Source organism: Humulus lupulus, chromosome 3 (genome assembly GCF_963169125.1).
Source record: "Humulus lupulus chromosome 3, drHumLupu1.1, whole genome shotgun sequence".
NCBI classification, from domain to species: Eukaryota; Viridiplantae; Streptophyta; class Magnoliopsida; order Rosales; family Cannabaceae; genus Humulus; species Humulus lupulus.
Genome location: NC_084795.1, coordinates 46106677 through 46178765, shown reverse-complemented (window position 1 = coordinate 46178765; position 72089 = coordinate 46106677). Strand labels below are relative to the sequence as shown.

General features: G+C 35.5%; 3 protein-coding genes across 3 annotated transcripts; 2 read left to right on the top strand and 1 right to left on the bottom strand.

Annotated features, from left to right (window-relative positions):
* Positions 1 to 17732: 17732 nt before the first annotated feature.
* Positions 17733 to 18467, top strand: LOC133824069 (uncharacterized). The gene has a single exon (XM_062256930.1). The coding sequence runs from the start codon at positions 17733 to 17735 to the stop codon at positions 18465 to 18467; it is 735 nt and encodes a 244-aa protein (XP_062112914.1).
* Positions 18468 to 39971: 21504 nt separating this feature from the next.
* Positions 39972 to 40655, bottom strand: LOC133824068 (uncharacterized). The gene has a single exon (XM_062256929.1). The coding sequence runs from the start codon at positions 40653 to 40655 to the stop codon at positions 39972 to 39974; it is 684 nt and encodes a 227-aa protein (XP_062112913.1).
* Positions 40656 to 58071: 17416 nt separating this feature from the next.
* On the top strand, positions 58072 to 62535 carry LOC133822626 (homeobox-leucine zipper protein HDG11-like). Its single transcript, XM_062255023.1, has 10 exons — positions 58072 to 58810; positions 58961 to 59078; positions 59176 to 59364; positions 59463 to 59945; positions 60033 to 60137; positions 60255 to 60464; positions 60566 to 60746; positions 60857 to 61125; positions 61214 to 61303; positions 61428 to 62535. Exons 1-10 carry the CDS (start codon positions 58674 to 58676, stop codon positions 61812 to 61814), a joined length of 2169 nt encoding a protein of 722 aa, XP_062111007.1. The 5' UTR covers positions 58072 to 58673; the 3' UTR covers positions 61815 to 62535.
* Positions 62536 to 72089: the final 9554 nt, after the last annotated feature.

Here is a 72089-nt window from a genome sequence, read left to right as displayed (position 1 = left end):
TATTCAGATCCTAACTTGTGATATTGGTTTTGATTAGGCTCTTGAAACTTAAAGATCTTTCTTGGTAAGTTTCGTCTTGAACGTTTAGTTTCCACATTTATTCTTTACTCTTTAGAAATACTCACCATTCTATTATTGGTTTTAGGAGTGTTCCAAGTCCCGCATTTGTTCTCAAATATCCCGGTTTTAGTAAGAAAAATAGGATAGATCTTGTATGTTTGTATGATATGTTATCTTATCTTATCTTATATTGTATGTTAACATTATGTATAGTATGTTTATAGACCTTGGGCACATGACTTGTCTAGCTAGCAAGCCCCAATAATTTATGGGCATATGACTTGTTTGGCTAGCAATCCCCGCAAATCTATTGGGTATATGACTTGCTTAGTTAATAAACAAGCCTCAAGTAGTATGATGGCCATTGTAGTAGTATATGACATATGTTTATGATATGCTTATAGTATATGTTTATGATATGTTTTTTTTCATATGTTATGATATGATTTTATGTGTATGTTTATGGTGTTAGTAGTTTTTTCTTGCTGGGCATTAAGCTCATTCCTTTATTTTAGTGTGATGCAAGAAAATGAATATGGAAGGTGGAAGGATTCTTGGTAGCTTAGCTTGTGTGTTGAGGATGGATGGAATGTGTGGACTACGTGTCAATCGATGATGAAGTTATTTATTTTTAGTCTTTTAAATCATATTTTTCCGCGTTTAGTTTTGTAAATAATTTTCTTTAGTTTAAAATTATGTTTTATATTTTAAACAATGGATACCCATGCCATATTTTCTATTATTATATATTTGATACAATATTTCGAGATTTAATAAAGTTATATTATTTCTTATGTATCTTTCCCAAAATAGTAGCTATGTATAGTAGATCTAATGGTCCAAGGTCTTAGAAATAGTTGGGTCATTACATATAAATCCCCACCGTGATTATTTCGCTAATCCGCTCGCCAAGACCGTCTCGAGCCATATGCTACAAATATATCCACATAATAATGTGGTCTCAACAATTAACACATATAATAACATTTATGCCTTCAACGGGCCAAAATTACAAATATGCCCTTATAAACCAACAGGGCCCACATACATATTAATTCTCATAAACATACATTTCACATATCCATATAATCATGCATGCCACATAATCATGCATTTAATCACTAATTCACATAAATATCAATTATGCCCTCCCGGCACACTAATCAATGCATTTAAGCCTTATTAGTAATTTTGGGTCGTTACAAATACGGACGATGCTGCCGATTTGAGAGATTAATTAGATATTTGTATTAAACAATTACTTTTAATTAATATATTATTGTATGCATGGGTATTAGTTTTGTAATATGAACCAATTATTGTTCTTATGTATATTTAATTTGGATATTATTATTTTTATTAATTAAAAAAATATTATTTTAAAAAAATTATATTTTCTTTTAATAAATATTTTTTATTTATAAAATTCTAACAGGGCGAATTTTGTCGTCCCTAATAATACAACATTAGGAGAGACTTTATATTATATATTATGGGCAAAAATTGATTCTAAGAACTTTTTTTTTTGGCGAGTGTCAAAGTAATGTTTGATTGTTAGGGGTGACTACATGTGTTGCCGCTAATAATGTATATTAGCGTCGAATCATTAGGAGCAACTTTGGGGGTTATTCGTCACCCCTAAAGGTACTTTTTGTTGTAGTGCAATGTGTGTTGTTCTTTTTGCTCTGCTTTTTTAGTTGAAGATTTGAAGTTTATATTGATGAAAACCTCATTTGTTAAAAGTTGTAGCAATAGAAAAAATGGATCGATCGAGTTAATGGGACTCAAGCCCAGATGATTATCTAAAGAAATTTCAAATGATTAAATTTATTAAGGAATTTCAGAGCGATGTGTTGAGCTAGATGCTCAAACGGATTTTAAATAACTTCTTTTGTGTAATCTTTACATTTTGTTTTGTTCTTAGAAATTTTTTGTACTAATTATTAGTGATTTTTTCTCAACTAGACCATGTCCTATAAATAGAGTAAAACTAAACCACATAATTTTTGCTTCTTTTTTTTTTTTTTTGTATTCTTAATTTTCCATGCAAGTTTTAAAACCTCTGGATTATTAAGTTTGATCTAAGTGAAAGAAAATTGCTTAATTAGTAAAACCAACTTCGTAAGTACTTTTTCATATCCTCACATATATCATTGCCTATATTTACATAGATGAAGATCAATATATTCATGTGCATACATGCATATGATATATATATATATATAGATGTCAATTAGAGAGAAACATTACGTCGTAGTCTCGTATTCCGATTGATATAATAAATCTCTTTAAATGGGTATTGGAAAAAACGGATATAGCTACACCAAGAGCCTTTCTTTACCACTAATGCTGGGCATGAGTCATTAACTATGAGTAGCTGCAATGAAACTACCTTATATCAATAGATAAAGAGAGTGACCACCTTTGTCCACTTGTTTAATTAATTGTTAGATACACGAAATATCATATTAATCATTCCGTAATGCATGGGCTCTACTTAATTAACATCTCTATTAATTATACACCATGTTTAGTCAAAACTGTACAAATATTTACATACTTTAACTTATTTTCCTGATTTTTTTTCATTATTAGAAATTATACACAATCAAGCGGCACTTTTATAAAAAAACACACATATATATATATATAAATATTCTAGGTAGAAATAAAAATAACTCAATTCACGATTGTTTAGTTTTAAAGATATAAACATGCTTATTTAAACATGTATTTATTTTTATTATTTTTTAATTATAATGTCAATTTTAAATAAATAAATAATATATCATAAAAATAAATAAAATATGTTTAATATAATGTATGATATAAATGTATTAAAAAAATTATGGCAAAACATTGTCTATAATTTTAATAGAATGAATATAATATATATATATAATAAAATGAATTACAGTTATATAGTATATATAAATATTTATATCAATATAATCTCTGCATAGATGACATCTAAACACAACATTGACATATATATATATATTTACATGGCTACATGACGTATATATAAATTAAAATAATATTTAAAAATAAATTAATAATATAATAAAACAAGAATCGAAAAAGGCATAGTGTAGAGTAGTATACATGCATCAACTATTTTTAGTTTCTAATGTAACTCACAATGTCCTTTAGTGAATTTGATGGAAAAAAAGAGCTCCAATCACTTGATAAAAAATAAATTATCACACTAATTTATAAGATAAAAAAATGATATATATGACTTTATTATTTTTAAATAAATATGATTTAATTATTTAAATTATCATAAAATATCTTTAAAATATTTTATTTATTTTTGTTGAAGTTTATATAGTTGTTAATATAATATACTAAGGATAAAAGAATATTATATGTTTAATATGATATTATTCTAATACAGGAAGTTTAAATTTAAGTTTAATTAAATTTTATTTAAGTTATAAAACATATGGTTTTATTAATTTTAAATAATTGTCATTGTAAAATATCTCAAAAATATCATATTATAATTTGTTTAATTAATTATTTATTTAATTTTATTTAAATTTAAATCACGTTTACAATTATTCTGTTATATATAAGATTATTCTGTTAATGTTAACGGAAAAAAATAAAATAGGTGAAAACTAAAAATTTATGTTTTCTACACACTTATTATATAGAAGAGATATATGGGGTTTAATTACTTGTCATGTTTTAACTATATGTTCTAGTTTGTTATATTTATATATATATATTGTTTCTGCAAGCTAATATATAGATCGAATATATACTTTTTCTAATAATTAGAAAGCCATCATTTAATAAATAAAAAGCAATTATCTGTAGTCTTATTCATTCACTATTACTATCGAAAAATTTCTAATACGATGACGGTCTGATTCAATTTAATTTAATTAATTTCTCAACATGTTATTGATTATGACAGTTTCTTTCTGATCAACCCGCCGTGCCCTAGCTAGATTTTTTTTAATAATATCACATGCAGACGTGACATGAATATTAATGTACATTTCTCTATAGGTAATGTTTCCTACCAAATTAATAATAAATAAGCAAAGCCGGGCCTCATAATTATTTGAAATATATATATGCATGATCGATCTAAATATATATAATATTGTTATATCTTGTCATATGGTTATTATTATAATTAGATACCGGAAAAGGTGTTGTATGACTACGCGTGCTTTAATAATATTCGGCATTCACGTAATAATGATCATTTAATACGAAGAGTTTTACTTGTTCCTACAGCATGTACATATATATATATATATGATCTATATGAACAAAATTAAAGGCCAAACCAATGTAAAATAATAAATTATTAATTATTTACTACGTCTGAACAAAACACTACTTAGAATTTCAGGCTGGCAGTACGTGTGCAACTTACCAACTAGAGTTGTCATTGATTTTGAAACACAGAGAGATTTATTAATCAAAGAGACATAAATACAATTATAAATATATACATACACTACATGTAAATATAAAAAAAACACTACAAAATATTACTAGCTAGTTATATATATAACTGTGAAATACGTAAAATAAAAAATGCTGAATTTTTCAAGTAGGTTAAATTATATATATATGTGCATGTTTTGAATAATAATGGGAAAAAAATGTTCAGGTGAATAAATGTCCCACCAAAAGCGATGCACATAATTAATAATGTAAATTCTCCCCATAAACACTATATATATATGAGAGAAAGAGAGAGAGAGAGAGAGATAGAGAGAGCAGTAGACTTAATGTATCTACCTTTTAACCACCCAATAGAAGGGACAATAAAGAAGTAGCTAGCTAGGTGAGTAATTCACCCATAGAAGTAGAACCAGCTCCAGCTGCTAATTATTTTTAATTTTAATGAGAAAGGAAGAGAAGGAGGGTTCAAACTTTAGTGCATGTCTCCCTGCCTGTTGCCTGTGATCGATACTCCATTTTCTTAACCAACGTCGTACGCGTATGCTATTGCTGCTGTGTACGTATGGTCTCCACCAACTTTTCCTATAAATTTACTCTTTTCAAAAAACAAATTAAAGAAATTGTTTTAAATTTTAATATTACTTATTTTATTCATTTTTAATAATAAATTCCCCATTTTAATCTTATTCAATCAATGAAAAATATTAATTACATTAAAAACTACGTCAAATAAATTTAGAGTTACTATTTTTTTTGTAATGGTGATAATTTTAAAATATAAGCAAGAGAAGGTGTACAAGTTGCATAATCTTGCAGGGATTTAATGAAATATTCTTGTGATTTGCATGAAAGTCAAGGGGGTTAATTATTAGTTTAGTATTCCTTAATTATTAAGACCCACCATTTTTAAACTTATTTTGAGCTATCATTTCTCTTACACGAAAGAAATAAGCCCTCTTAAATATTACTAATTAAAAAAAAACATTCGGTAAGTTCGGAAATTTTTTGTATATGATTTATAAGAATATAAGAAGATGATATTTGATTGTGCATGACAATATTTTAATGTCTACCGAAATGACAAATAGGTTAATAATAATTATTGGGAAATTCTAGTAATGGGGTGATACTTTAATTTTTATTGGTAGTCTTTTTTATTTTTGTATATGGAGAAATAATAACTTCATTTTTTTTATATGCGATGTACATTACTATTATATAGTAAGTATCTTACTAGTTTTTATAAAATTCTGAATAATTTATGGTGTCGAAATTAGAATTCAAACTGTTTATTATACACGTGCTTGTCTTTTTTATTATTATTATTTATATACATGTAAAAATAATAGAATATTTGAATATTAATTTTGATACCGTAAATTATTATAATTTCTTGAAAAATTAGTGTGATATCTGCAATAACCACAATGGACATTATTATATAAAATATATGAGTTTATAATATATCTATGTACCAAAAATATAAAATAACCTAGATGAAAGTGACACCATATACTAAAATTTCTCATAACTTTTAAATAGAAATATATTGTAATTTTATTATATATAAACTATTTTTGAGAATGAGAATGACTTTTAACTTGGATGAAAAATAAATTGTTGAAAAAGTATATAATAATTGGCTTCATTCTCACCAACACTCTTGCTCGTATTGGTTTCTATTTTGAGTTTAAAAATTAATATGAATTAATTATATATTTTATTAGTTAAATAATATTTAAAATATATTGAAGGAATTGTAAATGATCTCTTCAATGTTCAAAAGTATTTTTTTTTTTCAAAATAATTGAATGTAATTTTAGGTTATATCGTATTTTTTATTTTATGTTAGTGTTTTATTTATTTATTTACAATGTATTTTGAGTTTTTGTAATATAAAGTTTCTAATGTTTTGTGTTGCTTTTCGAGTATTTATTTAATTTAATTTTGTTAATAATTAATTATAGTTGATCATCTAAAATAAATACATATGTTTAAAAAAATATAGAGTGATGGTGCACTACTTCCTTTATCATCTAAAGCCTTCTATGGAGAGGCCTTTATTATCTTTTGGATTTTGCAATCCCAAACATAAGTGTTAAAGATTGTTGTGTTATTACTATAATTATTATTTGTGAAGTGATGATGTCATATTATTTAATGTTAAAGGGCAATTTTCAATCATAGAAAGAAAGAAAAAGAAAAAGGTGAAGAGGGGGATGAGGCGGAGGAGGAGGCGGCGGCGGCTGGCACTGGTGGTAAGTAGGGGTAATGGCGGTAGAGAAAGAAAGAGAGAGAGAGGTTGCAGTTGCAGTTGCAGTAGGTGCAGAGTCACAGTGTCCTTTAAGATCTTCTTAAAGTTTATTAAGATGGATATATGTTGGGTTAGCTTGGGCAAAGCAATAATGAATATATGAATATGTATAATAATGTATCTATCATCTGTGTATGTATTGGCTCCTTTTTTGAGTTGGACTTTGTTTCACATTCCCAAAATTCTGCTGCCCTCTCTGTCACTTACTTTTATCAAAATCTCCTTTTTCACTCCACATCCTCCTATTCTATTCTACTCTACTCTCCCATATTACACTTCATAAATTCAAAAATATTCGTGTTCTTTATTTTATTTATATTTCCCTATGTGCTAATATTAATTTTGTTTAAATTATAAAAAATGTAATAATAATTGGGATGAAGGAAGGATATATTTTGCATGTAATATTAGAGATAAAAGAAATACTTCAAAAGTTATTCTTTGAGTGTAAATTTTTACTCTATGAAGTTTTGAATTATATATATGCCATACAAATTAATTAAATTAAAAATTGGATTTAACTTTTATATATATTTATTAAGTTTTGATTATTTTGATTTGAAAGGCATATTTGTGTATATATATTAGGTGATATATTTTTGTACCTGTGTTTTTTTTCATTATCTGTTTGGACTCTATGTTTTGATAAATTATTTTTTGGACTTTATATTTTGTAAAATTGTTAAAATAAAACCCTAAACTCGATTTTGGTCAATATTTTCTCAATTGAAATCACAAATAATTTACCAAACTAACAATTTAGAACAAAAATAAAATCATTCTACTTAAAAATTGCGTTGTTATATTCAATTGTTTTTCATCAAAATTGAGTTTTTGGTTCTATTTTAACAATTTTACAAAACATAGGGTCCAAAAAGTAATTTGTCAAAACACAGGTCCAAACAAATTATGGGAAACATAGGGTCCAAAAAAATATAAATCTTATTTATTATTTTAATTTTTATTACATTTTTTACTCATGATTGAATTGGTTGTACAAAGAATTTTTTTTTTAAAAAAAAAATAAATTTAAAATTAAACAAATCAAGGAAATACTTTTGTTATTATCACGTATTAGTACTTAACCTAATTAATTGAATTTAATTATGAATATATTCAGTATTCACAATACATAAAACTATTGAAAGTGTGAAGTATATATACAGAGAGAGAGAGCCGATATGGTAGCAACTTTTTATTGCACCACCGATGTTACACTACTCCTATTTAGTGTACACAAACATATAAGTTATAATTTCTCTGTTGTTTATATGATGGTGATGGTGTACAATATATAAATGTAACAAATTTTATATTTTTGAAAAATTCTAGATTATTTATTATATCGAAATCATAATTCAAACAACATATTATTTGTCTAGTTTTAACTGATCATACACGTATGGAATAATATATTTAAATTATATTTTAAACATAATAAATTACAAAATATATTCGAGGTTTGATATACATTATATACCATTATTCAAAAAATTAAGAGTTATAACTTAATGACGTACCCTAAGCCAAAGCAATACACCACCGATATTATATATATAAAAAAAAAAAAAAAAAAAAAACAGTTCCTATCACAAAATTTCCATATATAAAAAATTTATATATAATCTTTTTGGGTTGCCTAGCTTAAAAAATTGAAGAAAAAAAAGTTGATAAGCTTTTAAGTTATTTAATAAAAAAAATTGTTAAGAAAGTAAATATTTATATACTTCCAATAATAAATTTTCTATTTTCTTTTTATTGCAATTAACTTAAATAATATAAAAAGTCTTATAAATTTAAAGATTATTGAAATAATTAATTATTATTATTTTTAATCCTTTTTTTTACAATTTTAAGATAAAAACAAAAATTATGACAAACGAACCCTATATTTAGCTTAGAATATTTGTGATAACAAGTTAGTTATGTCGCTTTTTTTTTTACATTAATTATTTTGACAAAATAAGAGTTTGCCGAACTTTATTGACCACTCTAGAGAATTTTGTTGTTTGTGATCTTAGATATAAGCTAAACTCACACGTATTTCATTTAGTGTACCACTCTCATATTACATTCAGATGAAATACTGGTGATCATATTTTATAAATTTTATTTTATTATTTACTATTAATCTATATAAATATATAATTATATAGTAAAAAGACGCTATCTCATTGGTTGGAGTCATGAAAGTGATATCGGAATATCAAAGGGGAAATCAGGTACATCTAATAATATACCTATTTTGAACATAGACCTTGTGGATGACCAGAGGAAGGACTATGATTGTGTCAAGATAGGTTTAGAAGTCATAGAAGAAGAGGTTATGTAACGACCAAAATCACTGACAAAGTTTAAGGGCCTTGATTAGTATGTCAGAAGGGTATAATTGATTTATGTGTGATTCAAAATGATTAAATACATGATTATGTGATAAGCATGATTATATGATTATATGGATATGTGAAATGCATGTTGTATGCCCTAAATATCCACGGGCTATTAGCGAGCTGAGAAATGACATAATTATGTCAACCACGTGGATGCCATGTACCCGAAGCTGCTGTTACAAGGTCCTATCTCTTTAGCTCGAGGTAACCAAAGGCTTAATGAGATTACTGAATCGGGTCAGAAGTATGGACACCACGAGCTGAGACTACATCAAGCTCGAGATACGAGCTTGAGTTAGCACCTTTGACCTTTTATAAAGTTAACCACGCAATGTAAACGTGCATATATCAGACATCACGTGTCTGATCCATTCCTGAATTCTTGGACAGGCAGCATAAACGTGCGTGTTCAGGCACCCACGACTGGGTTGGGCCATGCGACCCATTATCCCCCTTACCTATTGATTAGACCACACTTCACTGTCAGGTTTTAGGAATTAATCATGAATGTCACAGAAGTGACATGATGGGTAAGAAGGTCACGGGTTGACCTCCCTTGCCAACCCCCAGGTGCCCTCTCCCTATAAATATAAAGACCCTGGGAGTTGCAAGAGGTTGGATTCTGATTTGTAAAGCAATACCCTGTAAGGAATATTAGAGAGATATCAATAATATTGACTGGTGGACTAGAAGGATTTTAACCTTTGAACCACCTAAAAAAGTATTCGAGATATAATTTTACTAAGAGATCATTCATCTATTACGGTTCATTATTTAGCACTAATCTCACTCCTTATTCTATTAATTATATGTTGCCGAAGAACCGCGTCAACACATGTTTACGAGTATTAATATGCATGTCAGCCTTGTTTAGCTTATAAGGGCATATTTGTAATTTTGGTCTGTTGAGGGCATAGATGTGATTATTTGTGGTTAATTGTTGAGAGAACATTATAATGTGGATGTATTTGCAGCTTGTGGCTCGAGACGATCTTAGTGAGCGGTTTGGCGAATTAGTCACGATGGGAATTTATACCCGGCTCGGGGGAGCCTGGAGGTATTTTTGGGAATTTAGGAAATATATTTGAGATTTTTAGACATTGGGGAAAAATAATTGGTGATTAATTAGATGACGGAATTTAAGTGGTAAATATTAGAGACACTCGAGGAATTAGCGGGAATTGGGAGCAAATGACCAAAATACCCTTAGATTGATTAAAATACTTAGTTTTAATGGGGAGGGTAAATGAGTCTTTTGGTTATTAGAGGGGATAACTGATATAATATGTTTTCCTTAGACTATAGTAGCAAGAAGTAGAAGCACTGAAGGAAAGAAAGAAAAACAGAGAACACTCAGCTCACTCTTTTCCCTTTCTCATGATTTCTTTCTCTCTCACTCTCCCTTGAGAATTTTGAAGCTGAGAACTCAAGAGGAAGTCTAGGCTAGGTTTTGGAGCTTTGATCCTTGGAGTAGCTAAGGAGTTCAGCTGGAATTAACTTCCAAATTAAGGTAAGGTTTAAGGTTTTATCTGTGTTTGCTGAGTTTTGTTGAGAATGATTTCTGAGTTTGGTTTTGGATGGAAGTTTAAGGATTTAAACTTGGGAATTGGAGGAATCAAAGCTGGGAGGAACATTGAAGGCAACCTAGGGTCGGATTCATTCATCAGAGGTAACAATTTCTGACCTTGATTATCTGGGTTTCTGGTTTTAGATGGTGTTCTTGAGCTTCAGAGCTCAAGTTTGATTTTTGTGTTTGATGAAGTTGTTAGCCAAGTTTTGGTGTTATGTGGGTGTTTTGGTTGAGCTATAGTGAATTGTAGGTTCAATTTTGAGTTTAGTTGAGGTTTGGAGTGGGTTTTTGAAGGTTTCGCTCGGGAAAGTTCGATGGGAAAAACCTAGAACTTTGCATGTCCTAGTTGTAGCGCTAGGTTAGGAGTACTACATCGCTAGGCTGTGTTTTCTGGGGGGCTTGAGTCTCTGACTCTAGCGCTGTAGCGCCCATCTAATAGCGTTGTAGCGCTACTCAGCCTTCTGAACTTGGTTTTTGGGAATTCTTTTAGGGTTTTTGCTTGGGGGCTCGGGGGACGGTTACACCACTTCGTTTGGTGGAATTGGAGGTCCCCGAGAGCGCGAGTTTGGTCCCAGGACTGTCCTTTAGAATTCAAACTTATCGAACTACCATTTTATGGTTTGTGACTAGGTGTACGCTAGGGCTCAGAACGGGATCTTGCTCGAGGGTCGTCTCTATTAACCGAAGCACTCGGAATTAAATGTAAGAAAATTGCACCCTTTTGTGTGGCTGTGATGGGACTAAGGGCTCCCTATATTTGAATACAATCGTTGTATGATTGTGATATGCCATGAGAGCATGAAATAAATGGCCTAAGAGTGCTGGAACTGATATTTGCGCACAGGACGCGGCTCGGGCATTGGTAGCTGAGGACATCATAATAGTCACTGAGCTCAACTTAAGCGGGTCGGAGTCAGTGGGTTAAACACTGGGCTCAGCCTAAGTGAGCCAGAGACAGTGGGTTAAATAGAGGGTGCGACCTAAGGGCGTCGACCCTGAGTATTGTATGATGAATATTGATATGTTATTATCGTTGTCTGTTGATTATAACTTGTTTAATACTGAGATGAATGGCTTATGAATAATTGTTTGACCTCTCTGAGTAGATTACTATTATGGCATGATGAATACCTGGTTAACAACTTTATGGATTATTTGTTTGTCTGTATCGTTTATGCTCTTCATTATGGTTTTCTTGCTGGGCCTTGGCTCACGGGTGCTATGTGGTGCAGGTAAAGGCAAGGGCGAGGTGGACCAATCCTGAGTTGGAGAGCTCTGGGGCAGAATGTACATAGTCAGCTGCTCGTCCGCCACGGTCGAGGAGTAGTGCAAGGACAAGAAAATCTGAAATGCGTATTTTGCCATTAGAGTGGCTTATGGATGTATATAACTCTGAAATTTTGTAAAATGTCCTTTAAAACCTTTTCTTGGGATCCCATGTACTAAATGTTTATTTAAATGAGAAAATTCCCGTTTATGACCAAAACATTTTAACCTTAACATGATTATGACTTTAGGATCACGTTTTCAACTATATGACTTGATTAGCAAGTCTTACACATTTATAATCACACCGTGTAACGGCCTTGATTATCCAGGGTGTTACAACTTAGTATCAGAGTGTCCTAGGTTTAAGGGCTCCTGAAGACTGACTGGACATGTACATTCGCTGCTAAAGACAAGCTCGACTCATGGTTTGGTAATTATGTATTCATGTTTATATGCTTAAGTGATTGGAAAGGAATATGAATGTTGTTATCTGTTTGATTAATATGGAGCATGAGATACTGATAAGGCCTGGCCCTTGACTGTTGTGTGATGATAGTAAGGCGTGCTTATTAGCATTGTTGTTGTATGTGGATGAATATTTGGATAAACTGTTATATCTTGATTGATTGTGTTCCAATGGTGATTCATGGAAAGATTGTTACCCTGTCATCATAGTCTGACCACCGAGTCGTTGATTGCAGATTAACTTGGATAGCTATGCGTCCAAGGCAATCTATACGACTAGCCGGCACTAGGTCTAAGGCTAGGGAGGATGACTAGGGCCAGAACCCTCCGCCAGTCCCTGAGAACTGGCAATAGATTATGGCAGACATGCAAGCCCGGCTTCAGAGCCAGGAAGAGCAGATCCGTCTTCTAAGACAGCAGGCTCCATCAGGAAGTGTTGCATCTATTGTGCCACCTACAGTGGCACCAGTTGTTCAGCCATTGGAAGTTTGGAATAGGTGGGAGTCGTTGTATGAGCGGTTCAGGAGGCAACATCCTCCAACTTTTGAGGGGGGACCAGATCCGCTAAAGGTCGAACAGTGGATGAGCATGATTACATATATCCTGGATTTCATGAGAGTAGAGGGTCATGACAGGGTGGCATGTGCCACATATATGATGAGGGAGGATGCCCGCATCTGGTGGGAAGTGGCATCACATACTAGAGATGTTACTACTCTGGGTTGGGACAGATTTAAGGACTTGTTTAGTCAGAAGTATTATAATGTTGCCGTCAGGGCAGCGAAAGTAAATGAATTTGTGGGGTTGGTACAGGGAAATATGACAGTTACAGAATACACCCTGAAGTTTGATAGACTTGTGAAGTTCGCACCAAATCTTGTGCCTACTGACGCTGCTAGGCAGGACAGATTTATTAGAGGGCTTAATGCTATGATAGCCCGAGATGTGAGAATTACAACAATACCTGGGGGGACGACTTATGCCCAGGCTGTCGAGAAGGCTCTTACCGCTGAGGAAGCGAAAAACAAGATTTGGAGGGAGAATGCTGCGAGACGGGAGGTTCGCAGAACGGTGCCACCATATTCAGGATCTGGTAGGGGCGGGGGCCCCAGTGATCTGAAGAGGAAGACCCCTGACACTTTGATCGTTGCTGGTCCTGATAGGAGGGGTCAGGGAGTTCAGGGTGGCCGCCAGGGAGGCGGTGACATATGGAGGAGTTACCCAGAGTGCACGAGATGCAGAAGACGCCATCCGGGCAAATGTCGGGCCAAGGCCTACTATGTATGTGGGGTCGTGGGACACCTCAAGAATGACTGCCCAACAGTGAAGAAAGGGGAAGCAGGGAAGGTGGACAGCTTGACTCCAGCTCGAGTGTTCACCTTGACGCAGGCAGAGGTCGAGGCTAGTCCCTCGATGGTGATAGGTCAGCTTTCTAGCATTGGCTCTCCTTTTACTGTATTGATTGACTCTGGTGCTACACATTCATTTGTTTCTAGTGAGGTAATTGATAGATTGTGTAGACCTAGTGAGTACTGTACTACGGGGTTTGGGACTATACTGCGTACAGGAGAACTGGTAGTTTCTAGGAGGTGGATTAGAGCACTGCCAATGATGGTTGATGGTAGGGAGTTATCAGTAGACCTGATTGAGTTAGGAATGGAGGATTTTCACATGATTTTGGGAATTGATTGTCTGGTTAGATACGGGGCTACTATTGATTATAGGAAGAAGATGGTGACCTTTGAGTCAGAGGGAGAGGATCCCTTTGTTTTCGTGGGTGCGGTATGTGGACCCCGCATACCCATGATATCAGCGCTGAGAGCCATGAGTCATGTGAGTCAGGTTTAGCTTATAAGGGCATATTTGCAATTTTGGCCCGTTGAGGGCATAAATGTGATTATTTGTGGTTAATTGTTGAGAGAACATTATTGTGTGGATTTATTTGCAACTTGTGGCTCGAGACGATCTTAGTGAGCGGTTTGGCAAATTAGTCACAATGGGAATTTATACCCGGCTCGAGGGAGCCTGGAGGTATTTTTGGGAATTTAGGAAATATATTTGAGATTTTTAGACATTGGGGAAAAATAATTGGTGATTAATTAGATGACGGAATTTAAGTGGTAAATATTAGAGACACTCGAGGAATTGGGAGCAAATGACCAAAATACCCTTAGATTGATTAAAATACTTAGTTTTAATGGGGAGGGCAAATGAGTATTTTGGTGATTAGAGGGGATAATTGATATAATATGTTTTCCTTAGAGTATAGTAGAAAGAAGTATAAGAACTGAAGGAAAGAAAGAAAAACAGAGAACACTCAGCTCACTCTTTCCCCTTTCTCACGACTTCTTTCTCCCTCACTCTCCCTTGAGAATTTTGAAGCTGAGAACTCAAGAGGAAGTCTAGGCTAGGTTTTGGAGCTTTGATCCTTGGAGTAGCTAAGGAGTTCAGCTGGAATTAACTTCCAAATTAAGGTAAGGTTTAAGGTTTTATCTGTGTTTGCTGAGTTTTGTTGAGAATGATTTCTGAGTTTGGTTTTGGATGGAAGTTTAAGGATTTAAACTTGGGAATTGGAGGAATCAAAGCTGGGAGGAACATTGAAGGCAACCTAGGGTCGGATTCATTCATCAGAGGTAACAATTTCTGACCTTGATTATCTGGGTTTCTGGTTTTAGATGGTGTTCTTGAGCTTCAGAGCTCAAGTTTGATTTTTGTGTTTGATGAAGTTGTTAGCCAAGTTTTGGTGTTATGTGGGTGTTTTGGTTGAGCTATAGTGAATTGTAGGTTCAATTTTGAGTTTAGTTGAGGTTTGGAGTGGGTTTTCGAAGGTTTCGCTCGGGAAAGTTCGATGGAAAAAACCCAGAACTTTGCATGTCTTGGTTGTAGCGCTAGGTTGGGAGTGCTACATCGCTAGGCTGTGTTTTCTAGGGGGCTTGAGTCTCTCACTCTAGCGTTGTAGCGCCCATCTAATAGCGTTGTAGCGCTACTCATCCTTCTTAACTTGGTTTTTGGGAATTCTTTTAGGGTTTTTTGCTTGGGGGCTCGGGGGATGGTTACACCACTTCGTTTAGTGGAATTAGAGGTCCCCGAGAGCGCGAGTTTGGTCTCGGGATTGTCCTTTAGAATTCAAACTTATCAAAGTACCATTTTATGGTTTGTGACTAGGTGTACGCTAGGGCTCGGAACGGGATCGTGCTCGAGGGTCGTCTCTATTAACCGAAGCACTCGGAATTAAATGTAAGAAAATTGCACCCTTTCATGTGGCTGTGAAGGGACTAAGGGCTCCCTATATTTGAATACAATTGTTGTATGATTGTGATATGCCATGAGAGCATGAAATAAACAGCCTAAGAGTGCCGAAACTGATATTTGTGCACAGGACGTGGCTCGGCCATTGGTAGCTGAGGACAGCTTAATAGTCACTGAGCTCGACTTAAGTGGGCCAGAGTCAGTGGGTTAAACACTGGGCTCGGCCTAAGTAAGCCGGAGACAGTGGGTTAAATAGAGGGTGCGGCCTAAGGGCATTGAGCCTGAGTATTGTATGATGAATATTGATATGTTATTATTGTTGTTTGTTGATTATAACTTGTTTAATACTGAGATGAATGGCTATTGAATAATTGTTTGACCTCTCTGAGTAGATGACTGTTATGGTATGCTGAATACCTGGTTAACAACTTTATGGATTATTTGTTTGTCTGTATCGTTTATGCTCTACATTATGGTTTTCTTGCTGGGCCTTGGCTCACGGGTGCTACGTGGTGCAGGTAAAGGCAAGGTGGACCAGTCCTGAGTTTGAGAGCTCTGGGGCAGAATGTACACAGTCAGCTACTCGTTCACCACGGTCGAGGAGTAGTGCCAGGAAAGGAAAACCTGAAATGCGTATTTTGCCATTAGAGTGGCTTATGGATGTATATAACTTTGAAATTTTGTAAACTGTCCTTTAAAACCTGTTTTTGGAGCACTGTCGTAGTGTGTTATGTTTTGGGAGCTACCCCTCCTATATCGGTGATGGAATGGTTTTTTCGAAGAGTTTGGAGGGATAAAGGAATTGATAAGATAGGGTTACTAGCTCAGAGAGTGTTTCTAATTCGATTTCATTCTGTAGATGCTCGAGATGAAATCTTGAATGGAGGTTATCAATTCTTTGACAGGAAGCCAATCATAATGAAAATGTGGGATCCAGATTCAAAGTTTACTAGAAAGACAGTGTTGACAATCCCAATTTGGGTTCAATTAAGTAATCTTGAGCATAAATATTGGGGGAATGAACAATAAAATAGTTGGAACAATTGGGAAGATGGTGCGGCAAGACAAAGGAACAGTGGCTAGGGAGAAATTACAGTATGCTAGGGTGCTTATTGAAGTGAATATTGCACAAGATTTGACTGCACGCATTAAATTTGAAGATGAAAAGGGGGAATATGTGTATGTTGAGGTCTATTATGAATGGAAACCTGATAAATGCACTAAGCAAGTTTGCAGGAAGAGTAAGACTCAAGGAGTACCAACAAAAGTATGGAAGTTGAAGACTACAATGGTTCAAAAGGTAGCTCAACAAGAGAATTCAGGGGAGGATAAACAGGGGAAAAGCATAAGTAGGAAGGATGAAGAAGGTTTTCAGCAAGTTAAAGGGAAGAGAGTCATAGTAGAAAATGCAACAGAAGTGCAAGTTGGGGAAGTTTTAAAGGAAACGAGGGCCAATATTAATGGAGGGGGAGACCCTCCATTAATAGATGGATAGGTTATTTGGATGGAATATTAGGGGTCTTAACAAACCTTACAAGCAAAAGGAAGTCATGAAAATTATTTCCAATAAACGTATAGGTTTTGTTAGTCTCCTAGAAACTAAGGTTAAGGTTACCAAAATGGGAACCTTATACCTTAATATGTTTCAAGGTTGGTGTTTCACAACAAATTTGACGCATCATCCTAATGGCATAATTGTTGTGGTTAGGAATCCGAGAAGTTTTGATGTTAATATTCATGGGAGCTCTAGTCAATGGATGCACTTCATTGTCAATTCCAAAAGTGGTGAAAAGTTTGAAGTAACAATAGTTTATGCTTTCAATGATCTGAGAGGATGAGAGAGTTTATGGGCAGATTTGAAGAAAATAAGGAATGAGACCAGCTACCCGTGGATTGTAATGGGGGACTTCAATTCAGATTTATCAACTGCTGAGAAATTGAGCTATCGTGGAGATGGTACTGAAATGATTCTTTTTCAGAGATGTGTGGAGCATTGCGGATTAGAATATGTGAAGTTTCGGGTTCATTTTTTAATTGGAATAACAAACAGGAAGGAAGGGTTCGAGTTTATGCCAAACTTGATAGAGTTATTGCTAATGTGAAGTGGGTGAATAAGTATGGAAATGCAGAGGTCATGTTTTTCCCAAAGGGAGAGTTTGACCATAGTCCATTTTTGGTGACTATCTATCCAATCCAGGAGACTAGGAAACCTTTTAGATACTTCAATTTTTGGAGCAGCTACAAGGATTTTCATAGGAAGGTGGCTGAGATTTGGAATGAAGATACAATTGGGACCCCAATGTATTATCTGGTTAGCAAATTAAAGAGATTAAGGGTAGTCCTCACAAAGATCAATAGAGAAGGTACAGGAGATGTGTTTGCTGAGTCTGAGAAGTATAAGATGATGATAGCAATTGAAGAAAAAATAAAAGAGGATCCAGGTAATATTCAATTGATGGATGAGGAGATAACAATTCAGGAAGAGTATCAGCAAGCTCATAAGGATATGATTCAATTTTTGAAGCAAAAGGTGAAAATTGCTTGGTTGAAGGAAGGGGATGAGAATACAATAGTCTTTCACATCAGTATTAGAAGTAGGTGCATCCAGAACTCGATATATTCTATATGGGATATGAAAGGAAACTGGATTGATAATCAGGAAGGTGTTGGTCAGGATTTTAAGGAGTTCTATGAAGCTTTGTTGGGAACAGTCTAAGAAGGAAGGAAATCAATGCTGACTCATGTGGTGTAGGCAGGGAAGCTAGTTACAGAACAACATTGTAATGCCCCAAATTTCCTAATAAGGTTTAGGACCTTGATTAGGAGGCCGGGAGGGCCATAATTGCTTTATTATGTTAATAAATAATAATATGCATGTTTAGGTGTATTAAATATGCATGTGAACCCATTTCTGAGTAATTGGGTGATTTTCATATTTTGGCCATGTCGGGCATATATGTGATATGTGTGTGGTGCTTTATTATTATTTGGTTATGCCAGGGTTACTCAGCACAAGATGATCCTAGGATGTAAGCTAGTGGGAAAGTCACAACGGGATTTATTCTTGACTCGGAGTGAGTCAAGGGGGTATTTAGAGCATTACCGGGTTATTGGGTAATGGGAATAAACATTTGGTGATAAATTGGGAGTTAGTAAGTTCAGGGGAAAATTCTGGAGGTTTTGACTATTTTGTCCCCGGGGGTGTTTTCGGGACCCGGGTGTTAGGATATGGTTGAGGCTACTTAAGCTTGAAGTAACCTTTTAAAAGAATAAAAGAACATTCTGTACGTTCTCTCTCCCTCTAAGTTCCACTTTCGTCTCCCGATCGCATTTTCGAAGGAAACTTGAGTTCTAGGACTCGGATTCAAGCGAGGATCGAGGCATAGCAATCCTAGGAAAGATTAGAAGCTTATTAGCCGGAGGATTTAGTTGGGAAACAACTCAATCGGAGGTAATTTAAGTTTTAAGTTTTAAGTTTTTAAAGTTTTTAAGCTTGAATTGGATTTTGTGTTTTAATGAGTTTTTAATTGATTTGAGACTTGGGTTTTATGGGTTTTGGATCATGGGGAGGTTTGGGAACTTTGATTTTTGAGTTTGGAGATGTTTGGATATGTTTATGAAAGGATTTTAGAAGAAGAAATGGAGGATTTTTGGCTGGGTTCGAGGTTGAGCCGCGGCTTTGTTTTTGGGCGCTGCGGCTCAAGCTTGAAGAAGCTGGTGGTTTGGTGCTGAAGGGCTATTTGAGCTGCGGCTCTATTGGGTAGAGCTGAGGCTCTAATTGCTGTCAAAGAAGAGTTTTTGGGCCTGACTTGAGTGGGGCTGCGGCTCTAATGGTTGGGGCTACGGCTCAAAAGAGGAAAAGTGACCAAAGTGGGTTTTTAGTCATGGGAACTCAAACCTTAGGCCTCGGGATCATTCCTAATACCCGGTTTAGTGGGATTTGATGTCTCAGAGGCTAGGTCTTGGTTCCGGGATTGGTTTTAGAACTTGAACTCATTGGATCACCATTTGTGATTGTGACTAGGTTATCACCAGAGGCTTGGAATCAGGATCGTGCTTGTGGCTCGTTTATTAGTAACCTGTGCTTGGACCAAAGGTAAGAAAACTGCACCATGTGTATATGTGACATGCATGGCTATTTTTTATGCATGTTGGATGCTTAAATGTAATGCATGAGAAACATGTGATTAGGACATGCTTTGTATACTGAGTATGATATTGTTCAGAGCTTGAGCCTCTGTGTTTATGCATGATCCTAATTGTGCTAGTATTTGTTAAGTAAGCATGCTGAATGCCTTGTATTCGGATATTGGATATGTGATATATGTTTGGTGGCATTGCTTACTTGTATATGTACTGACTAGTCAGGGATACTGACCTAAGAGTCATAAATGGCATAGCGTCATGAACGCCGAGCCAAATGAAAATTAGATTTAATCGATATCAGCATTGAATGACTCATATAGGGTATTAATGCTGGACCGACCCTAAGGTTGATGAAACTTATAACCGCTTGCCTAGTCTAAGACTAGTTACTAGAGTCAGGGCCTAAGGCCTAGGTGACTGCTTGTCACATGGCTAGGGAATAGAGTTCCATAGTTATGACCCTAGAGTCAGGAGGAAGGTTATGTTGATGACTAATCATCATGCACCTATCTTGTTTAAGCTAGTGAAAGGATCACTTATTTATATTGGGAATAGAACCCACTTTAGTGACTTGTACCACTGTCACTCTTTTATTCAGGGCTATCAGCGCGGTATGGTTACCGGAACCACCAGTGTTAAATCACTTATCTGATTGAGACTGACTTGATATTCGTCCACTCAGGTGGGCAGGATTCTTTATCCTGGATACCCCTTGTTACGTGAATTTGTTTGCCTGCTTGATTAGGGCTATATCTGCTAGGCGTGTGCCTTATGATTTGATGACATGTTATTACTGTTCATGAGCATATTAAGTTTTCTTGTTGGGCTTCGGCTCACGGGTGCTATGTGGTGCAGGTAAAGGCAAAAGAAAGTTGGACCATCCTTGAGTTGGAGAGCTTAGGTGACAATGTGTACATATGCAGCTGCTCGACCACCACGGTCGAGGTTTGAAGAGGAACTAGGGTTAAACCCTGGTTTGCCGCTTAGATCGGCCCGTCGTAAATATTTTCTTGTAATAAACCTTTAAATTATCTTTTCGGGATCCCAATGTATATAATAAACGTTCTAATGAAACGTTATATCTTAACCAAAAAATTTAATCCCTAAACCGCTAATCATACTTAGTTACACGATTTTGGCCAAATGACTCGATTAGCGAGTTTAGCACTGTTTACAAGGCACACCGTAACGGTCTCTGGAGTTTATGGCGTTACAAACATGCTGAATTTTTGCAGAAGGAATACACTAAAGATGATGTTCAAGTAGCTCTGATTTTGATTCCAAATGAGAAGGCTCCGGGTCCAGATGGTACAGTAGTGCTTTCTTCAAGCACACATAGGACATTATGGGTCAAGACTTGGTTAAGGCAGTCTTATCGTTTCTTCATACTAGTCAGATTCTTAAGGAGATCAATACAACAATAGTGACTCTTATTCCCAAAACAAAATGCCCCAAGAATGTGAGTGAGTACAAAACCATTGCTTGTTGCAATGTGGTCTAGAAGATAGCTACAAATCTCATTTGCTCAAGACTTCGAGAGGTTCTTCCTTCAATTATTTTAGACAACCAGAGTGGTTTTGTTAAAGGAAGACATATAGCTCACAATATAATGATATGTCAAGATATGGTGAGAGGTTATGGAAGGACAGGTGCTAGATCTGCTTGTATGATAAAAATAGATCTTCAAAAGGCTTATGATACCTTGGATTGGAGCTTTTTAAAAGAAATGATGATGGCTCTAAAGTTTCTCATGAAATTTATAGAGTTGGTGATGAGTTGTGCTACTACTCCAAGGTTTTCTTTCATGATCAATGGGGCTTTAAGCGGGTATCTTCAGTCAAAGAGAGGTTTAAGACAAGGGGATCCAATGTCCCCCTTGCTCTTTGTCATAGGAATGGAATATCTCTCAAGAATTCTTGTTAAAGTAGCTAAGCAAGTTGATTTCAAGTTTCATCCAAGGTGTGAGAGTCTAAAGCTTACCCATCTATGCTTTGCGGATGACTTGTTATTATTTATTAAAGGAGATTTCAAGGCTATCCATTTAATGTTAAAAGGCTTTCAGATTTTTTCTTAGAGTTTAGGATTGCAGGCAAACCAAAGAAAATCTGCCATATATGGTGCAGGGTTGAAGGAGGAGGATTGGGCTAGGCTTACTGGGATGACAGGTTTTATTCGTAGTAGTCTTCCTTTTAACTATTTAGGAATGACAATCAACAACAAAAAAATTACAAGAGCAGATTGTGAATGTCTTGTAGATAAAATGGTAGGGAGGATAAGGAGTTGGAGCACGAGGAATCTTTCTTTTGCAGGGCGATGCATCCTTATTAATTCGGTATTGCTTTTTCAATCAATACTTACAGGTCTCAAGTGGTAATTCTCCCAAAATATGTGATTAAAAGAATTAATCAAATCTGTAGGGCTTTTTTGTGGAAAAGCACAGGCTAGTATACAAGTCCTGGTAGAGTTTCTTGGGCTAAGATGTGCAAGTCCAAGCAGCAGGGAGGGATCAGTTTCAGAGATATTGGTCTATGGAACTTTTGTGCTATAGGAAAATATGTTTGGGCAATTGCAAAGAAAGAAGATAATTTATAGGTTAAATGGGTACATCAAGTGTATTTAAAGGAGGCATATTGGTGGAGTTATAATAATCCAAGTACAAGTAGTTGGTACTGGAACCGAATTGTCAAGGCTAAGAATGAGTTAAAGGAAGTTTATCCTCATAATGAAATCAGTTGGCCAGGCTACAACATTGCCAAGGTGTACAACCAGCTAAAGAAGAATACAGAGATAAGATGGAAGTACTCTCAGATTTGGGATAGACTTGGTATCCCTAAGCTCAAGTTTATGATTTGGTTGGCGTTAAAGAGGCGTCTGCAGACCACGGATAGGCTCACAAGATTTGGTGTTACAACTAATCCTCTTTGTTTTATCTATGGTCGGTTTGATTGTGGTCAGTTTGAAGAATCCCACATACACCTATTTTTTGAGTGTTACTTTGGTACTCAATGTATGCATCAAATTTTGAACGGGTTAAGTATTGGTTCTAATAGATATAAGTTGAGTGGTATTTTGAATTGGGTTAGAAGAAGTAGGCATTCTTGTTGCCATAGAAGAGTTTATTATTGTGCTCTCAATGCTAGTGTGTACCATATGGAGAGCTTGGAATGAAGCCTACAGAACCTAAAGGTTCCAATGGCTTGTAATGTTGTTGTGAAAATCAAAACTTACGTTGTACTAGGATTGTTTTATGAAGGAAGGGAAGATAAGTAAGTATGACTTAGATTGGGTGGGGAAATTACAAATGTAATTAATTGATTGGTGTTTGTAATTAATTTGTGCATAATACAAAATTGAACTGATTTACCAAAATATATATAATTAAAAGTAAACATATGTATATATATATATATGAAAGTACAAAAATGAATCGACTATCTGTCATGGTCATGTGTGAGTAAATTTCGAGTAGCTCAATGAAATATTATACTGATCATAAATTTAAAAGTTTATAATGTAGCCAAAATATCCAACGTACTGATAAAATTTGACTTTAATTAAGCATTCTTTCCTAGTCTTCTTGGAGCTAATTCTATTCCCTATCTTCCCTCAGTTAATTAATTAAATTTAATATACACGTCTCTAGTACGGCACATACATCATACATGTACCAAACTCTCTCTCTCTCTCTCTCTCACACACATTAGGAAAGGGTGGGATTTTAATAAGCTACATCATAAGTCCATTATTCATATATATATATATATATATCTTTTATATAAAAAATGTATAAATAATAAAAATTATTAGTTTTAACGGTTTTTTGATTTTATTTTTCCGTTAACTTTAATGAGATAATCTTATATTTAATCGTAAATTATAAATATGACTTAAACTTAAATAAAATTAAATAAATAAATAATTAAACAAAATAAATGTAATGTCCCAAATTTCTTAATAAGGTTTAGGACCTTGATTAGGAGGCCGGGAGGGCCATAATTGAATTGTGATACTATTTAATGATTATATGCATGTTTACGTGGATTATATTATTATATGATGGTGAATGCATGCATATGGGCTCATATGTTAATTATGAGGGTAATTTGGTAATTTGGCCACTGTGGGCGTAATTGTATATTTTGGGTGCGTGATTGTGATTAATTAATATAGCCACATTATAAGGTGGATTGGCTCGAGCTATCGACATGAGACGATCATGAGATGTAAGTGTTTGGTCTAGTCATAACGAGATTAAGTTCAGGGCTCGGGGTGAGTCTCGGGGTGAATTTAATGATTAGAGCATTACCGGGAATTAAAGGGTAATGGGATATGATTAATTGGTATTTGGGAATATTGAGAATAGTGGAAATTGGAGAGCGTTAATTATAATTAACGAGATAGGCGGGAAATGACGGTTTTACCCTCGGAAGCTTTTGGAGGGGTTTATTTGGCCTAAGGGCATTATGGTCTTTTGACCCTAAGGATTTATATCAGCTTGTAAGTGTTAGAAAGCTGAGGAAATACAGGGGAAAAACAGAGCTTCTTTCCTTTCTCTCCCGATAGAATTCTTCCTCTTTTCTCTTTGGATTTTCAAGCTCAGTTTGAGGAATTAAGCCAAGGAACCAAGCTTAGCCGAGCTAGGGTTATGCTCCACCATTGAAGAGGGTGTGTTGCTGAAATTGAGGTGAGTTTCTAGCCACTAGAACTCTTAATTTTGCTCTGTTTTCTAAGTTAAGTTTCAGCTAGTGTTTGGGTTGGAAACTTGGGAATTGGTTGGAGTTTTGGCTAGGGTTCTTGGGGTTGTGGCCCCTAGGACATGTGGTGATGGTATTTGGGTTCATTTGGGAGTTAATTTGATGTGTTGGAAGCTTTTGGATTGGGTTAGAAATGGTAGAATCGAAAGAGGGAAAATCTGGGAATTGGCTAGCTGAAGGTAGCGCTATAGCGCCCAGTGTAGGGCGCTACAGCGCTACCTGCAGGGAGGTTGGGCGGTTTGTGGTTCTGCCTTGAGCGCTGGGGCGCTAGAAGGGCAGCGCTGTAGCGCTACCCTGTTCCTTCAGAACCCTGTTTTGGGTGTTTTTAAGGGCTTTTGGCTTGGGGTTTCAATCCTTGAGGCCCGGGATCGAATCTACTCACTGTGAGGGCATGTTTCGAGGTCCCGAGAGTGGGGTTTAGGTTAAGACCCTATCTTTGGTAATGTTCATTAATTGGAGATCGTTTTGGTTATGACTAGGTGACCGTCAAAGGATTAAGGATCGATCGTTCTCAAGGGTCGTTCTTTAAATCATTCTAGCTCGACTTTGAGGTAAGAAAACTGCACCCTGTGTATATGTGACATGCATGGTTATTATCGAGGCATGTTGGTTGATTATTGAATATGACATGCATGGCTATTATGATGCATGTTGGTTGATTAATGAGTAAGACATGCATGGCTATCCTTGATGCATGTTGGTTGATTATTACGCGTGACATGCATGGTTGTTATTGATGCATGTTGGATTGCTGGATATATTGCATATGATGCATGAGTAACATGTGATTAGGACATGCTTTGTATACTGAGTATGATATCGTCCAGAGCTTGAGCCTCTGTGTTTATGCATGGTTCTAATTGTACTAATACCTGTTAGTAAGCATGTTGAATACCTTGTTTATGGATATGGAACATGTGATATATGACTGGCGACATGGCTTACTTGTGTATGACACTGACTAGTCAGGGGCCGACTCTAAAGTTGAGAATCACGCATTGAATGGCTCTATGGCATTAATGCTAGACCGACCCTAAGGTCAATGAATCATGCATTGAATGGCTCCATAGCATTAATGCTGGACCGACTCTAAAGTCGAGAATCGTGCATTGAGTGGCTCTAAGGCACTAATGCCAGACCGACCCTAAGGTCGACGATCACGTATTGAATAGCTCCATGGCATTAATGCGGGACCGACCCTAAGGTCGAAGAACTTATAAGCGCTTGCCTGGTCTACGACCAGATGACTATAGCCAAGGTAAATGACCCCGGTGACCGTTTGTCACATGGCTAAGGGACGTTGTCCATAGTTTCGACTCTAGAGTCGTGAGGAATGTTATGTTGGTGACTAATCACCTTGCACCTGTCCTAATCAAACTTAAGAAGGAATCACTTATCCGTTAAGCCCTGGTGACCCTATCGTCACATGGCTAGAAGGAGCGATGCTCATTATTGTGACTTTTGGCTATTGTCACCTATTTGCTTGGACTGACAGTCCTGAATGGTTATTATGATCGTTGTTGATATTATATCACGCTTTATTGTGTTTTCTTGCTGGGCTTTGGCTCACGGGTGCTACGTGGTGCAGGTAAAGGCAAGAGGAAGCTGGACCATCCTTGAGTTAAAGAGCTTAGGTGATGATGTGTACATATGCAGCTGCTCGTCCGCCACGGCCGAGGTTTAAAGTGGAACTAGGGTTGAACCTTGTTTTGCCGCTTAGAACGGCCTGTTGTAAATATTTTCTGTAATAAACTCTGAAATTATATTTTCGGGATCCCAATGTATATACTAAACGTTCTAGTGAAGCGTTACATCTTAACCAAAGTTTTTAATTCCTAAACTGCTAATCATACTTAGTTCACGTTTTTGCCCAAATGACTCGGTTAGCGAGTTTAGCACTGTTTACAAGGCACACCGTAACGGTCCCTGGAGTTTGGGGCGTTACAATAAAATATGATATTTTTGAGATACTATACAATGATAATTATTTAAAAATAATAAAACTATACATTTAATAACTTAAACAAAATATAATTAAACTTAAAATTAATATTATATTAAACATATAATATATAATCTTTTGTTGTCATTATCAAATTAAAAAATTAGAATAAACATAAACTTAAACAAAAATAAATAATTTAATTTATTAAAATATAATATTTTTAAGATACTTTATGACAATTTAAATAATTAAATCATATTTATTTAAAAATAATAAAGACATACATATCATTTTTTATCTTATAAATTTATGTGATAGTTTGTTTTTTATCAAGTGATTTGAGCTCTTTTTCTTCATCAAATTCACCAAAGGACATTGTGAGATACATTGGAAACTTAAAATAATTTATACATGTATATTAATATCTACGCTATAACTTTTTCATTTCTTATTTTATTTCTATTATTAATTTATTTTTAAATATTATTGTATTTTATATATATGTCATGTAGTCACGTAAATATTTATATATATATATATATCTATGTTAACGTTGTGTTTAGATGTCATATATGTAGATATTATTGATATAAATATTTATATATACTATAGAACTATAATTCATTCTATTATATATATAAATATTTTTATAAACAAAAAATAGTGAACTCGCTTTTATTAAAATTATAGATAATATTTACAGTTTTAAAATTAAGCAAACGTGCATTGCACGTTACTTCTACCTAGTGTATATATATATGTGGCAATTCTATTTTAGTCATGTAAATCAATTTTGACTTAAGTGTTTTTATATAATATTGTTCATTGTAGTCATTGGAGATTTATTACGAAATTTTGAAGAATTTCAGATAATATATGGTACCCAAATCAAAATTTAAATAGTTTGTTGCATGTATGCATTTTTTTTATATGCGTGAAAAAACATATTATTTAAATCTTGTTTTCGACACCGTAAATTATTTAAAAAATTTCAAAATTTTATAGGAAACTTGCTATGATTACAATAAAAAATGTCATAAAATAACTAGGTAATAAAAATTGATTACGTGCCTAAAACAATACCTTATCCTGACATACCTTACTTTAAAATTTGCCCATTTATATACACCTTGCAACTTAGTATATATATTAATTATTCACTACATTATATCTCCTAATTAAATTATTAATCTTAAATCAAAATTTGTGTGGTGAATGTACTTTGATTGATCACGATACTATGTATACAAGTCAGAAATCTTCAATCGTTTCTCTTTTGAAAAGTTGGTCTAAATTGATTCATTTTGTATTCTAAAAAAATATGCACAATATATAATTAATGTGCTGGATATAATACTAATAATTTAATATTGTAGTTAAAATTATGACATTTATATTTGTAAATGACTGCTATATATTTAAGATCTATGCAATAATGAAATTATATTCAATATGCGTTATATATTTATCCTTAAAATGAGTACAAATTATTCAATTAGAACAATGAACTATATATAATTTAAGAACTTTAAATTTATCAAATGGTCCCTAATTTTTTTTTATACAACTACGTTTTTTAATTAGAAATAGTAACAATTATTTCTACGTTAGATTAATTTTCTATAATATATAATAAAATCTTGATAATTTTGCTTCTTGAATTTATCACCCTAAAAAAAATGATCATAATTAAATTTGACGTAATTTTTTTTAACTTTGTCATCAATCACATCAACAGACATATCTCTTTAGAAAGTGATATAATCAAAAGATTTACAAGTTAGAAGTAATCATTACCGAATTTTAATTTATTGATTTAATTGAGAAAAAAAATTAAGAATCACCGGTTGATAAATGAACGAGGGAAAATGAGGAAAAAAATTTAAATAATCTTTTCTAACAAGTAATAAAGTTATATTTTTTTTATTTAAATAAATAGTATTTTTTTTATATGTAGTAAAATGTTATTCATCAAGCTATAAATATTTTATTATTTTTTATAAATTTTTGTATATATGAGTGTGAAATTATTATATTTCTTAAAATTAATAAAATATTTTTAAAAAATATAATATTTAAATGATGTAGAGAAAAAAAATAAAGAAATTGATGTATGGTATAATATAAAAGTTTGAACTAAATTATAAAAAAAAAATATTTTGGTGGTGTATTTTGTAATACACTTTCTCTATAATATTTAGCTAAAACTCATAAAAATATCTTCTATTAGCTCCTTTATATATATATTTATAATAAATATGCACAACCTCCAATTAATTTATATCTACATTTACATATCATTTATATAATATTTTAATATTATTATTTTTCTTTTTAAGTTTTTTCTCACCCATTTAGTATATATATTTATTATTTCTTTTTAATTATTTTATTTTATTTTAATGAATAAAATATATTTAAATATATAATATTTAAATGATGTAGATAAATATATAAAGAATCTGATGTATTATATAATGTAAAACTTAGAAGTAAAATAGAAAAATATGTGTTTTGGAAAGTATTTTAAAATATAAAGTAAAACATTAATTGGGAGTGCTCTAATCATTCATGTTAGTATAATAAAGGTACGGACACAATGTCTATGAGTTTTCAGCAAGTAGGAAGAGTGGTTTTTTTAAGGAAGTTTATTGTTGCTATTTGTTAATGCAATTTAATTAGTGATAATTAATCTCATCTAAATTATAGAATTATAGCATTTGTATATTTCTTTGTGAGGAAGTATGTTGATACTTGATGTTGATGATAAGCTCAATGATTTCATTCACTACTAGAGAATATCTTTTACTTGGGTAAGGAGACTTACCCTTAAATCCCAAACAAGTGAAAGACCAAAACTGGCACAAACAACATAACTAAAAACATCAAAAAAAAAACAAAATTAAATAAAACAACATCAACACTAAACTATCAGATTTAAGAGAAAAACCAAAGTCGAGCAAGAACATCTAGAATATGGAAGGAAATCCTAGCATCAATGGATCCAGACTTCTGCCAAACAAGAAGACCTCCATCTTTATTTGGTGAGAAGAGAGAACATCCGAAGCACCACCACAAGATCCATCCAAGCTTGCCAACTCTAATCTCCTCCACCCACATTTTCCCTTCGTAATACTAGATCTAAGATAGAGTGAGCAGCAACAAAAATTCCTCCATCACGCCTATTGGATCCGACCCCTTGAGCAGCAACAAAAAAAAATGTAAGATTCATATGAATATGGAAAAAAATTGATAGAAAAATAAAATGTGGGCCAAAGTTAATTTTTTTTATTATATATAATTGGCTATGTACTGATTTACTCCCTTATATATTTTCAAAATACCCACTTACATTTTTTGTGATTTAAAAAAATATACCATATTACACCTCTGTATTTTGTTTAAATATCATTTACACCATTGTGGTTTTAATATTACCGAATATTAACATCCTTGTGTTTTACTAAATAATACAAAATACACACTTAAATAATTTTTTGTCAAAAGTAATTCTAATTAGATAATCATAACTTCTTTTTATTTACTAGAAATTATTTTTATTATAAAATATTTTAAAGAGTTTATTTAAATAAAAAAATTATTGTACTGTTTGAAATAATTTTTTTTATTGTAGTGTGTTAAATAATTTTTAAAAAAATTCTTAGAATATTTAAAAATCAATTTGTTTTATTTAAAATGATTGATTTTATTTCAATGGAATGGAAAGTATTATTGTGTTATTAATATTAATTTTGACAAAAAAATTGTTTAAGTGGGTAATAGTATGGTAAAACAAAAAAAAAAATTGGTATTATTAAATTTTAAATAAAAATATAAGGGTGTAATTTTGTATTTTTAAAATCACAGATTTAGTAAGTGAGTATTAAACAAATTATTGAAAGTAAAAAGGTATAAAACCGATAAAATAACAACCAAAAACATTCTAACTAGATATTATTTGTTAGTTAAATTTTTTTTATTTAGAAACTAAAATTAGTAATGTATATATATATATATGAAAATAATAAAAGCATTTAAGTTTGTGTAAGAGGAAAAAAAAACAAATTATATATTATAATAGTAACCCTACCATCATATTAGTCAATATATAGACAACCTTTAAATGTCTAATTTATATAGTTTGTAATTTCCATACCATCATCATAAAGGTAAAAAGAGAAAAGTACAGGTATATATATTATAGCTCCATTCTCACATACCTATGGGAATGTAGTTAATTTTCTATTTTTTTTATTAAATTTGAATTAAATTCTATTTAATTTTTGGTCTCGTTTCATATGGTTTTCCAATTGGTAAATACTTTATTTTAATTGGTACATATACTTTAAGGTCACTTTAATGAAATAAAATTTAGAAAAAACATTTTGGGCTTGAGTGAATAGTTCATTAATTAAGTACTAATTATAAGATTGAGTTTATGTAGCTTTGATTATCTTATTATCCTATGAGAGTAACCAAGAGCATTGATATTTAGACTTTTCATGCACAAATCATAGGTCAAGATTCTTGAATTTAATAATATTGTAAAGGAACATATGAAATTAATAAGAGATGCATGTGTGTGTATGCATACTACAAATATTTCATTGAATGAATTATTAGTTAGTCGTAATTCCATTTAGACCTTGTTAAAGTTTTTCATGGTTTTCAAAACTTTGCTCAAAAGGGGTGTTATTATGATTTGGTTCTTTAAATGTCATTAATTTGTATATATAACAATTAAATTTCTATGTTACTCATTACAATTATATATGATCATAGGCTAATAACTATAGGTAATTGGCCTGGCCACATTGTTAATTTCATTCTTGACCTTTGTTTGAGTGTCATTTTAATTTATTCCTTAGGCTCTTTCAAAATCTTATCAATATTTAGTATTAATACACTCAAACTATCAGAATTGACAACAACAACAACAAAAAATCATGACTACAATGCATTAAATCATTCTGTTACTTTATTTCTTTTTTACTTTATTTAATTATATCGACATTCTAGAAATATTAATTTTTTTGCATTTAAATCATTCCAATACATCATAATATATGGTAATCTAAAAAATATTCCCAATCAACTTTTTTTTTCTTCTTTCCAAATTAATTTTAAATTATAGCTTATTTTATTTATGTAGTATTCAAATGTATCTTTATTTTTCTATAATTTAAAGTAATCATATCATATACATATACATATAAATGATCAATTAAAGTGCATGAAAATGAACTAAATAAAATACGTACATATTATCAGTTCATAAAAAAAGGAATAAAAAGAACATATTAATATGTATAACACTATATGTACGTCTGACCAAATGTTAAATGTAGCATTTTTTCTTCTTCTTTCACATATGATAAATGTTAGTTAACACATTGTGCTAAATGATATTTGTATTGGGTCATTAATTAATTCAATGAAAGTAATTGTTTGATTTTTTTTTTTAAATGTGTTTGAATTTTTTTTAAGTGCAGGCAACTATGCCGAATTAAGTCATAACGTTTCTTTCATTAGAAAACCACATTTATATCCACACGTGTCACTGTCCTTGTAATCAGTAATTATCATTTAACATAATTTTTATTTATTTTCAAAGGACCAATCTCATTTGACATATCATCTCCCCAAAATAAAAAAAAATCTTACGCAGTACTAGAGATGAAAATTTTCTCCATGGACATAGAACTCCCGTGGGGACCCATCTCTAATGGGGTAGGGAATCCCTGCTTAAATGGGTAATGGAGTGAGAATAAATGTTATTTTCTATTCCCAAATATTAAACAGAGTGGAGATGGAGATAACACTCCCTGTCCCAACGAGACACTGTTTAATTTTTTATTTATTTTCCATGCTTCTTTTTTCTAACATATAAGTAACATTTTAAAGTTTTTTAATTTTATTTTGGATAATATTTAATACTTTAAACTATCAATATAGTGTAATATTTATTAATTTAGGTAATCTACATTTGTTTTAGTTTACTTATTAATAAATGGTTACCCATAGAGATTCCCCGCTCCGCCACCAACGTAGAATATGCGGGGAAAGGGGCGGGGACGGGGATTAAAATAGTTAATGGGTATGGGGTGATGGGAGCACCCCTTGCCATTTACTCACCCCGTTTCTATCCCTAAGTACCACTACTATCAAACTATGGATATGATTCTAAAAAAAGTATCATGAAAGAGCGTTTTTTCTTTCTTTCTACTAGATTGTGTTGCATGCATCCATCCAAATAAAGGGTTGGATTATATAAATAAATTTATGAATAATGATATGTGCAACAAAATTATGCACAAAAATATTATACCAATTGATGTAGCACTATTTTTTAAAACAACAGGTCCCGCCTGAAATAATTTGATTGGTCAAATGAAAGTGTCACGTCATTTGGTGTAATATTTTAATACATAATTTTGGTACACATATCATTACTCTATATTTATATATTTATTGTATCTACATTTTTAGTTAGTTGACTATATAATCTATATATTAACCAAATAATAATCTCAAAATTTTATTTATAATTATCGCATAAATGTGGTAAAAACTAATGTTTGAATGTGGAATGTGTTATTTTAGCATCTCCAATGGAGTGTTAAATTGGTGCGCGGTGCTAAAATATAACTCACTTTAAAAATAGAAAAGTTGCCCCAGTGATGTGCCAAAATTGGCTTACAATATAGCATGATGCATATTTGGATCAGCATTAATTAATTGCTTTTTGATTTACTTTTATGTATTTTTTATTATTTTTTAGTGTTCGAGTTAAATGTAAATGTAGACTTTTTACTTAATTTTTTTATTTCTGTAGTGGGCTAATAATAAAATTAGAAAGAAAACTATTTTTTTCTTCATATTTTAAATAAATATTAAATGAGCATTAATGAATGATTCATTTTTGTATCAGTTTTTATAATTGTATATTAGAGTACAATTGGAAAAGTTGTGTCAAATATTATTAGTGCTAGAGCACCGAGACAAAAGTTGTGTCAAATATTATTAGTGCTAGAGCATCGAGACAAAAGAAATAGAGAAGACAGAGAAGAAAACTTTGTTTTGTATTGAAAATGAGTCTCTTGCTTTTTACAACATTAGTCTATTGTCCTATATATAGGCAGCTAATACAACTTGGTGCATAACCGAAATTAGTTAACACTGTAACTAATCAAGAAGCAAAATCAGTTAAGGGAGCTAACTAACTAAGCTAACAAACTAAGTTTAACTCTAATATGCCCCTTCAAGATGGAGTGTGTGTGTTAATGACACCCATCTTGGATATAATTGTCTTAAAAGGAGCTGGAAAGAGAGCCTTTGTAAAAACATCAGCCAAGTTGTCTTTGGTGTTGACATGTATCAATTTGAGTGTCTTTGGTGATTTTTTCCCGAACAATGTGGCAGTCTATATCAACATGTTTGGTCCTCTCATAAAAAATTGGATTTTTCGAGATGTGGATAGCAGCGTTGTTGTCACAATATAGTATGGCAGGTTGCAAATGGTAGAGATCAAAGTATTTAAGTAAAGCCAAGATCCATGTGACTTCACACATTTCATTTTCCATGGCTTGGTATTCAGCTTCAGCAGAGGATCTAGAGACTGTTTATTGCTTTTTGGACTTCCAAGAGACGAGGGAATCACCAAGGAACACACAAAAGTCAGGTACGGAGCGATGAGTTTCAAGGCAAGCACCCTAATCAGCATCGACGAAGAGCTTGATTTGAATATTTTGAGCATTGAGGCTAGTCTTGTCATAGGCAGACACCTGAGAAGTAGACTTAGCAAAAAAGAAAAGGCCTTGTCCTAGTGTTGCTTTCAAGTATTGTAAGATTCGGCGAGTAACTTGTTGATGTGGAACTCTAGGAGAACTAAGAAACTGAATAAGCCTATTGACAACAAAAGATATGTCAGGCCGAGTGATAATGAGGTAAATTAGTTTCCCAATCAAGCTACGATATGAAGTGGGGTTGTCTAGAAGATCGCCACTATCATTACTCAATTTGAGATTAGGTTCCATAGGAATGGAAGCAGGTTTAGCTCCTTAAAAAACCAGTATCCGAGCGTAATTGAAGAGTGAATGATTGTTGAGATACATAAATGCCCTTAGGATTGCGAGTGTAACGCCCTGGTTACTCCAAGACAGTTACTATGAGCTTTGAACTGTGCTTAACTTGCTAATCGAGTCATTTGGTTATAAACGTGCATATAGGTGTTATTAATAGGCTAAGGTGAAAAAAATTTGATCAAAAGGAAATGATATATTTTATTTAAAACATAAAACTATTCATGGACCCATAAAAGCATTTACAAGTTATTTACAATCCAAAATGATCATTATAGTGTAAAATAACAACCCGCCGACCTAAGCGGCAAAAATAGGGTTAGCCCCTAGTTCTTTTGAGAAACACCTTGGCCGTGGTGGTCAAGCGGCCGCATATGTACACATCGCCACCTAAGCTCTCCACTCAAGGCTGGGTGAGCTTTTCTTTCCCTTTACCTGCACCACATAGCACCCGTGAGCCAAGGCTCAGCAAGAAAACTCATTACTGCATGTATATAATATCAAATGATGATCATGATAATCATACAGGACTTATAGCCCTAAACAGATGAGTGAATATCACTTCAAGGTTTTGGTAACCTTGTTGGGGCTTGTAGCCCTAATTAGATGAGTGACTGATGAGTAAGTCACTAACTTAAACAAATGAGTGGCTGATGAGTAAGTCACTAGCTTGAAATCAGATGAGTGATCATGGAGTCACAACTTGAATCAGATGAGTGAGTCACTAACTTGGGCTCCGCACCCTATCCATGTGACGATGCAGTCACATGGGCCTTTTGGCCCTGGCTCTAAGTGACTAGTCATGAGACTAGACAAGTGCTTTTAGTTTTCATCGAACTTGAGGTCGGTTCGGCATTAATGCTCATGATGAGTCATTCAATGTTGATGTCGATTAGATCTAATCTTTTTGGCTTGAGTTAAATACGCTAAAACTGTTCTTGACTCTTAAGCCAATACCATACGACCAGTGCTCAGTACTACTGCCGAACTTGACTAGTAAGTCACAGCTTCACAGTTAGTACTGACACCATTGCCGATTCCTGACTCATAGATCAGTGCCATTCACAAATAAGCAAGATTTTCTAAGCAATTGATATGCAATCAATGTCCACATTTAAACACTCAACATGCCTCAATAATAACCATGCATGCCACATATGGGGTACAGTTTTCTTACCTCTGGTTCGAGCGAGAAATAGTAAAAGAACGACCCTTGAGAACGATCGACCCTTTGATTCCTTAGCGGTCACATATTCATAACCAATTATAATCCCCATTAATGAAAATCAATCATAAAAGGGTCTTGACCTAAACCTCACTCCCGGGACCTCGAATAGTACCCAATCAGTGAGTAGATTCGATCCAGAGCCTTAGGAATTGAAACCCCAAGCTAAAAACCCTAAAAAATGCCCAAAACAGGAATTTGGAAAAGCAGGGTAGCGCTATAGCGCTACCCCCCTAGCGCCCCAGCGCTACAAGCAGGGTTGACTAGCCCTGGCTAGCGCTGTAGCGCCCTCCTTTAGGCGTTGTAGCGCTAGGACCAGGCTGATCAGCCCTGGTTTTTCCCTCATTCGATTCCTCCATTTCCAACCTGAAAAACAAGCTTCCAAACCTCATTCCAACTCCCAATTGAACCCAAAAACCATATACACAAGTCCTAGGCACCATAACCCAAGCAACCCTTGCCAAAAACTCCCATCAATTCCCATTATCCAACTCAAAAATCCAGCTGAAAACCAAAATGAAAAATAGGGCAAGAACCAGAGTTTTAATGGCTAGAACCTTACCATCAATTTAGAACCCTCTTCAATGGTGGAACACAACTGCAAGCCCTCAAGGTCCACTTCCTTAGCTTGGTTCCTCAAATTAAGCTCAAAAATCCAATAAGAAAATGAGAAGAAATGGTGTACGAGAGATAAAGAAGCTCACTCTGTTTTGGCAAGGTTCTACGACCTTCAATGGTTTAAATATATCCTTAGGGTGAAAAGGCCTTATTGCCCCTAGGTCATTTAAAGTCTTTTAAAGGTTCACAAGGGTAAAACCATCATTTCTCGCCTATTTCGTTAATCTTAATTAACACTCTCCAATTCCCGTTATTTCCATTATTCTCAAATACCAATAAACCATATCCCATTACCCTTTTATTCTCGGTAATGATCTAATCACTAAATTACCCCAAGACTCACCCCGAGCTCGAAACTTAATCCTGTTATGACAAAACCACTAACTTGCACTCAAAGATCGTCTCATGCCGAATGGCTCGAAAAAATCCACATTATAATGTGGTCTCATCAATGATTCACCAACATGCATGAAAATACACAATTACGCCCTCAACAGGCCAAATTACCAAAATGCCCCTGTCATGAAATGTGGACCCACATGCATGAATTGAACATCATATTATAATATATAATTCACATAAACATGCACATAATCATTTAAAGGCATAATAAATCAATTATGTCCCTCCCGGCCTACCAATCCAACCATTAAACCTCATTAGGGATTTTTGGGCATTACAGCGAGCAATCTCAAGACCGAGAAAGAAACGAAGATGTCCAAGGTCTTTGGGTTTGAATTTACTATCAGAGTTTTTGTGAAGTTGGAAATGACTGTAGGATTGTTACTAGCAACAAATATGTCGTCAACATAGACTAATATTGCTAAGAAATTTCCATTTTCATTTTTGGTAGAAAGATAATGATCGAAAGGTGATTGTATGAAACCATTAGCAAACGAGGTGGAACTAGCTTGGCATACTATTGTCGTGAAGCTTGTTTTAAACCATATAGGCTTTTTTGGAGCTTGCAAAAAAAATTCTCGGGTAAAGAAGAGGAAGGTTGATAGCCTTTGAGTATTGTCATGTAAACATCCTCTTCTAAGTCACCATGAAGGAATGCGTTATTTATTTCCATTTTATGGAGATGCCATTGTTTTAAGGCAGCAACAACAAGTAATATTTTGAGAGTATTAAACTTAGCTATAGGAGCATAAGTTTGTAAATAGTCAATTCCTTGTTGTTGGGTATATCCTTTGGCAACAAGGCGTGCCTTATTCTAATCTATTCTACCATTGGGTTTGTATTTGATCTTATACCCATTTGCTACCAATATCTTTGTGGCCAAGAGATGGTGAACTATGGTCCATGTGTTATTGAGCTCTAGAGCTTGTAATTCCTCCTTCATGGCTTGTTGCCATTCAGGATAGAGGAAAGCTTGCTCATAAGATTTTGGCTCAATAATAGTGTTAGTGGCCAAGACATCAGCTCGAAAAGAGGGTGTGAGTTTGCTGTAATTTAGGGAGTTAGATATAAGATGAGATGTAGAAGTGGAAGCTTGGGAAAAATGGCACACAAATTCATCAAAGTGGGTGGGTTTGGTGATTGGCCTTCCTTTGCGAGTAGTGGTAGGTTTCATTTGAGACTTGGTGGATTTTGTCAAAGTCAGTGGAGCAGATTGAGGTAGGGCCATTGATGGAATGATAGTTATTGGGAAAAAAATCATCAATGTCTGTATTTTGTAATTGACTTTGAAAAGGGTATATACTTTCATGAAATTTGGTTTCCCTTGATATGAATATTTGATTTATTTCTAAGTCTAATAAAAAGTAAGCTTTCATGCCTTTGGGGTACCCAATAAAAACAGAGGCACGAGAACGAGGTGAGAACTTATGTCTTGTGCTATTGAGTGTGGAGGCATAAGCCAAGCAACCAAAATTTCTTAAATGATCATAAAGAGGTGCTTTTTGATATAGGACTTAAAAAGATGTTTGTCCTTTCAAAATAATCGAAGGGGTTATATTAATGAGGTATGTTGATGTCCTAATGATAAATGACCAATAAACTAATGGTAAGTGAGATTGAAATAAGAGAGTTCAACCAACATTTAAAATATGTTGATGTTTTCTTTCAACCACATAATTTTGTTGAGGGGTATCAACACATGAGTGGTAATGTATGATCCCTTTAGTGGCATAAAATGATGTTAAATTTAGCTATTTGGCATTGTTAGTCCGGATTGCTTTGATATTAATTGAGAACTGAGTATTTACCATTTGAAAAAAGGGATGGAATGATATCTTTGACATCAGATTTAGCTTTGAGTAAATACATCCAAGTGAACCTTGATTTATCATCAATAATAGTTAAGGATTACTTGAATCCTTCTATACTTATGATGGGAAAAGGTCCCCAAATGTCCAGATGGATTAAGTCAAAAATGTTTTCAGCAAAGTGCTTATTTGATGGAAAATGCAATCTTTTTTGTTTAGCCAAATGACATATAGAACAATGATAATTTTGAGCTTTTGGAAAAGAAAAAACAAGCTTTTTATTGATTGAATTTGCGACGTACAATGATGGGTGACCTAGGCGTGTATGCCAAATGTTTACATCAGTAGAGGAATTACAAGAGTAATAGAAAAAATGGAGCAAGGTAAAATAGAAAGATCTTGCTTGAGTGTGTAAAAGTTGTAGTCTTTCAACAATCCCAATCTCCAAATTTTGGGTTGGTTCCTGGATTATGCATGAGGCAGCAATGAAAACCATGATGTTAGAAGTGGCTTTGAGAAAATGATTGACAGAAACGAGGTTAAGTTGGAAGTTTGGAACATAAAGAACAATATGTTTGTTAATATGAACAATTCCAACATTATGGAAAACAATAGTTTCACCATTAGGCAAAATAACATTTGGAGGAAAAGAAGAATTGGTAAAAGAATGAAACAAGTGAGAATCATGGCATATGTGGTGAGTTGTACCATTGTCAACAACCCAATAAACATTAGATTTTAGGGAAGACTTACCAGAAAAGTTTGAAGCAACGGGTGCTGGAGTGGTTTCTTCCTGGTAAGCTTCTATGACCTAAGTGGAATCAACCTGAGGGGCATTGCTTTGGAGTTGTTGACTCAGTAAAGAAATGAGTTGCTGGTAGTGAGTATTCAGTGCTTGATTTGTTGTAGAAGCCGATGGGGCAGATGAGTTTTGGCTTGTGCTTGTGTGATTGACAGCCGGAGTTGATTTTTCAGTCTTTCTTTTGTCACCATAACCAGGTGGGAATCCATGTAAAAAGAAACACTTGTCCACCAAGTGACCTGGTTTGTTGCAATGAGAGCAAGTGAGTCTTGGTTTCTTGTTTCGAGATTGATGTGGTGGGTTTGAGATAGCCGAAGCAAGGGTGATTTGTTGAGAAGACCAATGGTTCTTTTTGCATCTCTTCTCGAACAACCATTGCAAAAACTTTGGAAAGAGATGGAAGAGGATCAATAAGAATGATTTGAGCCCTTACCAAATTTTAGCTTTCATTTAGGCCTGTCAAGAATTGGAGGACTTTCTCTTGGTTGAAGTAATAACTAAATTTCATCAAAGCACCGCAAGAACAGTGAGGGGCTGGTTGGAATTCCTTCAATTCATCCCACATAGATTTGAGTTTGGTGTAGTAAGATGTGACCGAGTGATCTCCTTGGTGTAGACCTTGAAGATTGGTCTTCAATTCGAAAATTCTAGGTCCATTTCCTTGGTTGAAATACTTAGTTAGGTCATTCCACATATTAGAGGCAAGATCAAAGAACATTATGCTTTGAGTAATGTCGAAGGAGATCGAGTGGAGCATCCAAGACATGACCATGTTATTGCACTTGGTCCAAGAACTAAAGAGAGGGTTAGAAGCATTAGGTTTAGAAAGAGTACCATCAATAAACACAGTTTTGTTCTTGGTAGGAAGAGCTGTGAAAATAGCCATTTTCCAAGACTGAAAGTTTGAATCGGTGAGGAGTTTAGAGACAAGAATTAGTCCGGGGTGATCTCTTGAGCTCAGAAAGTATGGGTTGGACACAACTTCGTGAGTTGGTTGATCAAGTTGCCGGAGATTGGTGGAGCTGTCAGCCATGGACGAATGGGGATCTTCGTTGAATTGGGGATCATGAGCATGGGTGTCATCGGCACCTTCTGGGTTGGAGAATCGATTTGTGCATGTCATTGTTGCAGATCTGGAAGAAGATGAAGATCTTAGATGAACACTCATACCATAATAGTGCTAGAGCACCGAGAGAAAAGAAACAAAGAAAACAAAGGAGAAAACTTTGTTTGTATTGATAATGAGTTTCTTGCTTTTTACAACATGAGTCTACTGTCCTATATATAGACAGATAATACAACTTGGTGCATAACCAAAAATAGTAACACTATAACTAATCAAGAAGCAAAATAAGTTAAGGGAGCTAACAAACTAAGTGTAACTCTAATAAATATGTAACTTATTAACTTTTTATGCCAAATATAGCACAATATTGTCGATGGTCTTGAAGCATCGTAAATCTATGATGCGTGCTAAAAGTTGTGCCAAATTTATCACATGCTAATTTGGATCAGCAATAAATAATATATTTTTTATTTACTTTTTTGTCTTAATTTTTATTTTTGGTCTCTTATTTATTATTGACATTAAGTGTAGACTTTTTAACTTCTTAAAAAATAAAAAGTAAAAAATAGAAAAATTATTTTTTATATTTTCAATGAATATTAAATTATTATTAATTTAATATTCATTTTTACATCGCTTTTAGATCTGGATTATTTATCAACTTTTGGTATCAAATTTAACCCCACTTTTGTGTTTTGGTCTTAATTTTAGTTGTGGGTAAACCTTGAATTATGAATAAACAATAACAAAGAATTTTAGCAGTCCGAAAATTGAGTAAAGTTAATCCCTTAAAAGATACTAATAACTAAAATATCAATGACTCAACTTTTCCTTTTTTTTTTCAATGCATTCACACCCTCAAAATTATCATTATCTTTATTTACTTATATATATTTTGAATAATAATGAAAAATATGTGAGTTGCACTAATTTGAGATTAAAAAATGAGATTGGTAATCTCATGAGTTTGTGGGATTGCTATTCTCAATATCCCTCAAATTATAAATTTTATCTTTCTGTTTAAACATTAATATTAAATAAAATTAAGAACTTAAATTTATATAAACATAATTTTTTAAATAATATTTACTGTCAGAGATATTTTTTATTTGTATATTATAGCTTATACAAATAACTTAAATATTTAATATTTTTTATATGACTTAATAGATAGTAATATGGATAAACTAATTCAATATTTATAAATTTTGTTATAATATGTTTTTGTTGAAGTAGAAAATAATCATGTTGACGACGTTTTTCATCAACAGTGAATATAGAGCACGTAAACAATAATTAGTTATGGCCAGAAAAATATAATAATACCAACATGATTTTTTACGTGGTTCAACAGTTAACTCTGCCTAGTCCACGAGTCTTTGTTATTAGGACTTAAAGATGATTTCTGGAAATTCTTTAAGAATGAATTCTCCAGAGTTTCCCTCAAGATCACAAAATTTCGGTCTTTTACAAATGTACAGGACTTCTCTATTTATAGAGGAAGTCTCAGGATACCATCCCACACGTTTCTGGGAGGTTATTCTTTATGTAAATAAATTTAATGGCTTTAAAAGCCTGTAACTCCTATATACAAGGAAACGTCACTTGAAGACCAGGGGGCGTATAACTGAATAATAAATATCCTTTTATTATAGGGAATTTACAACAATAAATGTTGACTGCGTCTCTCCAAAATGACTCACTAAGATATTCAAAGTTATCAATCTACATCGTCAGTGCCGTGCCAACCCAGGTCTCTTAATGACTTTCGAGTTGTAGTATATTCCCTGAGATCATGTGGCTTCGAGCTCATACTTATGTCTGGCTCGAAACTCCTGATCCGAGGTCATCCAAGAATAGACGTACTTCGATGTCTGTCGTTCGAGCTTGTGAGGATTTCAAGGCTACCATCTTCGAGGTTGCCCCTGCTTTGTAGGTTCGATGCAAGGATTCTAGACATTACGAGTCCATACCTGACGAATCCAACTTTCGAGATCACAATTCTTAAGGCTCGAAATCTGGGTGTAACATTTTGCCCCCTCAAAAGTATTTGTTCGAATCCTATGAGAAGGAAACTTTTGAACTACTTTCTTCGGGAACCGCACCGTCACACATACTTGAGGGTGGACACGTGTCAGTTGGGTATTGCTCATCCAAGATACTCGAGTACCTTAGAAATCCGCCCACGATCGTTCGCCTGCAACCTTTTCGGTACCATCTTTTCATTTGTCCCTGGCCGTCGGATTTTATAAGGATTCTGGCCAATGGTCCAGATCATTCATTCTATTATCATTTCTAGTAGCCTATATATAAGGCTTCAGTCATCTTCTTCACCTCATTTCTACGTTTACCAGAGAAAAAATAAAAGAGATAAAACCAGAAGCCATCCCAGAGAGCTTTTTGCTTTTGCATGTTCTCCCAGCCAAAGAAACAAAGGACCGCCAGCTTGTTCGAGACCGTGAGGTTATACCTGCAGCCTCTCCTTCAATCAACAATTTCTCTACAATCGCCATCACTGTGTAAGTACCTGACGATCTTTACGTTTTTCTTTATGCCGGTTTTTGTCTGTGTTGCTCTCTTATTTTTGGGAATGTGCTGGTTTATTTTTTAGTTTGACACGCTAGGAGACTTTGACCGATAGGCTTTTAAGTTTAAGTTTCCACGCTAGGTTTAAGTCACTGGTTCCAAATCCAATTTTGATGTAGAACAAACTCAAACAAGGTCTCTTTTTTCTGGGTTTTCAAAATTTAAAAGACATATCTTGCACACCAAGATATCGGGTACAAAATCTTGGTTTTAAAGAATGCACGATACCCAAGACTACCATTTCTAAATAACCGTCACCTTTTTCCCTGATACTTCGGGATTTTCAAAAATTAAATCCATTTCCTTCCCTTTTCGTGAAATACACGTCGTGGCACTTAATCGGGTCTTCGGGATCGAACTCATCTTGTAACCAAGCATTCCCGAGCTTGTTTCTCTAAGCTCGGTATTCTTAATTCTTTGCTTGCATGGCCCTCACCATTTTTTTCTTTCTTGCTAGATGTCACAGAATTTGGAAAGACGGTGGGGGTCACTGCTTGCAATTCCGTATTCGCCAAAAACTCCTAGCCCAGAATCGCTGTTTGCTCGGAACCAACGTCTGATTCGCGAATACGACCTCATTATCGTCGTACAGGAAGAAACCCGAGCTCATTATCGTCGCCAAATCGTCTAGGTCATAGAAAAGAAGAGAAGAGTCCTTCGAGAGGCTCTTTATCCAGAATCTGATTCAGGGCCCAGGTCGATTCCCCTCGATCCTAGGTTGAAAGTGACCATCGCGTACAACCCGAGAGAGCTCCAATTATCACTGATGGGGGAACCTTCTACCTCGCAGCCACGGAGGGAGTTCTTCGAGGCCGAGCACTACTGGATCTCGGTTACCTCACTAGGCTAAATAAACGATATCCTGGCCTTCCACGGTCTCAGAATGTCAGGCTCCTTAAGGTGTCGAGCCCCTACTTCCAGCGAGCGAAGCTGCCGTGCCCCAGGAGATGGAAATCCTAATAACAAGCTGAGGTATGCGGCTTGGAGCTAGAAGCATATGAAGGCAGGAGCGTTACTGCCTTTGAAGTCTTTCTTCAAGGACTTCACAGACTTCCTTGGGTTGGCTCCATTCCAGCTCAACACCAATTTGTACAGGGTTCTGTCTGCCCTGAAGTTGATTTACAACGAGCTGAAGTGGGAAGAACCCACGCCAGAAGAGATCTTGTATCTTTTTTTTTTTTAAAAGCAATCCCTCCCGAGCTTGGGGAGGAGATGGCTTCTATTACCTCTCGAGCTACCCAAAGGAGAAAAAGATGTTTGAGGATCTTCCCAACCATCCTCCTGATTTTAAGAAGGCCTTCTTCTGGACGGATGACCTGTCTCCGTCACGATGCTATTCCTTCAGACGGATACGTAAGTACCCCAACTTCCTTTATCTCTGTGCTCGAACTTTTATCTATAGGCTTGCACTTAGTTGAGTTGCATTTTATTTTCTAGCCAACTATCATCGTCCCACTCCTTCTGACGAGATGAAGGAGCATAGGAAGACCCTGCTTCAACTACCTTATGGCCGGAGATCACTCTCATACCTTTTGCATGAAGGTAAACTTCGAGCTTGCGGGCTCTTGGAAGATGGCCAGTCCACCTCGGATTGGTCTAACAAAAAATACGACCGTTGGGAGCTCGTGCCCTTGCCAACAGGCGCCCTTCCCCCGAGAAGAGAGGTGAGGCCCCCACCTCCAGTTCACTAAAGGAGCCCGCAATCAGGGAATGAGGCCAACGATGAAGCTTCGAGCTCAGACTCGGATGATCAAGGTACAGTCATCCTAAGCTCGAAAATGTGGTCCCCTACCTTACTAAAACACAAACCCGATAGGTTAGTGTTGTGCGAGGATGATAGGAACCACTTCTATGTGTGGATTTGGGTAGATGTGTGGACTTGGGTAGATGAACGGGTTCATAGGTTCGATAGTTGGCTCGGGCAGTATGATACCATGTATAGCCTGAACGAGGTATGGAACGGAATAGCCGTCCAATACGGGACCAATGATTATAGGGACCTTTCGAGGTTGACATCCACATATAGGGAAGGTACTCCCCCCGCCTCTTCTGAAGATGGGGGAATTTCATGGTCTCCGAGCTCAAGCTCGGGGGAGAGTTCCAGTTAGGTCTTTCTCTACTTGGTTTTTTTTTTTTTATATCTTCCAAGTTTGTTAGCACTATGCTTAACCTCGATTGGAACTGTGCAGGTGCTATGGATTCCGACCTCGACAATATCCTCGAGAGTGGCGGTGCCAAGAGGAGCAAGCGCCCCAGGGGGTCGCGAAAGGTTGACCGGCCTGCCAAGGTCCTTAAGAGGACCGAAAAGACACCTCTTCCCCCGACTCCGCCTGCCACGAGCTCCACTGTGGTGCCGACTTCACAGGTCGGTGCCTCCATTATGGCCAAGCCTCAACCTCCTGTATTGGTTCACCCGACACTCGGTCCACCTCCCAAAAATCCTTCTGCTTCTCTAACTCACAAGCTGTCAGTTTCTACTCACGTTAAGGAGTATGTAATTGACAATGCTGCTGGATCCCATGGGGCCATGTTGGGCTCGGACGTCTTGTCCCGAGTGGGCCAGAGCTTTAGCAGTTTCGACTCTCCCCAATGACAATTTTTGAACAACGCCCGAGACTGCACCGCCCTCTACGAGAAGAGTATCGAGCTTGCTGCCACGGTAACTTTTCTCTTCTTTTTTTAGCTATATTTATAAACGGTCCGAGTGTTAATGATGATTTTTTTTTTTGTGTCAGACTCTTGCTGTTTCTGCCCAGCTCAACTATAAGTTGAACAACGAGATCCATTCGAGCAAGTCCTATGCTCAGGAGGCGAAGGATCTTCAACTCAAAGTGAGTGATGACCTAAAGGCAGCAAATGCAAAGCTTGAGGTAGGAGCCGAGGAGCTTAAGGTTAAGGCATCCGAGCTTGAGAAGCTGAATGCTAGGCTCGCAGAGCTTGAGAAGGAGAACACTCGGCTCCAAGAGGCTAATAAAAATCTCGAAGAAGACCAGGCCGCCACTTTTGATATAATTGAAGGTGAAAAGGCTCGCCTCCTTGCCGAGTACAAAGAGAAGAAGGACCAGGCAGTCGATCTGGCAATGTACAGAATATGGGCCAATAACGATGACCTCGATACCAGCTTCCTAGGTCCTCTTGAGGCAAAGCTCCTAGATAAGTGGAATGCTCGGCTTGAGGCGGAGGAGGTTGCTCGGGAGGCCGCTACTGAGGCGGCTCAGGAGGATAGTCATGCTATTCGTCCTGAGGAGCCTGGTGCTGCTGGTGCTGAGAAGGCCAAGGAGACTGCTCCTTCTTGAATCTCATCTCGGGGCTGCGTCCCTTTATTTTTATAATTGTTTTATTTTATGCCCGTAGGGCTGATACAATTTATTTTTCTCTTCTCTTAATACTCATGCTTTTCATTTCTTGGTTTGAAATATTTTGCACAATTTATATTAACACAATCGTGTATGTTTATTTATTCGTACAAACATAGTTTGGATTTAGGCTCGAGGCTCAATGCATTCATGCATCGTTTTCTTGAATTATCCGCTTCCGATCTCGTTATTCATCAAGGTCGGATATTACTTTAACCATGAACCCGAAAGTACTTGTATGGTGTGTAATGCAAACGGTTTAGTTATATCTTATTGTTTAGTTACTTTTTCTCGTTCTCGGTTATTTCTCCGAGGTTATGAGTTCGAAACTATTTTTTTATAAGATACTCCAGCCTCGATCTCGACTTATCTCGAAGAAGGTTTAGGTTCCAACTTATCGTCGATTAGTTCTAGTCGGTTTGCTCCAAACCTTTTAAGGTTGTGATTGGTTTGTAATCCATACACTTATATGTTTTTGATAATTTGGTTTTACCCAAACTTCCTTAGCTCGCGCATTTGGTTACATCCAAACACTTGTACGTTTTTGATAATCGGTTATATCCAAATTATCTTAACTCGCGCATTTGGTTATATCCAAACACTTGCATGTATTTCGTATATGTTACTTTATTTTTCAAGCTGGTGGTATTTATCTATATAGCAATGATGCCCCCTTAATATCCTATGAATGTGATCATAGGTTATTAGATTAAGAGAGATTGCAAAAATAAACCATATTAGATGAAATAACTCTTTATTTAATAAAATCCAAAAGTAGGCAAAATAGTACAAATAAACAAGCATGGTTACAGGCAACATCCTTCCTACACTATTGATAGTAAGGTCTTAGGTGTTTGCCATTCCATGCTCGCGGTACCAGGCTCCCATCCAATCTCGCTAGCTTGTAGACATTGGGTCGGATGACTGACTCTATCTGGTAGGGTCCTTCCCAATTTGGCCCGAGCACGCCAGCTGTTGGATCTCGCGTTGCCAAAAATACACGCCTTAGCACCAGATCTCCCACACCGAACTTTCGATCTCGAACCCTCTTGTTGAAGTACCTGGTAGCTCGTTGCTGGTAGGCAGCGTTCCTCAGCTAAGATTCATTTCTTCTTTCTTCGATCAAGTCTAAGGTTTCTTCGAGCTGAGTGTGGTTTGAGCTTTGGTCATAAGTGTGAGTTCGAATTGTAGGTATCTCGACCTCGATAGGCAACATAGCTTCACAGCCGTATGCCAGAGAGAACGGAGTATGTCCCGTTGATGTTCGAGCTGTAGTCCTATATCCCCATAGGACTTGGGGCAATTCTTCGGCCCATCGTCCCTTTGCTTCCTCCAACTTTTTCTTTAGCAAACTCTTGAGAGTTTTGTTTACAGCTTCGACCTGGCCATTTGCCTGAGGATGAGCTACTGACGAAAAACTCTTTATTATTCCATTCTTCTCGCAAAAGTTGGTGAACAAGTCGCTATCGAACTGGGTTCCGTTGTCGGATACAATTTTCCTCGGCATCCCATATCGGCATATGATGTTCTTTACCACGAAGTCAAGGACCTTTTTGGAAGTTATTGTTGCCAACGGTTCAGCCTCTGTCCACTTTGTGAAGTAATCTATGGCGACTACAGCATACTTCACACCGCCCTTGCCAGTTGGGAGAGAGCCTATGAGGTCGATTCCCTATACCGCAAATGGCCATGGGGAAGTCATCATGGTCAGCTCGGATGGTGGAGCTCGAGGAATCGTGGCGAACCTCTGACATTTATCGCATTTCTTTACGTACTCGAAAGAATCCGATTTAATGGTAGGCCAGAAATAACCTTGGCGTATGATTTTCTTGGACAGGCTATGCCCCCCAGTATGGTCTCCATAGAACCCTTCATGAATTTCTTCAATGATCTTCTTGGCTTCAGGTGGAGTCACGCACCGAAGTAATGGCATGGAATATCCCCTTCTATACAGCTTTCCGTCCAAAATGGGAAGTTGATACATTAACTTTCGAGCCTGGTTTCGATCTTTTGGAAGGATTCCGATTTTGAGATATTCGACTATCGGGGTCATCCAGGTAGGCTCGGACTTAATCATACACACGTCTTCCACCTTCGGCTCGTTAATGCTAGGTGCCGAGAGGTGTTCTATTGGCACAACGTTTAACTCATCATTCTCGGCGGAAGTAGCGAGTCGAGCTAAGGCATCTGCATTTGAGTTTTTCTCTCGGGGAACCTGTTCGATCGCATAAAACTCAAAATGTTCCAATGCGGATTTTGCCTTCTCTAAGTAAGCCGCCATTTTTGTGCCACGAGCCTAGTATTCTCCCCAGATTTGGTTAACCACAAGCTGGGAGTCGCTGTAGCAATGTATTGCTTTAGTTTTGAGCTCTTTGGCTATACGAAGTCCCGCCAGTAAAGCCTCGTATTCGACCTCGTTATTCAATGCATTGAAGTTGAATCTTAAGGCAGAATGAAATCTGCTCCCTGCGGGAGTAATCAAAATGACCCCTGCCCCCGATCCATTTTCATTAGATGACCCATCGACGTAAAGTTTCCACAGCTCGTGGGCCGGGGTTATAACTTCATTGTTGGTCATGCCAATATATTCCACTATAAAGTCTGCCAATGCCTGTGCCCTAATGGTCATCCTCGGGTGGTATGTGATCTCGAATTGTCCGAGTTCAACTGCCCATTTAAGAAGTCGACCTGAAGCCTCCGGTTTAGACAAGACTTGCCTAAGTGGTTGATCAGTCAATACATGGATGGGGTGCGCCTGAAAGTAGGGTCGAAGTTTACGAGATGAATGAATTAAGCTGAAAGCTAGCTTCTCCATCAAGGGGTATCTCGACTCTACCCCCAGTAATCTTTTGCTGATGTAATATACGGGTCTCTGTACCTTTTCTTCTTCTCGCACGAGCACTGCACTTATTGCATGTTCGGTAGTGGAAAGATATAAGTACAGTACTTCTCTCGTAATAGGTTTTGATAAGATGGGGGGTTCTGCGAGGTGCTTTTTAAGCTCCTGGAAGGCCAGCTCGCACTCTTCCATCTAGGGGTGTGCAAAAAATATCCGATCCAATAAAAACCGACCGATCCAAAAAAAACCGATCGCCAAAAATTGGATGTCCAATTACTATTGGATCGGATCGGATGTAATTTTTAAAAATCCAAATTGGATCGGTCGGTTGTTGGATGACCATCCGACATCCAATAAAAACCGACCGAACCGATCCAATTTCCATCCAATTACATCCAATACCTCACTGTAGCTTACTATAGGCTTGCACACATGGGATGATTAAAAAAACCCTAAACTAAACATTACAATTAAATATTTTTATTATTTTGATGAGTAATTAGTGTTTTTATAATTGAAATAATTTTTTTAAAAAAAAAAAATCAGCCTACATAAAAGGTTTTAAAAGATCGGATGGATCCGATCCGATCCAACGGATAACCAATGGATGCATCCAATGGATGAAACCGAACCGATCCAATCATCCATTGGATCAGATCGGATCGGTTGGTTCAAGATGATTGGATCGGATCGGTTCCAAAAATCCAACATCCAATTGGATGATTGGATCGGATTGGATGGGCTTAAAAACATTGGATGTCATCCAATGAACACCCCTACTTCCATCCATTCAAATTTCTTGCCTCCCCTCAAAAGGTTGAAAAACAGAAGACAACGGTCTGTAGATTTCGGAATAAACCTACTTAGCGCCGCCATCTTGCCGGTCAAACTTTGGACATCTTTGTGTCTTCGAGATGAGGGCATGTCGATCAGGGCCTGGATCTTGTCTGGGTTGGCTTCTATTCTGCGAGCGTTTATAATAAAGCCCAGGAATTTTCCTGATGATACCCCAAAGGAGCACTTCTGAGGATTTAGTTTCATGTTATACTTCCGGAGCACGCCAAAGCATTCTTTGAGGTCGTCAACATGGTTATCGTTAAGTTGAGACTTGACCAGCATGTCATCAACATAAACCTCCATGTTGTTCCCTATTTGCTCTGAAAACATCATATTCACGAGCCGCTGGTATGTGGCCCCAGCATTTTTGAGCCCGAATGGCATGACATTATAATAGTATAGTCCCTTGTCTGTTATGAAGCTCGTATGTTCTTGGTCGGGGGCATACATGGGAATCTGGTTATATCCAGAATAGGCATCCATGAACGACATCAGTCCATGCCCCGCCGTGGCATCCACGAGCTGATCAATCCTCGGTAAGGGAAAACAATCCTTTGGGCAAGCTTTGTTGAGGTCCGAATAGTCAATACAGGTTCGCCACGTCCCATTAGGTTTTGGGACCAACACCGGATTGGCTACCCAGTCAGGGTAAAAAGCATCCCTAATGAATCAGTTTGCTTTTAACCTATCGACCTCCTCCTTCAGTGCCATTTTCCTGTCATCATCCAGTTGTCTTCGCTTTTGTTGCTTCGGAGGGAAGCTTTTATCAATATTTAGCGCGTGGCTCGCTATGTTTGGACTTATTCCTACCATTTCCGAATGTGACCATGCGAAGACATCCTGGTTTCTCTTCAAAAAGAAAATTAGTTGCTATTTGATCTCTTCCTGGAGGTGTTTCCCAACCTTTACCTTTTTCGAGGGATTAGACTCTTCGAGCTGGATCTCTTCGAGCTCTTCTAACGGTTTGAGATCAACTTTCTCCTCAACCCTCGGATCGATTTCTTCATCAATCTCCAAGACCGTCCCATCTTTATTCTGAACAATGACGAGTGCCTGTGCGCTCGTCTGTTTCTTTCCTCTTAAGGAAATGCTGTAGCATTCCCTTCCAGCCAATTGATCTCCCTTCAATGTCCCATGCCACTAGGGGTTGGGAACTTTACGGCTAGATGCCTTACAGACGAGACTGCCCCCAGCCCAACCAGGGCGGGTCTTCCGAGCAGCACGTTGTAAGCCGAAGGTAGGTCTACTACTACGAACTCCATCATCTTGGTTGTTGAGACTGGGTAGTCTCCCAAGGTTACGGGGAGTTCGATGGATCCCATGCAAGCTATCCCTTCTCCTGAAAAGCCGTACAGTGTTGTTGCACATGCTTTCAGGTCGCGAAGAATGAGTCCCATTTTCTCCAAGGTGGCTTTACAAAGAATGTTAACCAAGCTCCCATTGTCAATGAGAACCCGGTGAACTCTCTTATTTGCGAGCTGGAGAGTGATGACCAGTGGGTCATGGTGAGGAAACTGAACATGGGACGCGTCGTCCTCAGTGAAGGTTATTGGCTGGGTTTCAATCTTTTGATTTTTTGGAGTTCTAGGTTCAGGTTCATAAGGAGACCCGTCCCTAGTTTTTAGCTCGTTCACATATCTTTTTTGGGCATTTCTGTCCATGCCCGCGGGATGAGGCCCTCCCGAGATGGTTATCACGTCTTCTCCATCAATTGGAGGGGGCCTATCCTCTTCCCTAGCTCGGGAATTGTTGTTTTGTGTGGGCTGTGGCGTGGCTGCCCTCTAGCTCATAGACGCCTGATTAGTATTCTGGTTTTTGACATATTGTCTGAAATAACCTCTCGAGATCAATCCTTCGATCTCATCTTTCAGCTGTCGACATTCATCAGTAGTATGCCCAGTGTCTTTGTGAAATCGACAATATTTGCTGGAATCCCTCTTGGACTTCTGATTTCTCATTGGGTCTGGCGCCTGAAGGGGACCTGGTTTTCATTAGTCAGGTATATGTTCCCCCGAGACTCGTTGAGCTCGGTGTACACTCTGTACACGGAGAAATATCTCTCCCCCTTCTTTTTCTTTCCTCCCTCGGCCTCGGGGTTACTCCCTTCGTTCTTTTTCCTCTTGGAAGGGTTTTCCGCAGCAGGCTTTGAAGCTTATGGGTTTGTCGAAGTTGAGGCAGAGTTTACGTTTATCGTTGTAGTTACGGGCTGGGAAGTCACATTAAGTGTCGACCTCGCTTCCTCTACATTGACAAACCTCTGTGCTCGTTTGTTAAACTCGGTTAGGGACCTCACCGGTTTTCTCTGCATGTCGTCCCAGAGAGCACTTCCTGGCATTACTCAAGCTTGGACAGCCATTAGATGACCGCTGTCATCCACATTTCGAGCTTGGGAAACTTCCAAGTTAAACCTTGTAAGGTAACTTTTCAATGTCTCCCCTGGCTGCTGCCGAACGTTAGTCAGAGTTGATGCCTCAGGTCTAACCCCCATCATTTCTCTGAACTGCTTCTTGAAGTCTTTAGACAGCTGATCCCAAGAAGTTATTGAGTGTCTTCTATATTTTTCGAACCAGCTTTTGGTTGGTCCTGTCAGCGATGCTGGAAATAACATGCATCTGAGCTCGTAACCCACGTTACTTGCTCTCATTATGGTATGGAATGTACTCAAATGGCTGTACGGGTCGAACTTTCATTTAAACGTTGGGACGTGAGGGATCTGAAATCCTTGGGGAAACGGAGTGTTGGAAATATGGGGAGCAAACAGTTCAAGCTCCTCGTCAGAATCTTCATATCGACCCTGACCTTGCTCATTTTTCAAGAGCCTGAAGGCCTTTTCTAATTGATCAATTCTTTCCTGGACCGGGTCCGCGATGGGTATTGCCTGAAATTGGTTGTCGTCGATCACAATTCCAGGTTCGCGTCTCCGTAGGGGGTCTTTACGCCTATTTAAGCGATCCCTCAGGTCCGGGTTTATCGGGTTAACATTACCCCGATTCTGATTCAAGTGTTCCTGCAGGTTGGAGCGATTCCTGCGGCTCCCAGTATTCTTTCGACCTCGATCATGCATGCTGACTGATCTGGTATCTCCAGAGTCGTCACTAGTAAGACTTGTCGCATGATTATTTTGAGATGGGTCTCTTTCATGCCGCCTCGTTTCTGCAGTGCGAAACCGGGACATTTGACTTTTTTCAGATAGGGCGCCTCTCCGCTCCCGGAAAGCTTCCCTGTTCCCTTGTCTCCTCCCCGCATGTCTTTCCTCACCATCTCGAACTGGTTGAGCATTCCCGCGAGGAGGTGAGGGATATCTTACAGGTGATAGAGGGAATTGTATGGGCGACGGTGGCTGCCACCCATTTCGTGGCCTGGACGGTCCGGAGTTTGCCCGAGATGGGTTGGTTGCGTTCTGTGTGTTTCCAGGGACTTGAGTCCGAGCCTTTGCAGGGGCTCGGTTGTTCTCAGTTCCTGCTGGTACCTTCGCAGGTGGATTAACCGGGGCCCTAGCTCGGGTACTTCTCTGGGGTCTCAAGGGAGCGGATGGCTCTGCTGGTGCCGGAGGTTGTTCCGGCCTTCTTGTGGCAGCATTTTTTCGTGGACGCCCGTGAGGCCTGCGGGGAGGAACATGCACGTCCCTCGGAGGAGGGGCTTGGTTTTCACGTGGAGGCGGGGGCTAAGCCGCTTGCGCCTCTGCGGCTATCCTAACCAACTCCTCATTCCGTTTGTTGGCTTCTGCCAACTGCTGTTTCAGCTGCCGGTTTTCAAGTTCCACAATTGGAATGTACCGCTCAGGATTGTAATACATATCCTGATCCCTTGGAGGTGCGGGTGGTCCCCGAGAATCGGAGGATTCGCTTCTCTCTTCAGCATCTGGGTTTACCATTGGCTGTTTCCCAGGGTGTCTCAAATAGTTTTCTTCAGGAATGTTTTGATCGTTAGTGGCCATAACTTGTTCAGGGACTGAATGCTTAAGGCTCTCAATGAAAGCACCAAACTGTTGACGCCGTTTTTCGTCAACAGTGAATATAGAGCACGTAAACAATAATTAGTTATGGCCAGAAAAATATAATAATACCAACAGGATTTTTTACGTGGTTCAGCAGTTAACTCTGCCTAGTCCACGAGTCTTTGTTATTAGGACTTAAGATGATTTCTGGAAATTCTTTAAGAATGAATTCTCCAGAGTTTCCCTCAAGATCACAAAATTTCGGTCCTTTACAAAGGTACATGACTTCTCTATTTATAGAGGAAGTCTCAGGATACCATCCCACACGTTTCTGGGAGGTTATTCTTTATGTAAATAAATTTAATGGCTTTAAAAGCCTGTAACTCCTATATACAAGGAAACGTCTCCTGAAGACCAGGGGACGTATAACTGAATAATAAATATCCCTTTATTATAGGGAATTTACAACAATAAATGTTGACTGTGTCTCTCCAAAATGACTCACTAAGATATTCAAAGTTATCAATCTACATCGTCAGTGCCGTGCCAACCCAGGTCTCTTAATGACTTTCGAGTTGTAGTATATTCTTCGAGATCATGTGGCTTCGAGCTCATACTTATGTCCGGCTCGAAACTCCTGATCTGAGGTCATCCAAGAATAGACGTACTTCGATGTCTGTCGTTCGAGCTTGTGAGGATTTCGAGGCTACCATCTTCGAGGTTGCCCCTGCTTTGTAGGTTCGATGCAAGGATTCTAGACATTACGAGTCCATACCTGACGAATCCAGCTTTCGAGATCACAATTCTTAAGGCTCGAAATCTGGGCGTAACAAATCAATATTATTAAATTGATATTTATTATTATTTAAAAAAATACTTCCTTTTTTAAAGATTGATATAGAGAAAAATAAATTTCCTAAAGTTAAAATTATATTTTATTCTAATCTTTACAAATCTATATATCTCATAAAAGATGCATACACATATAAAATTTTGATCAAGGATATTTAGTAACTTATAATTTATTCTTATTCTAATTTAAAATAAATACATTAATAAAAATATTGTTGATTTTGGTTCCAATTCTAACATGTCAGGTAAACAGTTTATTCAAAGTCAATCCGATTATCAACTAATTATTCAATTATTCGACTGTAAATCATTCGAATGAAGTGCATGCACATAAAATTGAGCTTTAACTATTATCTCACTAGTAAAATCCTTGTTTCATTTGGTGTTAAATTGTAGAGTATATGTGCTACTTTAAAGTATATTTAATAACTTTATAAGATCAGTAATATATCATAATTATTTGAGACACACATGTATTAGTATATGGTGATGCACAAATATTATTTTAAATCATTATGCATTATATATTTGATAATTCTTATTAAACATTACAACAACTATAAATGTGACAACTAATACAATAATCAATTTCTTAATGGATGTTAGAAATTGTAAATATCTTTTAGTATTTTCTTGTATCCATATTACAATATATATACCTAAATACACATTTTATTTGAAATTTTAAATATGAGATAATGAAATATTATTGTGATTTACATTGATAGTTCAGTATTTGATTTTATTGTAAAAAAAAAAAAGAAAAAAGATTAGACTCTTCATATTCTAGATCGTGTCACTTGCTACCAACCTCAATACGTATTGATTTTTATGATTATTAATTTTGATCAGTTAAGAATTTTATTTATTTATAGAGGGAGGTAATAATTTATATTGATCTTACCAAGCTATATTTACAAACCATTCTATAAATTAAAAAATATTTTTATTTATAATTATATTCCATATATTTTTTAAATATTAGATTTTGATTTGTACATTATTTCACAAAAAATAAAAATAAAATAAAATAGGGTACCTCATTTACTAAAGTTTGAGAAATAAATTTTTTTAAATGATAAATTTGAAATAAAAAAATCATAATATAACAATCATAAATATTTAATATAATCTCAAATATAAATTTATGAAAATGTAATAAACAAATTCAACAAACTTACTGCTTTTATATTATATGATATTTTTTAATGAATATTTTTATTTTTGTGTTATAATTATAGATACAACTTTGGATGATTTTTTTTTGTGGGAATAATTTTAGAAGAATAGAAACACTCTTTTTTTTTTTTGTGAGTGAAAGAAACACTCAATTTGATAGAGAACTTTTTTCGAATTTTAATTTAATTAGATAGGGGAGTACACTTGAAATTTTATAGAAAAAAAAAATTAAAGATCTAAAAATTAGAGGATAAACATATGTAATAAAAAACTATCTTAAAAATAAAGTGTCTTTAAAATATTGACGGGGTAAATATAACTCTCGTAATGTAACCTTTTTTTTTCTCTCTCCTAAATTACTTCTAATTATTTATTACCAAATATATTTTGATCAAGTGACATGAATATCCTTATTAAATATTACAAAATAAAAATCAATCTCTTAGTCTCAAGCATATGATATATCACTTACATATTAATCAGTTTATCAATTTTAAGAAATAATTTTTGAAATATTTTCATTTTAAAAAGTATAAATTTAATACTAAAATTTATTAATGATTCTGATTTTAATAAGATTTTTTTCGTCAATTTTAAATAATTTATATTTATTCTTATTTCTAACTAAAAAATAAATTAAAAAAATTTAATTAATTTTTTTATTCTTAAACTATTAAACAACAAATATATAGAGGTGCAAATTTTTTTATTAATAAATAATTTAGTATTAATATTTTTTAAAAGGTATGTAAAAAAGAAATTTAAAAATAATTATGTAAGATTTATATAGAAAAAAATGTATATAGAAATTAGAAACATACCTAATTTTAATATGATTTTCTCTTTATTTTCCCTTATAGATGGGAATATCATATCTGAGATATGCCAATTATGTTAAAATCTAAATGCTGTCCAAAATTCAGATATATTCAAAACGTTTTAATTCTATATTTATTGCACAAGATCGAAACCAAACTAAATTAATGTTTTAAACGATCATGGAATATTTGCTTAGACAACTAATTTACATATGGGCCAAAAACATTGTTTAAAGTAATTTTCATTTTAATCTTCACCAAAAAAGAAGTAAAATTTTGTTTAAAATTACCAAATTAAACAAAAGGCAAAAGTGCAAAACAGTACAAGAATGTTATGAAGAGGGTGACCGCACACGATTGCTACACTCTCGAAAAAGGTTCAATACAATACAATTTCATTTGACTTTTTAGAGCATAGTTTAAAGTGCCTGAAAACATCTCCTAACCAAGAATAGGAACATAACAAAGAAAACCCAAAAAAATAAAATAAGGGCAATGAATGAAGGAGAAAAGTCAACAAAAAGGAGAAAAGGACAGATTTGTCATTTTACAACATTGGCCGGGAAATGACGCAAGCATAAACCGGCGACGGCCGAGGTCTACTGCGTAACGTGTAAATGTCATAAAAGCAAAATTGGTGGTTGCACACCTGGCCATGGCTGTACCATTACCATTCCATTCTAATTTTCTCTATATATCTAGAGAGAGAAAGCAGTAAAAGGAAAACACATTAAGAGAGAGAGAGAGCCTCCCCTCGAATTGGGTGAATCCCAATTTAATTCTTAACTTCTCTCTTTCTCTCTCACTAAAAGCTTTAAAACCCATCATCAGTTACGACTTACAACAATTACACAGAGCAAATAAAAATCAAAATAAAAATACCCTTTTTTATTTTTGTCTAATAAAAAAAATAGTGATGAGTCATATCTATATATATAATATAGTATAGTACTGACGTACATATATAAACAGTGAAAGTTTGCAACTTTGTTATACTATATAGTCTTTCTATTCCACAAGTACACACAGTCTAATCCTCTGCTCTAGTTGGGGTAGGGGAAGAGATTATAGATTTATAGAACCTGCGCTACCTTTTTCTTTCCTTGTTATCCTCCCCAGCTCTCTTACTATATATATATATATAAAAGTTTTATTAGGCATCCCAAGATTTCATCTTCTGTGCCTTAACTCCCTCCAACCAAAATCATGCCGGTATCTCTGATTTTCAGCCGTTTCTGATACGATGAGATGAAAAAAAGAGCAATCTTTTGAAAAATAAATAAATAAAATGTGTTGTGAGTGAGAGTGCTCTTAGTCAGCTATATATATAAAATAATAATAATAATAATATTATCCAACGTTTTTTTCTTCTTAAACCCCGGAAACCCAGAATCTAATATTTCGATATATAAAGCCCATAATTTACATATATATATATTTTATGTATGTGTATAAAACATTTCCCTTTGCCGTTCCCAAAACCCAAAAGTGCAATCTTGTCTCTTGTTTGTTTCTTGTCTTGGTCTTTCGTTTTTGTGTGTGTAATGGTTTTGGGTGTAAATGAAAGAAGTTGATTCATTGTCGTCGTCAGTAATAATAGTTGCGGTATTATTATTATTATTCGTATAAGTCCTACTGTTTGGTTACTGAGAAAAAAAGGGCAGCGAGAGAATGGAATACGCGAGTGGAGGCGGCGGCGGCTCTGGTGGAGGAGGCGGAGGCGGTGGAGACAACGATGCTTCCAACGCTCAAAGGAGGAAAAAGCGATACCATCGTCACACTGCTCATCAGATTCAAAAGCTTGAATCGTAACCATCCTTTTCATCTCCTCAAATTTTCTCTGTCGTTTCTCTATATTGTTTAAAGAATCTATTTTGATTTTTCTTTCATGGGTTTCTTAGTTTTTTTTTTTCTCTCGAATTTTTATTGGTTTTCTTTTTGTTTGTTTGGGAACGAAGGATGTTCAAGGAGTGTCCTCACCCAGATGAAAAGCAGAGGCTGCAGTTGAGCAGAGAATTGGGTTTGGCTCCACGACAGATCAAATTTTGGTTTCAAAACAGGAGAACCCAGATGAAGGTAATAAACACTGTTTGGTTCCCACTAAACATTCTCTCTCGTCGTTTTTCGTTATATGTATATATTATGGTCTAAAATCTCTAAAACGACACTTCAGGCCCAACATGAGAGAGCTGACAACTGTGCTCTCCGAGCAGAGAATGACAAGATCCGATGTGAGAACATTGCCATCAGAGAGGCCCTGAAGAATGTGATCTGCCCATCTTGTGGGGGTCCCCCAATCAACGAGGATTCATATTTTGATGATCAAAAACTTCGAATGGAAAATGCCCAATTGAAAGAAGAGGTTTCTCTCTTTCTCTCTCTCATTTTTTTTCCATTCAAAATAATCTTTTATCTACTTTTAGTCCTTGAATTTATCAACACTTGGATTTTCATCTCCAGCTTGACAGAGTTTCCAGCATTGCTGCTAAGTACATAGGAAGACCAATCTCTCAACTCCCTCCAGTTCAGCCTATTCACATCTCTTCCTTGGATTTATCTATGGCGAGTTTTGCTCCTCAGGGGATGGGGATGGGAGTTGGTGGCCCTTCTCTCGACCTCGATCTCCTCCCCGGAAACTCTTCGACCATGCCCGTTATGCCCTATCAGCCACCTGGGATATCAGACATGGACAAGTCTCTCATGTCTGATATTGCAACAAACGCAATGGAGGAGCTTCTTAGGCTTCTGCAGACCAACGAGCCTTTGTGGATGAAGTCAGCCTCCGGAGACGGCCGAGACGTCCTTAATCTCGATAGCTACGACAGAATTTTCCCCAGAGCCAATAGTCACATGAAAAATCCTAATCTAAGAATTGAAGCCTCAAGAGACGCTGGCGTTGTTATAATGAACGGTTTGGCATTAGTTGACATGTTCATGGACCCGGTATAGATTTTAAAATTCATTATTTTTCATTGACTGACCTCCAATTTTGTCTCATAATCTCGATTTCTAACTTGTTTGAGGTTCCAGATCAAATGGGTTGACCTATTTCCAACCATTGTTTCAATGGCGAGAACACTTGAAGTCATATCATCTGGCATGTTAGGCAACAGCCATAGTGGCACATTGCAGCTGGTAATTGAGTCTGAACTTTTTCAATAATGTTACACCATTTTCTTTCGTTCTTTCTACTTGTTCTTCTTCTTCTTCTTCGTTTTTGGTATGAAGAATCTAAATTGTACATTACTGCAGATGTACGGAGAGTTGCAGGTTCTGTCCCCATTGGTTCCCACAAGAGAGTTTTACTTCCTCCGTTACTGTCAGCAGATTGAGCAAGGCCTTTGGGCAATCGTTGACGTGTCGTATGACTTTCCTCGAGACAACCAGTTTGCTAATCAATGTCGTTCTCATCGTCTTCCTTCTGGATGTTTGATTCAGGACATGCCCAATGGATATTCCAAGGTCCAATTTTAAGTTTCAAATTGACTAATCCAAATACTTAAACTCACTAGTCCTTTCTAGTGATATAAAAATTTAAAGAAAGATAACTTGTTTTTGTCCAGGTTACTTGGGTTGAACATATTGAAATAGAAGACAAAACACCAACTCATAGGCTCTATAGAGACCTAGTTCATAGTGGCTTGGCTTTTGGAGCTGAAAGGTGGCTTGCAACTCTTCAAAGAATGTGTGAGAGATTTGCTTGCTTAATGGTATCAGGCAGTTCGACTCGTGATCTTGGAGGAGGTAAATTAATAAAGCTCAAAATTCGAAATTCAACTTCAACGACATCAGTTTCTTTGTCGTTTGATTTGTTCCTCAAGTTATATTTTTTTGTTCTATCTATTATGGTGCAGTGATTCCTTCTCCCGATGGCAAAAAAAGTATGATGAAACTAGCTCAAAGGATGGTGAACCACTTCTGTGCTAGCATTAGTACCTCCAATGGCCACCGGTGGACGACACTTTCCGGTCTTAACGAAGTCGGAGTCCGCGTCACCGTCCATAAGAGCACCGATCCCGGCCAACCCAATGGGGTTGTTCTCAGCGCAGCCACCACCATTTGGCTCCCAGTCTCTCCACAAGATGTTTTCAATTTTTTCAAGGATGAAAGAACTCGCTCCCAGGTACTGTTACATTGGTTCAAGCTTAATTGTTTCATAATAAAAATAATCTCATGCAACTGTTACATTGCTTTTATTATTATTTTCGCAGTGGGACGTTCTCTCAAATGGCAATGCAGTTCAAGAAGTAGCCCACATTGCAAACGGATCCCACCATGGGAACTGCATTTCTGTTCTTCGAGTAAGTCGACTTAAATCCCTTCAACAGCATAGAATGATTGATTTTTTTTTTCTTTGGCTTTGCTCGTAATTTACAAGTTGACTAAGAAAATGACGTGCGTTTTGTGTTTGATCATTATATATAGGCTTTCAACACCAGCCAGAACAACATGCTGATACTCCAAGAGAGCTGCATAGACTCATCAGGCTCAATGGTGGTCTACTGCCCAGTTGATCTTCCGGCCATCAACATTGCCATGAGCGGCGAGGACCCGTCATACATACCGCTCCTTCCGTCCGGCTTCACTATCTCGCCTGACGGACGGGGGAGTCAAGGAGGAGGAGACGGTGCATCGACGAGCGCGGCGGCCTCCGGCCAATCAGGCGGGTCGCTCATAACAGTGGCGTTCCAGATACTAGTGAGCAGCTTGCCTTCTGCAAAGCTGAATTTGGAATCGGTGAATACTGTTAATAACCTCATCGGCAACACTGTCCAGCAAATCAAGGCTTCCTTGAACTGTCCTAATTCCTAAATGGATCATGCTCGTCACCACAGAAAGATCATTCATCAATCTACTATACGGATCTCTCTCTCACTCTGAGTTACACCAACTGTTCTTTTTATCATCCTTAAATTTTGGTGTTCAGAAAAGGGTTCAGAGAACAACTCTCTTTTTCTCTTTCATTTTCTTTTCTTGGTTTTCCTTGGTGGGTATTGAATGAGAGAGGGGAGAAAATATTGAAGTTAGTTGGGTTCTTGAATGCACTCTCATCAAGAGCTCAAGCTGTTTATTTACTACTGTGCTGCCGCTGGCTACTACTGCTGCTGCTCTTGCTGTTTTTGCTGCCAAGCTTCATTACAATTTACACCAACTACAAACATTTCCTTTTATATTTTTTTTATTTTTATTTTGGGGGGTTATTTTATTTTTTTATAAAATCTTAGTTTGGATTTTTACAATGGGAAAAATAGTCTTTAAAAAAAGAGGGAGTCAAGAACGCACCATATTTTTGTAATGTTGTTATGGGTTTTGTTGAGTTACTTTTTTGTTTTGTTTTGATTGGTTCAATTTGCCATTAGAAGAAGAAAAAGACATGTCAAGTGGGACTGCAGACACAGCAAAAGAACATTGTATGTATGGTTCGGGCATTGACTTCCTGTTTAATGGACTTAAATTTCAATGTCTTTCTTATATTTTAAATTTTTTATTCATAAAAGTTAAAAAAATGTGCTCTCTTTCCTTTTCACTCAAATTTAAGTATTGGGTTTTTGTTTTTGTGTGTGAACTTAGAAAGAGGTTGGTCAGAACTTGAAGTTAAAAGACCTGTGAGTGTGTTAGTATGTAGGGGCCAGAAGTTGACAGTTGGGATGATTTGTTTAAGTTTTTGACATTAAAAAAAGTTTAAATAACAATGGAAATTGTGGGCTCCATGCTTCTTATTCACTCTCTTTTAAGTATATAGATAGTAAATGTTCAAAACTCAAACATTAAATCGATCTCTATATTGGCTTGATACTTTTCTGAGGCAAATTAAAAGCATTGCCTTTTCTTTCTTTCAAATTTTATTAGACTGAGAATGGTATTAGATGATTTAGTTCCATTAAGTTAGGCTTTTCTTGGTAAAGGTTGATGCTCTACCTACCATCTCCTCATTTTACTTAAATGATTTGCTGAGATTGTTTCTTGCCTTATTTGACTAGTTTATTATTGTAACTTATGTGCTATACAGTGAATTTTTAGCAAGTTTACTAATGATTTTTTTATTTTATTTAATGTATATATATGGTTTATTTTTATAGTTGGTCCCTCTATATATGCTGTAGTATGAGTTTAAATTGATAGCTAAATTAGGAATAACATCAAAATTACAAATTCAATGTAATAATTTTTATTTTTCTCTTTTCGGAAACATTCGAAACCCTAATATGATGAGTTGTAATTGTAGCTTTTAGAAATAAAATAAAAGAATATAACAGGTCACTCCTATTCCTATAGCAGTGAAAAACATAATAACAATATTTAAATGAGAAGGCCATTTAACCTAAAATAATATTATTTAGGGTAATCTACAAAAATGCCCTCAAAGTTAAATTTTTTTTGAAAAATACGGTACATTACAAAAATACAGAATTTTTGGATAAAAACACGGAATGGCAAAATTGTAAATACGGAGTGGCAAAATCATAAATAAAAGCTTTAAAATATAATTTTTTGTAATCAACGTTTACAAACTAGTAAATATCTGTTACAAACTTGTAAATATCTGTTACATGTTTGTAAATAATATTTACAAAATTAGTTATAGAATTGTAGATTTTTTTTTAGATAAAACTTTCAAACAAATTCGTAACTAAATTTTTTATTTTTGTAACAATAGTTTACAAATATAGTTTTACAACTAAGAAAGATATTTTTGTAGCTAACATTTACGAAAATATTTTATAGTTAAGAAATCATAAACAAAATATACATAAAAATATTATACTTTTCCATATTCTTACAATATTGTACCAACAAATTACAGGAACATTTATATTTATGCTATACAATTTAAAATATTCGTTATTTATAAAACACTTTATTGAATATATATATAGTGGTGAAATACAATATTTTTTAAAACAAATTTTACAATTTTGTAGCAACAATTTACAAAACTAATTTCACAACCAAAAAAGTTTATTTTTGTAACTAACATTTACATATATATTTATAAATTTATTTAACATGATTGTTACAGAGATTTATAAAATTAAGTTGTGAATTTAGTACATGTTTGTAACAAAAATTTATAAAACTAAGTTAGTTACTAAAATATACTATTTTATTTTGTAACTAATATATACAAAAATGTTAGATGACATAAAACAAGTAACAAATATTAGAAAAAATATATAACTACTAATATAGAAATAGATTATATTTATTAAATATGATAATTTATGCAAACATAAATATTTGTTTAATATTAATAGTATATTCATTTTAAATATATAAAAAAAAAAATTGAAGTGAAAATGATTGAATATTATTATATCACATCAATATAATTAAATTACATCAATTAATGATGTTTCTTTTTATGAATAAAAGCTCATCAATTAATGAATTGTACTCTTGTTTTTTCTTTTTACTAATCTCAGAGTATTATTTGAAGGCATCGTATAATTGTAATTATTTGTATTCACCATATATTTCAAATTTTTTATAAATATGCAGTGTTTTACAATTAATCCTATTATTTAATCCGAATAGGTTATGCTTTTTTTTTAAAAAAAAAATTATATATACAAGACAATATTATGATAAAATATATAAAGGTTGTGTACGTAATTAGTTTTGATTATATTTTTTTTTTGCCAAATTGATCATATCTGATGGGTGATATGCAGAAATGCATATATAGATATAGTTAACACTAGTTCTTAACTTGACTTAAAATCAAAAGCAACTTTCTCGCCATAGACCAGGCCAGGCCAGGGTTCCTTTTCTTGACAATCAACGTACGCTAGTAAGAAAAAAAAAGCATACGATACGATATATCGATGGAGTAAATGAAAACAATAATATGTGTGTGTGTACACCAAGCTAAGTAGGCCACTTGATCTCAGTCTAAATGAGTACTACACTCTCAGACTCAGGACCTGTGAACTAAACTGAACAGTTACTAGCTAGCACTTGTATTTTAGCAATTATTACCATTGTCCTACTTTCAATTTTATTGTGACAAATTTGTATTTTTTTTTTAACCACTGATATAGTTAACAAAATACCCTTTTAAAATCTTAATTTACATCTAAGAAATAATGATATTTTTCTTGTTCATTTAAAATTAATAACTTAAAGAACAAATTAACTCAATAAGAATTTGATATACCCATTTTTTGGGCATTTATGACATTTCAAAAAATAACAATTATGAAGGGACGATGAACAGAATCTATAACCTTCCTCTTGTTTTCACGAAGTACAAACCAAACTACCAAGGGCTAATATAAGGTATTGGGCCGTGTAGCCGCATTCTTCAATCTTTGTTTGCGCAAGGCAAAAACAGGAGGATCATGTTCGTTCAACACACAACATCTGCGAGCTATAAAAGAATTAGCAAAGGAGTATAGAGTTGTCATTTATCAAAATATAACTGTATTTGTGTTGTGATGTATTATTTTCGGGCCAAGCCCAATAACTTAGACCCATGATCTAATTGTAACCCTAAACTTCTCACTATAAATAAAATGAGATGTGATAGAAATAGGGGGGGGGGGGGGGGGAGGCAATTCATAATGCCGAAACTCCATTATTGTAGAAACAAGTCCTTATGTAATGTAAAAGAGAATGAGTAGTAGAGAACAACCGGCGATGTAAGTTCGCCGGAAACTATGGTTATTTAAGCTTAAATATTAATAAAAGTGACTAAGTAGACGTAGGTCGGCCGAACCACTATAAAATATGGTGTTATTATTTTATTATATCTTTATTCTTGAATCCATGCTCTTATGTTCTCAAGTTGACGAAAAACGGTGTCAATAGTTTGGTGCTTTCATTGAAAGAGAAGATTCAAGATAAAGAGGTTCAATCAAAAGAAGTCTACGAATAAAGACTTTGATGAAATCATCTCTAGAAGACTCCCAACTTCGCCAAGGGCCAGATTTGTCCACCTGTTCCTTTTTATCTAGGCCATCTACGGAGCAATTGCAAGTTGTAAGAAAACACCATACTCGTCAAGACAAATCACATATCTATGTGAAAAATAATTTCACTTAATTATGTCCAAATTGGGGCATAAGGCTAGAATTAAAAAATCCAGCGATTCCGAATTACAAGGTGAAGCAATCACGGCGGTTCAAGGAAAGATCCACTTATGACGGTGGCTTGTTCAAGCTATTAACAATGATAAAACCATTGCTTGGAACCCTATTTGCATTTATGCATTTATGGAATCGATGGATATCACAACGAAGCTTGTAAACCTAGGAAAGATCTCTTGTTCGTTCACTTGTATACAACACATGAGAACAGAAAGTGCAACCTGATCACCTATATAAACTATAAATCCTCGAAAAAACAATTGTGCACTCGTGCATACACTCCAAAGGCGAACAAGGATTAGGCAATCCCAACTATTCGAAAAAAAGGAAACCTGTTCGCCCATAATGGCCTATACTAGGCAAACAAGAAGTTAGGAGGGCTTGGAAACCTTGCAAAGCTAGTGTATGGAATTTTGTTTGCTTCTATGTATTTATTAGGGGCAAGAGTAACTAAAGAAGGACTGGAATAACATGCCAAAAGCATGTAAAGAACCTGTTCGTTTCAATGTTTCCACACGGAAAGAGAACATGTTCCCCCATTGTAGCTTATAGTAGGCGAATATGAATATAAAAATATGCTTAAAATTCTTCAAAGCTTTTAAGAGAGCTCTATTCTCGCACTTAAGAGAGCACTGTTCTCGCTCCTAAGAGAGCTCTGCTCTCGCGCCTAAGAGAATTATGTTCTTGTGCCTAAGAGAGCCCTATTCCCCCGCCTAAGAGAGCTCTGTTCTCGTGCCTAAGAGAATCCTATTCTCTCGCCTAAGAGAGCCCTGTTCTCACGCCTATGAGAATCCTGTTCTCAGGCCTAGGAGAATCCTGTTCTCACGCCTATGTACAATAATCATGTTCACCTTATATTACATGCAATTCCGAGATGACGTATACGAGCTATCAAGGACATCAACTCGTAAGCTTCATAACACCCGAGATCAAATTCGCGCTCTCATGGAAACCATTAGGAGTGAATGGAGCTTAAAAAATAAAGGGATCTTATGGAAATAACAACTCAAAATCAGTAGTTAAAATTTCAAGGTCGGAGACATTCGAGCCATAGATAGAATCTATCTTCGAGCTGACCTATATGTACCCTTTGAGCCAACTCATATTAGTCGTCCGAGATGATCACCCCTCTACACAAGTTATCTGGGCAAGATTCAGTACTCATACCTGAGCTGGTCATCACTCCACAAAAGTCATTCGAGCCATAAACGGAGTCCATCTCTGAACTAAACCATAGTTTACAATTGATTTGGGGACAAAGTTCATCTTCGAGACAGTAATCACCCGAGCTAAAACTACAACATAAATTTCCGTTCTCAACCATACTTGTTTTCAAGACAGTGATCAGATAAGCAATTTCATGGTTTTCGAGATGAAATGAACACCTATTTGAGATGACTTGGATTTCGAGGTTCTATCCACTCATTAAAAGCTCATGCTACATGATGACTTGGATTAAGCTCGGGACCATTTCAAGGTCGCCACAAAACTCAGTTCGCACACACAAGGGACAACTTGACTTAACCTTTCAATGAAACCTGTTCACTCATGCATTGATACAAGGGGCGAACTAGAATAAGGGAGCACATCTTGGAAGATTATGCTCAAACCCTTTCGAGGTCACCCTTGGATGGTTGGATCGAAAGCTTATGCACACAACTCGAAAGATTATGCTTGAACCATTTCTATGTCAAAAAAGAGTTGGAGACATCTCGAAGTTTTTCCTGTTCGTTTGATCCTTGAATGAAACCTGTTCGCCCATGCATCCACACATGGGGCGAATAGGATATATTGAAGGCATTCCGAGGAAAAGCATGTGATCTTTGCTGACGAGATTTTGATCTTATCGACATGCATTATCAAGATAACATCCGAGCTGACTTGAACAAGTTGTCTTTGATATAACTTGTACATGATGCTAACACGTGGAACGGACATAGTCCTCAGAGATCAAAAGAGTCTGTTAGCACAAGCTTAACTATGTAGTGAGTCTGGATTAACCAACACAAATAAATCGATATAAGGATAAAGTTGGAATTCTAGATTAACCAACGATATTCATAAATCGATACAGTTGGAATTTTTTGCAAAATAGTTTCAACCTCATAACCTTGAGACCATAATTGAGGATGAGGAAAAGTTACTATCACTAAGCAAGAAATAACTAAATTAACGAGACTACACAAACAAAACACTAACTGTTCGCACACAAGTAGGTTGGAGAATGTTTTCACCTATTTACACTTCTACATAAAAAAAGCAAGGAGAAAGAATTTCAGGGCTCACCTCGGAGTCATGACCACACCAACCCAAAGACGAGCCTATTCGCTTAATTATGTATATTCCATTTTCGTTCGTTTATGATATACATAGAAAATGTACAAGAATAAAGAATAGTCCTACTTGCTTATAGTATGGAGACATATTCTGTTCGACACACAAACAAAGTCTGTTCGCTCGTGTGACTTAACAAGGAACCAACTGATAGTCCAACTTTGTTCGTTTACCTTTGCAAACAGGTACTAACAGACTAATGGAGTAAGGGCAATAAAGAACCTGTTCGCCCGAGATTACTTCCAAGATACGAACAATGATAAAAAATGGAAAAGCATGTAAACTCGCTTTAAAAACTTTGTTAGCGTCATCTTGATATCATTTCATCTCATATACGACACTTTTCTCTAGCTCGGGGTTTACCGAGATAATCTCCTATTAAGGAGACAAGAGAAGAGTTGGCCCCAAGTGTTGGAAAAACTTATACATGATCTTTATTTATTTTCATGTAGATCTAATATTAAACAAATTAATATGAGATAACCTAGAACATGTTTCTAAAATTGAATTCAAAGAGAAAAAAATGATAAGAATACTTACAGTATACGCAGCGGAATGAATGAGTCATTCCTTCAGTTTCTCTAGCCCTTGTATCCTTTCTGTCGCAGAGTATTATCAAGAAACTGAATCGATCTTCAATTTTCTTCACAGCCTTCCAAAATATCTTTAGAATCACCTATACTAGAGTGGGAAATTCTCAACACATGAGATAGATACAGAGAGAAGAAGAGAAAAGAACTAAGAGGCTTAGAAAATGACTTGTGTTTAGAGAGAATATAAAAAACTATCAGAATCTTGTGTTTTTGACTTCTGAACTTTTCTGTCGTCTGTCTTGACTTCTCTCTAAGCACTCATTTTATAGACTCAATTAGACTATTTAATTTACTTAAAAAATCAATAAAATAATAGCCAATTTGAAGCCCTAGGTCAAAATTATCATGGGCTTTAGGCCCATGAAATTTCCCATTTGATTATAAGCCCATTGGACTTAAAATCAAGACCTGTATTATTTTCTATTGATTTAATTAATTAAATAATTATTTAAATCCTTTATCAAATTAATTATTTATAATTTGAACATTGATTTAAACTTATTTATTAATTTAGATACCAATTTATCTTAATTAATAAATCTGCCCTAATTTATCTTTTCTTCTCAAAATTACATAACTCTGTGAAACTATCCAAAGTTGACCTGGTCAACTTTGATAATTCTAATTGATAATTAAATTAATTAATTGAGACTATCTAGATGATTTTATCCCAAGGTACAATGGGGGCCATGGGCCTATGAAATCAAGCTCCAATAAGTTATCATAAATCTAGCAAATAAATTTACTAACTTATTAATTCCTTGTGACTCCACTAAAGACTCGGAATTGCACTCTTGAATTCATAGAACTCTCTATAACAAATATAAATGCGCTATTAATTATCCATTGTTACAACCATAATTGTCACTCAATCCTCTATAGACGGTCTACAATGAGATAGGACTAAAATACCGTTTTACCTCTCATTGTATTTTATCCTTAAAATACTTAGTTCCTTGTAAATGATATTTCAGTAAACTAATTTAATTACTGAAATGAGATCTCTATCATTTAACACCTTGAACCAAACTAAAAGGAAACCATTGTTTCACTTCTTCATCAGAAGATATAGATGTTCATATATATGATTAACACTCCCACTCAATTATACTACTGAGTTCCCAAGATGTAAGTATGGGCTAGTTCATAGGGTAAGCAGGTAACATACAAGTCAAAGAACTCAAATAATACAATCAGCTAGAATACTAACCACTCAGAATTGAGATTGAATTGACCTATGGTCAACTATATGATATGACCAGGATAGATAATAGCGGTATGTTTACTTATCTCATCAACTGTCAATATCGGTCCTGTCCGATGTAACAAATACATCTGTTCTTATCTACTTTGCTAATGTTCTGGAAAGAACATAACACCACAATGTGTAAGTAGATCATATCGTAGATTGGCAAGTCAGTGTAAATCCTGTGCACTGACTAATCTTAAGACTAACTTATTTTGAACATATTATCATATTTACATTCCACTGTGATTACGTCACTATAAATATGATTGGCTATATGCTCAAGATTTAATAGAAGTTTATATTAAACAAATAATCATGAAAATAAAACATGTGAGCAAAGTGATTGACCAAGTCAAAAAATGATTTCTATTCTTTTATTGATAATAAAATGAGATTACAAAGAAATTAGGTTTAATTAGGGCGTAAAACCCCAACACTAAGATGTTAGGAGACTAAATGGAGATGTTCCTCAGAGATCAACTCGCGAGTCAAACCCTGACGACACGCCTTAAGGGGATATTCTAGTCACGTACCTGGTATAACCAATCCTGGTAGGGGTATGAACAAAGATCCCTTCTCAGAGGAATCACTGTTAAATATTGCTTTATAAAGTGACCGCGATCAGAAAAGAAGATAACCTCAAATCCTGATTATAGTCATGAAAGAGGAAACTTTGAATTCTGATCATTATTGAAAAAGTAGATAACCTTGAATCCTGTTTATAATCATGAAAGGGGATAACTTCGAATTTCACACTATAAAACTAGCCCGAACTCGAGGAGAAAATAATCCAAGACTTATAACTTGGTTACTTGGGGGGCATACAGGTGTTGGATATAACCATACCACGAGCACAAAAAAATCTATACATATTTTAAATAAAAAGTTGTCTCGAACTTTTGGAAAAAAGTTAAAGTATAGAGATAACTGAGCATAAAAGGAAAAATATTACAATTTTTTTTGTGCAACAAAATTTTGAGTAATATTCTAATCTATCGTGCTTCTATGAGAGTACGAGTTTCGAGGAGTTATAAGCTCATCATACTTATATGTTTAAATAAGTATGCTCAGTAATTGTGACAATAAATAAAACAAGTAGACGTACTTGAAAGTTTAAATAACGCAATCAAGCTTTGAAAAATTCAAGTTAGTATAAAAGTGAAATTTGGAAATAAAAACCGAGCTAGAACAATAACTTTGATTGTCAAAGATGTTTCCAAATAAAGCTTAATTAACTAACATGAAAAAAATCAAAGTTATAAATCCTGGTCCTAACCAGGAATAAAACCCTGAATACTAATAGATAGCTATTAAGCAAACATTTAAACCTGGATGAACAAGGTTCGAACCGAGTGATACTCTAACTCGGAAGCATTATGAGAAAAGAAGATAACCTTGAACTTTGATAAAGGATAACTTCAAATTCTGGTAGTTTAAAAGATAACCTCAAAACCTAATCATTGTTAGGAAAGAGGACAACTTTTAAACCACGGTTGATCACCATTAAAGAACAACCTCTAATTTTGTTCGCCTACTAGTTCCAGGAATAACCTTTAGTGACTTGTTCACATAGCATAGCTTGTTCGACTATGTTTATATACATGAAACGAATAGAATGATTATGTTAGCCTATGGTGACGAAAAATAAATTATGCTAACAAGTGATCAAGGATCGAGACTCCTCAATCACTTGGGGGGCATATGGGGTATAAGAACACACAAGATAAGATAATTTTTTAAAAAAGAAGTGTTATGTTCGTTCTACCCAAAAAGGAAAAAATGTGCCTGCTCATGTTCTGTTCGTTCTACCTACAAAGGCGAA

Bases quoted from the DNA above. Each gene is read 5' to 3' on its own strand.
- LOC133822626 (XM_062255023.1), top strand. From the start codon at position 58,674: ATGGAATACGCGAGTGGAGGCGGCGGCGGCTCTGGTGGAGGAGGCGGA. The intron at 60,747-60,856 runs GTAAATTAATAA...ATTATGGTGCAG, and splicing joins GACTCGTGATCTTGGAGGAG to TGATTCCTTCTCCCGATGGC. The intron at 61,304-61,427 runs GTAAGTCGACTT...CATTATATATAG, and splicing joins ACTGCATTTCTGTTCTTCGA to GCTTTCAACACCAGCCAGAA.
- LOC133824068 (XM_062256929.1), bottom strand. From the start codon at position 40,655: ATGACATGCACAAATCGATTCTCCAACCCAGAAGGTGCCGATGACACC.
- LOC133824069 (XM_062256930.1), top strand. From the start codon at position 17,733: ATGTGTGGAGCATTGCGGATTAGAATATGTGAAGTTTCGGGTTCATTT.